The sequence below is a fragment of the Anomaloglossus baeobatrachus genome, chromosome 5 (assembly GCF_048569485.1).
Source record: "Anomaloglossus baeobatrachus isolate aAnoBae1 chromosome 5, aAnoBae1.hap1, whole genome shotgun sequence".
NCBI lineage: Eukaryota > Metazoa > Chordata > Amphibia > Anura > Aromobatidae > Anomaloglossus > Anomaloglossus baeobatrachus.
The window spans coordinates 451,677,560-451,749,648 of record NC_134357.1 but is presented as its reverse complement, the minus strand read 5'-3'; the positions used below and the strand labels follow the sequence as shown (position 1 = coordinate 451,749,648).

General features: G+C 50.6%; 1 protein-coding gene across 1 annotated transcript; it reads right to left on the bottom strand.

Annotated features, from left to right (window-relative positions):
* Positions 1-19,782: 19,782 nt before the first annotated feature.
* MAPRE1 (microtubule associated protein RP/EB family member 1) lies at positions 19,783-57,698 on the bottom strand. The gene is made up of 7 exons (XM_075347821.1): positions 57,607-57,698; positions 51,531-51,655; positions 38,165-38,310; positions 37,699-37,906; positions 30,756-30,877; positions 28,987-29,139; positions 19,783-21,181 (listed from the first exon to the last, which is right to left on the bottom strand). The coding sequence occupies exons 2-7, from the start codon at positions 51,649-51,651 to the stop codon at positions 21,125-21,127; spliced, it is 807 nt and encodes a 268-aa protein (XP_075203936.1). The 5' UTR covers positions 51,652-51,655; positions 57,607-57,698; the 3' UTR covers positions 19,783-21,124.
* Positions 57,699-72,089: the final 14,391 nt, after the last annotated feature.

The window sequence follows — 72,089 nt, the reverse complement described above, 5'->3', positions numbered from 1 at the left end:
TGCAACTAAGGATCTAGCTGCAAGCCTGGAGATCCACTGGGTCCAGCCCTGCACCACGTCCGGGGGAAAAGGATAACGTGTGTCCTTGAGCCGCTTGGAAAAACGCTTATCCGGATAAGCGTGATGTTTCTGGATTGCGTCTCTAAAGTCAGAGTGGTCCAGAAATACACTTAATTTACGCTTGGGATACCTGAAATGGAATTTCTCCTGCTGTGAAGCTGTCTCCTCTATCTGAGGAGCAGGGGGAGAAATGTCCAACATTTTATTGATGGACGCTATAAGATCATTCACTATGGCGTCACCATCTGGTGTATCCAAATTGAGAGCGGTCTCAGGATCAGAATCCTGATCAGCTCTGTCCGCCTCATCATACAGAGAGTCCTGCTGGGACCCTGACCAGTGTGATGAAGTCGAAGGCCGCTCATAGCGAGCTCGCTTCGGCTGTCTGGGACTGGCGTCCGTGTCAGAGTCATCACCCTGGGATGCCAGAGACACCCCCGGATCCCGGAGCTGCTCCAACTGAGGGGGACCAGGGAGCAATGAGTTAACAGTGTCCATGGCCTGAGTTACTGGTCTAGACTGCAATGTTTCAAGAATCTTAGTCATAGTCGCAGACAATCTATCAGCAAAGACTGCAAACTCCGTCCCTGTCACCTGGACAGTATTCACAGGAGGTTCTGCCTGGGTCACCTCCAGCAGAGGCCCCGGCCGAGCAAGTGCCACAGGGACCGAGCACTGCACACAGTGGGGGTCAGTGGAACCTGCCGGTAAAACAGCCCCACAAGCGGTACAAGCAGCATAGAAAGCCTGTGCCTTGGCACTTTTGCTTTTTGCGATCGACATGCTGATGTGTCCTCTGAGTAATCTAGGAGGGTATATAGCAGAGAATCTCCAGCGACCATACAGTGCAATGTAAAGCTGCAAGCATAAAATACAGTATACACTTCGGCACCAGTGGGGGTCAGCCCTTGAGGGCAGCTTACCGCCCGCTGAAAAGCGGGTGTGTGGGCACCAGAATCCCTTGTCTGGGTCTCCCAGTCTCCTCTCTCCAGCTCAGACTGCACGCAGGAATGGCTGCCGGCGTCCTGTGAAGAGGGGCGGACCGTGGGCGTCCTCAGAAAAAGTGCGGGAAACTGGTGTCCCACTGTGCCCATTGTGAGGGCTGGAGTATGCAAAGCAGACTCCAGCCCTCTGTGCTGACATTCTGTACAGCGTCCCGCCCTTCCCCTGACTGGCAGGCCTGGGGGCGGGAACAAAACGAAACTAGGCCGCAAAAGCCGGGGACTCGAGTAATAAGCGCGGCCGTGATATATGCACGGCCAGCGCGAAAGTCCCCGGCGCACCACAAGTCCCAGCCGCGAAAATGACAGCGGCGGCCGCGCGGCAGTTTCAAATACATGTCCCTTCTCAGCCAAGCTGTAGATAGGACTGGCACCAGCGCGCAGCGCTTTTGTCCCCGGCGCACTAACACACCCAGCAACGCTGCGGTGTGCGCGCGATATGTGCGGGGACACAGAGTACCTTGACGTCGCAGGGCCTGTCCCTGACGATACTCAGCTCCATTCCAGCAGGCTTTCCAGGGCTGTGGATGGATGGAGCACGGTCTCAGTGCCTGGAGACCGGTAAAATCCCACTTCACCCAGAGCCCTAATGGGGATGGGGAAGGATGCAGCATGTGGGCTCCAGCCTCCATACCCGCAATGGGTACCTCAACCTTAACAAGCACCGCCGACAAAGAGTGGGGTGAGAAGGGAGCATGCTGGGGGCCCTAGTATGGGCCCTCTTTTCTTCCATCCGACATAGTCAGCAGCTGCTGCTGACTAAACAGTGGAGCTATGCGTGTATGTGTGCCTCCTTCGCACAAAGCATGAAAACTGAGGAGCCCGTGATCCCACGGGAGGGTGTATAGCCAGAAGGGGAGGGGCCTTACACTTTTAAGTGTAATACTTTGTGTGGCCTCCGGAGGCAGTAGCTATACACCCAATTGTCTGGGTCTCCCAATTAGGAGCGACAAAGAAATGTGTTTCTTGGATAAAGGCTATGTCTGCACCTGATGTTTTCAGTTCCTGTAGCAGCAATTTCCTCTTACGGGGTGAATTCAGACCTTTTACGTTAAGAGAGATAATGCAGGTCATATCTAAAACTTAGAAGTAAGAAAAAGCTAATGGCACACCTATACCGTCGGGGGCATGACTTCCCCATGTGAAGCCGGCCAGAGGAGACGGTCCATACGACAAAGGGCCGCAGCTCCCAGGGACTCTAGAAGGGGTGGTACCTGAAAGGACACATAAGGAAAAAACATCGGGGAGGGGGGGAAGACAAGGACAAACATAGAAATGAACATGAATTAAGAACATTAACAAAAATGCATAAACCTTAGGCATAGATTCCCGGGGGGGTCAACCCGGAAGAAAGAGACCTAGAGGGAGGTTCCCCAACCCGTCTGGGCTAAGAGAGCCACCCACCTCACTCCCCAGTAGCCCTCCCACGGGGATCAGTCCAGTGGGCACGGGCCCGTGCCAACAGGAAACAAGGGAAAAAAAAAAAAAAATCCTCAACCACTAACTCCAAGTAAGGGGACCGGGCTCCCGCCAACCCCCCTACCCCCCACGGCATCATTGTGGCTACAGCCCCCCCGCCTTATGCAGCTCAACAGACCCAGAGGGCCGCAGATGACACAATGGACAGTCAGAGGCTTGCTGTAGAGAGAGTCACAAAGCATGCTCAGCCACTGGAACTCAGAGGGTATAAGAAATAGGCACCAACCAGGTTAAGAAGTGCGACCCGTGGCCCCTACCTCCTCTCCCCCCCAAAGCCCCACGCCCCCCACCCCTCACCTTGGACCACACGGGAGGGGGCGGCCCTTCCAACCTTTGCAAGTCCCAATCTGGGATACAGACCGCTGGAATGGCCAGTGCCTCACAGAACAGAGTGGTATCTGCTGGAGTGCGACGGGTCGCCGATTTACCCCCTCTGCGCGCTGTTAGTGCAAACGGGTAACCCCAGCGGTATGGAACCTGGTGCTCCTTCAGGCTCGTGAGGAGGGGTTTGAGGTGCCGCCTTTTCTGGAGTGTGATGCGAGAAAGATCCGGGAAAAGCTGGATTTCCTTGCCATTGAACACAGGTGCCGTGCGCCTCATTCTAGCCTTAGCCATGATCAGTTCTTTGGTGGAGAAGTCGTGAATGCAACAAATGATGTCCCGGGGTTGGGTGGATAAATTCTTCGGCTGTAAAGCCCTGTGTGCCCTTTCCAGCTTGATGATGTTAGACGGGGGAGCGTCCAACACTTCATTAAAGATGGATTGTAGTATGGAGTTTGTTTTCTCAGGACCATCTGACTCTGGGACCCCCCTCACACGGACATTGCAACGGCGCCCTCTGTTGTCGAGATCCTCTATGTGAGACTGCATATCCTCCATAATTTTTTGTTGCGATGTTGCCAGTTTGTGTAATTCTGATACATGGGATCTGGTGATGTCATGCTCTTCCTCCAGGGATTCAATTCTGCCAGACAATTGGTGCAAATCTCTCCTCACTTCAGCTATTTCTGACCTGCAAGTTGCTTTAACCTCATGTATGAGGCATTGAAAGTCCTCTTTAGAAGGAAGTTTACTTATGAAATCATGCATGTCCTTATAGGAGGTGTCTGGCCCTTTAAGGTGAGCACCTGCAGTAATAGACGCTGGAGTTTTAGTCTGGTGCTGGGGAGGTTGATCTCCACACCGAGGCCCAGAGGGGGGAAGCAGGCTGCTCTGTTCCCTGATATTACCAGCTGTGGCTGCAGTCCCTTCTTCTCCCGGCAGTGGGGAGGGCTGCCCCCCGACCTCCACCTTATCTCCCACCGCCACTATGTGCTCCTGGACCTGCTGCTGCTGTGCCTGAGGATCCGATGCAGTGCAGGGCTGCTGAGCCAAGGCATCCCCTGTTGGATCTGCTGCAGGGACTCCTCCACTCCCCCCTGTGTCCCCGCTCACCCACTCCTCCTTCTCTTGCTGCTTAGCAGGCCGGGCCGGTGCCTCCATTTCCCCTCCATGCTCCTGGAAAGATGGCTTGCGGGCCTCCCCTGGACCCTGTTCCAGGCCCAAGAAAGTATCCAGCGCCGTGGTGTGCAGCGGGGGGGCCACCGATGCCTGCTGCGACGGTTTAATCCTCCGTGGTCCCATCCTGAGAGCCGGTGAGTAGGTTTGTGCTTATGATAAGTGCTGATTTAGCTGAGGGTCAACAGGAGCTCCTCTTCCCCACGTCCACTCAGCTCAGCATCCTGGACACGCCCCCATGATATACCAGTTTATATTGTACATTTAACCTAATTAAAAGTTATATTTTAACATTGGGCACTTTCTGATTTACCTAGTACTTTAGTCCTAAAGGATTACGTTAAACAATCCATGTAGTCGATCACCTAAAGAAAACTGGTCTCAGACTACTGAAACAAACCAGTGTGAAGTATGTGTCGGGGAGAACCAGATTTAAACCAAAAAAAAAAAAAAATCCACCCCTCCAAAAACAACCACACAGTTAAAGCATGGCATTAATTCCAGATATCTGGCCAGACGACGATCCCCATACAAGTCTATGGAGACAAGAATCATGCACTTTTAAGTGTTGGTAGAAACTGCTAGGGGGGGGGGGAATTACATCAGGCGCATTAGACTTAAGGTGGCTTTACACGCTGCAACATCTCAAACGACATCGCTGTAACGCCACCGGTTTTGTGACATAATAGCGACCTCCCCAGCGACATTGCAGTGTGTGAAACATCAGCGACCTGGCCCCTGCTGTGAAGTTGCTGATCACTACACATCTCTCAGGACCATTCTTCGGTCCTTTGTTTCCCGCTGTGCAGCATGATCGCTAGAAAGTTTCAGTGTGTAAAGGGGACTTTACAGCGGCTTTGTTAGCGACTTCCCTTTCATAAAGCTGCTTTACAACATCCCCAATGACTAGCTAGGTCGTTCTGCAGGTCCGGATTGCTGTTGCGTCGTTGGCCAGGTTTGCCTGTTTGACAGCTCACCAGCGACTCAGAGACTTTATGAGACAATTTCTCAAGGACTGAGCCATAAGGTAAATACTCCGCCAGTACACTTGCGCTGACGGGGTATATGCACCACTCGTAATAGCATACAAGAAGGAGAACAGTCGAGTGTATATGCAAATAGAAATTTATTTATTATCAAAAGAGACAAACGCAAGACAGCAATATAAAGGGAGTTAAAAACTACCACTGAATCAAGGGGGGCAAACACTGTGATGAAAATGTACAGTATAGTTATCAATAGCCGTGGGAGAGGTGAACATATATGGCTATTCTGTTAAACCATCAAAAATAGATGTGATATAATGATAATATCTATTGTTCACACGTTCTACTAGTCGTGGGAGAGGCATGCGGTTTAAAACAATGGAGGAAATAATTAGCCGTGGGAGGAGAGGTGCTGAATGTTTTACAATCCTCTAGTCGTAGAATGAGGGAAGGTAAAGGTATACTGAAAGATAGTCAAACACACTGGGGTAGGTGGAATATATCAATACTCTATTCAACTGACAATTGCAGTATATATACTGGTAAAGCCCAACCCCACCCAGGTATGTAAAAAACCATATCGGCAGTTTCCAACCAAAGGCCAATAGTTACCAATAGTTCTCTGGCAGACAAATTATCACAAAGTCTAAAGTGCAAGTGCATATCAATAGAAAATGTCCAATGTCAAAGAAAAAAAAAAAAAAAAAGGTCACAGTAAAAAACCACATGCCAACAAGAAACCAGCCATGGAAGTCAAAGGTATAGAATCACATGATGCACATACCCAAAGAGGAGGACGGGATCGCCACCAACGCGCGTTTCGCGAGGTGTTGTTGCTTCTTCAAGGAGGAGACCCTACTGGCATTGTAAACCTGCTGGGTATAAATAGCCTACTGGATAGTTTCTATTACCATCAGGTGTTAGCTCCCAAAACAGGAAGTAAGTGGGAGGGCTAGTAAAAAAGACCCATCCATGATTCTGATAGGCTCATGGCCCACTGTGGACGCTTGTCAATCACATGGCACTAACACATGGCTTAAAGTGAGGAGAATCAACATTAATCGGCCCATTAAGAACACCTACAACAGACTTTATTACAAGGAGAATATCTCCATATCCGTTTAAGTAATAAAGATCGCTAAAGTACATAAGCAGTGCCGTGCACGGGAGTCCAGGAAGTCTGAACGCACGAGACGTCCCTCCCCCTCACCAGACCAGGGGCGAGCACGTGACACCACGGACGCGTAACCATGGCGACCGCGCGCTCCGACCCGGCCATAGGCTGACAGGAGTACAGGACGCCACGTATGGAGACATTCCCGGAGACCCCGCCCACAGCAGCGCGTCATGTGATGACACACATTGCGTGAGTCCAAACTATTGGTTATTGGAAGTGGGTCACTTATAGGGGTGTGTGCAATAACAAGCGAGCCCCATAGCTATAACTGGGGCATATAAAGTATATAATAATTAGATCTAATGCGTGATAAGTGTCCGAGTATAGGATGACAAGTACCGGCATCATGGAAGGTGTTACTAGATATCTATGAAATATTCACAAGAGAGTCTATAAACTACGGGCCATGCACATAAAGGGGAGGGGCAGAGTGGAACAACATCCTGTATCAGTCGGCCAGTCCCACCTCCCGCCGTGACACACCATCGGACGCAAACACATCACCCCTGGTACGCGCAACCAGAGGGCAAAGTGAAGGCGCTCACAGTGAGTCAGAGAGGGACAAGGGACGCCATACCAGCAGGACATGTTAAGAATTAAGACTATTCCCAAGTCAGGGAAAAGAAGGAGGGAATCCCTATGATGTACTCCAACACGGGCTAGAAAGATGTCACATTTAACCACTGATATCCCCACATAGGGTGTCAAAAATGCTCACTCAACACGATTATATACGGCCCCACACCCACAAGGTCATTTAGGTGACGACACAATGTGACAAACGTATAGCAATATAAAAAAAAAACAATGGAGGAAACAATTAGCCGTGGGAGGAGAGGTGCTGAATGTTTTACAATCCTCTAGTCGTAGAATGAGGGAAGGTAAAGGTATACTGAAAGATAGTCAAACACACTGGGGTAGGTGGAATATATCAATACTCTATTCAACTGACAATTGCAGTATATATACTGGTAAAGCCCAACCCCACCCAGGTATGTAAAAAAACCATATCGGCAGTTTCCAACCAAAGGCCAATAGTTCTCTGGCAGACAAATTATCAAAGTCTAAAGTGCAAGTGCATATCAATAGAAAATGTCCAATGTCAAAAAAAAAAAAAAAAAATCAAATCAAATAATAGTCCATTATATAGGTGTTCATCATTTTCATGACCAAGGATCTTGATTGATGAGATGGCTCAATGTTACCATGGAAAAGGACCACGTCCAGGAGGCCAAATAGAAAATCAGAGCAGATCGGATGGTACTAGATATAAGGATAAATCACAAAATATGAGAAATCCAGTAGGCAAACAAGCAAGGAACATGCCAGATGGACCCCATTGATTAGGGGTAGAGAAATTAAACAAAAATTAAAAACAGTAAAAATACATGTATAAAAAACCAGATGATATAAGAAGAGCAAGAAAAAGGATATGCATGGAATCAGTACCCCTATAGAAAAAAGGCAAAGCTGATGTTCTCATTTAGACCATGAGGTGTGAGGGTCCCGAGAGTGGTGATCCAGCGAGCTTCAACTTGAGCTAGCCTTTTCTTAAGATCACCCCCTCGGGATCCCCCACGAACAACGTCAATGCCTCTAATTTTAAGTGCTGAAGGGTCGCATCCATGGAAGCTCCTGAAGTGCCGCGGTAATGTCTTCAGTAGGCCCACGTCAGCGACCCCAGAGGCAGCACAAATGTCCCGAACGTGCTCCCTAGTACGTACACGCAGCTCACGTGACGTGAGCCCTATGTACACCAGAGAGCACGGGCAGGTGGCATAATAAATCACGTGTGTAGTCGTGCACGTGATATAATGCCGTATGTCCAAAGTCCGTGTTCCATCAGATGAAGAAAAAGTCGTGGCACGGAGGATGTTTGGACATGCTACGCATCTTCCACAAGGAAAACATCCATGTGTCGGACCACGGGAACCAAAAGGATTGGAAAAAGGAGGTACATAGTGGCTCCTTACCAGGATGTCGCGGAAATTTTTGGAGCGTCGAGCAGTCATAAGGGGGCCTGAAGGAAGAATATCTGCGAGGATGGGATCTGTGCGTAGAACAGGCCAGTGTCTACTGAGGATGTCCCTCATCGTCTGCCATTGGTTATTAAATGTTCCTATGAAACGGATGGGAAGCTTGGTCATTGACTGTTGTTGTTTATTATTATAGTGCAGCAGTCCCGTGCGAGGAGTTTTTTTCGCACGTAAGTATCCCCGCTTAATGCAGCGGTTACTATATCCGCGATCCTGGAAACGGCGTTTGAGATCCACGGCCTGTTTTTCAAAGGACTGGTCTGTAGAGCAAATCCGCCTCACCCTCAAGAATTGGCCAGTCGGGATGGCACGTATAGTGGCGGCAGTATGAGCCGAAGATGTATGCAGCAGGGCATTGACCGAGGTGGATTTACGATACATACTGGTCTGGATACAGGAGGATGAATCCACCTCAATGTTAATATCCAGAAAGTCAATGCACCTGCTGCTATGTTTGTACGTCAGCTTGATGTTCAAGTCATTATCATTGAGTTGACCCATAAAATCATCAAGCTGCTCCACTGTGCCCTGCCAAAAAAACAACACATCATCAATGTACCGAAGCCAGCACTGCACATGGGAGCTGGCACTAATGCCCCCGTCGCCAAACACCAACCTCTCCCACATGCCGAGGAAGAGGTTGGCGTAGGCCGGAGCACAGGCCGCCCCCATGGCAGTACCGCGTTGCTGTAAATAAAAAACATCCTTAAAAATAAAAAAATTGTGTGTGAGGGCAAAGTGGAGCAGCTCAAGGATGAATAGGTTCAAATCACCATCACGACCGGCCATCTCAAGGAAGAGGCGGACCGCTCTCAGACCATCAGAATGTGATATACATGTGTAGAGGCTCTCCACATCTGCTGTAACAATCAGCATATCATGATCCACAAAGATGCCATCAATTCTCCCCAGGACGTCCGTCGTGTCACGAACATAAGAGGGCAGTGTTTCCACAATAGTTTTAAGATGGTAATCGATAAATTTACATATTGGGTCACATAAGCCCTCTATGCCGGACACGATAGGACGTCCCGGGGGACTGAGGGCATCCTTATGGATCTTTGGTAAAAGATAGAACGTAGGTACCTTAGGATATTTAGTGGAGAGCCCCTCCATCATTTTCTTATCAATAACGCCCTTTTCGCACGCCGTCTCCAGGATCCTGCCAAGCTCCAACATGAACCGCTGCAACGGATTAGAAGATAATCTCAAATACGTATTTTTGTCACGGAGTTGACGAAAAGCTTCCCTTTCGTATTTCTCCACTGCCCAGATCACGATGTTATCCCCCTTGTCTGCTGGTTTGATAACAATATTATTATCATTACTCAATTCCATCAGAGCAGATCTTTGTCTCTGGGTTAAATTATCCCCCTGTCTCCTGGTGGTGATATGTTTAAACTCGTCCGTCACCAGTTTGGTGAAGACTTCAACAGCAGGGCACAAGGACAGGAGGGGGAACTTGGTGGATCTGGGCAGTAGAGATTTGGGGAACACCTCTGTGGAGACACTGGCCTGTTCAAGCAAAAGGTCTTCAAGTACCTGTAGAGCTTCCTTTTCCGCCGGGCTATCAAACCCATAACTGTCTTTCTTATGATGGAGTTTTTTCAGAACTATCTTGCGAGCGAATAAATGTATGTCCTATAAGGCTGAAAAAAGAAGGGAATTTTGTTTACTTACCGTAAATTCCTTTTCTTCTAGCTCTAATTGGGAGACCCAGACAATTGGGTGTATAGGCTATGCCTCCGGAGGCCGCACAAAGTATTACACTCAAAAGTGTTAAGCCCCTCCCCTTCTGCCTATACACTCCCCGTGCTCCCACGGGCTCCTCAGTTTTGGTGCAAAAGCAAGAAGGAGGAAAAAGAATTATAAACTGGTTTAAAGTAACTTCAATCCGAAGGAATATCGGAGAACTGAAACCATTCAACATGAACAAACATGTGTACACAAAAAAACAGGGGCGGGTGCTGGGTCTCCCAATTAGAGCTAGAAGAAAAGGAATTTACGGTAAGTAAACAAAATTCCCTTCTTCTTTGTCGCTCTATTGGGAGACCCAGACAATTGGGACGTCCAAAAGCAGTCCCTGGGTGGGTAAAATAATACCTCGTAAGAGAGCCGTAAAACGGCCTCTTCCTACAGGTGGGCAACCGCCGCCTGAAGGACTCGTCTACCTAGGCTGGCATCCGCCGAAGCATAGGTATGCACCTGATAGTGCTTCGTGAAAGTGTGCAGGCTCGACCAGGTAGCCGCCTGACACACCTGGTGAGCCGTAGCCTGGTGCCTCAAAGCCCAGGACGCGCCCACGGCTCTGGTAGAATGGGCCTTCAGCCCTGAGGGAACCGGAAGCCCAGCCGAATGGTAAGCTTCGATAATTGGCTCCTTGATCCACCGAGCCAGGGTTGATTTGGAAGCCTGTGACCCTTTACGCTGGCCAGCGATAAGGACAAAGAGTGCATCCGAGCGGCGCAGGGGCGCCGTACGAGAAATGTAGAGTCTGAGTGCTCTCACCAGATCTAACAAGTGCAAATCCTTTTCACATTGGTGAACTGGATGAGGACAAAAAGAAGGTAAGGAGATATCCTGATTGAGATGAAAGGGGGATACCACCTTAGGGAGAAATTCCGGAACCGGACGCAGAACCACCTTGTCCTGGTGAAACACCAGGAAAGGGGCTTTGCATGACAGCGCTGCTAGCTCAGACACTCTCCTAAGTGAAGTGACTGCAACTAGGAAAACCACTTTCTGCGAAAGGCGTGAGAGAGAAATATCCCTCATTGGCTCGAATGGTGGTGTCTGAAGAACCGTCAGCACCCTGTTCAGATCCCAGGGTTCTAACGGCCGCTTGTATGGAGGGACGATGTGACAAACCCCCTGCAGGAACGTGCGTACCTGTGGAAGTCTGGCTAGGCGCTTCTGGAAAAACACAGAGAGCGCCGAGACTTGTCCCTTAAGGGAGCCGAGCGACAAACCCTTTTCCAGTCCAGATTGAAGGAAGGACAGAAAAGTGGGCAAGGCAAAAGGCCAGGGAGAAATACCCTGAGCAGAGCACCACGACAGGAAAATTTTCCACGTCCTGTGGTAGATCTTGGCGGACGTTGGTTTCCTAGCTTGTCTCATAGTGGCAATGACGTCTTGAGATAACCCTGAAGACGCTAGGATCCAGGACTCAATGGCCACACAGTCAGGTTGAGGGCCGCAGAATTCAGATGGAAAAACGGCCCTTGAGATAGCAAGTCTGGTCGGTCTGGTAGTGCCCACGGTTGGCCGACCGTGAGATGCCACAGATCCGGGTACCACGACCGCCTCGGCCAGTCTGGAGCGACGAGGATGACGCGGCGGCAGTCGGCCCTGATCTTGCGTAACACTCTGGGCAACAGTGCCAGCGGAGGAAACACATAAGGGAGCTGAAACTGCGACCAATCCTGAACTAAGGCGTCTGCCGCCAGAGCTCTGGGATCTTGAGACCGTGCCATGAACGCTGGTACCTTGTTGTTGTGCCGGGACGCCATGAGATCGACGTCCGGCACCCCCCAGCGGCAACAGATCTCCTGAAACACGTCCGGGTGAAGGGACCATTCCCCTGCGTCCATGCCCTGGCGACTGAGATAATCTGCTTCCCAGTTTTCCACGCCTGGAATGTGAACTGCGGAGATGGTGGAGGCCGTGGCTTCCACCCACAGTAGAATCCGCCGGACTTCCTGGAAGGCTTGCCGACTGCGTGTGCCGCCTTGGTGGTTGATGTATGCCACCGCTGTGGAATTGTCTGACTGAATTCGGATCTGCTTGCCTTCCAGCCACTGCTGAAACGCTTTCAGGGCAAGATACACTGCCCGTATTTCCAGAACATTGATCTGAAGCGAGGACTCTTGCTGGGTCCACGTACCCTGAGCCCTGTGGTGGAGAAAAACCGCTCCCCACCCTGACAGACTCGCGTCCGTCGTGACCACCTCCCAGGATGGGGGTAGGAAAGATTTCCCTTTCGATAATGAAGTGGGAAGAAGCCACCACCGAAGGGAAGCTTTGGTCGCCTGCGAGAGGGAGACGTTCCTGTCGAGAGACGTCGGCTTCCTGTCCCATTTGCGAAGGATGTCCCATTGAAGAGAACGCAGGTGAAACTGCGCGAAAGGAACTGCCTCCATTGCTGCCACCATCTTCCCCAGGAAGTGCATGAGGCATCTCAAGGTGTGTGACCGACCTTGAAGGAGAGATTGTACCCCTGTCTGTAGTGACCGCTGCTTGATCAGCGGAAGCTTCACTATCGCTGAGAGGGTATGAAACTCCATGCCAAGGTATGTCAGCGATTGGGCCGGTGTCAGATTTGACTTTGGAAAATTGATGATCCACCCGAAACTCTGGAGAGTCTCCAGGGTAGCGTCGAGGCTGTGTTGGCATGCCTCTAGAGAGGGTGCCTTGATCAACAGATCGTCCAAGTACGGGATCACCGAGTGACCCTGAGAGTGGAGGACCGCTACTACAGTAGCCATAACCTTGGTGAAAACCCGTGGGGCTGTTGCCAGGCCGAACGGCAGTGCCACGAACTGCAGGTGTTCGTTCCCTATGGCGAAGCGCAAGAAGCGCTGGTGCTCTGGAGCAATCGGTACGTGGAGATAAGCATCCTTGATATCGATCGATGCAAGGAAATCTCCCTGGGACATTGAGGCGATGACGGAGCGGAGGGATTCCATCCGGAACCGCCTGGTCTTTACGTGTTTGTTGAGAAGTTTCAGGTCCAGGACAGGTCGAAAAGACCCGTCCTTCTTTGGGACCACAAACAAGTTGGAGTAAAAACCGTGGCCCTGTTGCTGAAGAGGAACAGGGACCACCACTCCTTCTGCCTTCAGAATGCCCAGCGCCTGCAGAAGAGCCTCGGCTCGCTCGGGAGGCGGGGATGACCTGAAGAATCGAGTCGGGGGACGAGAGGTGAACTCTATCTTGTAACCGTGAGACAGAATGTCTCTCACCCAGCGGTCTTTTATTCGTGGCAGCCAGGTGTCGCAAAAGCGGGAGAGCCTGCCACCGACCGAGGATGCGGAATGAGGAGGTCGAAAGTCATGAGGAAGCCGCTTTGTTAGCTGCCCCTCCGGTGGTCTTTTTAGGACGTGACTTAGACCGCCATGCATCAGAGTTCCTTTGCTCTTTCTGAGGCCTTTTGGACGAGGAGAATTGGGACCTGCCCGCGCCCCGAAAGGACCGAAACCTCGACTGCCCTCTCCTCTGTTGGGGTATGTTCGGTTTGGGCTGGGGTAAGGATGTATCCTTTCCCTTGGATTGTTTGATGATTTCATCCAAACGCTCGCCAAACAATCTGTCGCCAGAAATTGGCAAACTGGTTAAGCGCTTTTTGGAAGCAGAATCTGCCTTCCATTCCCGTAGCCACAAGGCCCTGCGGAGTACCACCGAATTGGCGGCTGCCACCGCCGTACGGCTCGCAGAGTCCAGGACAGCATTAATAGCGTAAGACGCAAATGCCGAGGTCTGAGTGGTAATGGACGCCACTTGTGGCGCGGACGTGCATGTGGCTGCTTCAATTTGCGCTTGACCTGCTGAGATAGCTTGTAGTGCCCATACGGCAGCGAATGCTGGGGCAAAAGAAGCGCCGATCGCTTCATAGATGGATTTCAACCAGAGCTCCATCTGCCTGTCAGTGGCATCCTTGAGTGAAGCCCCATCTTCCGCTGCAAGTATGGATCTAGCCGCCAGTCTGGAGATTGGAGGATCCACTTTGGGACACTGAGTCCAACCTATAACCACGTCAGGTGGAAAGGGATAACGTGTATCCTTAAGGCGCTTAGAAAAACGCTTATCTGGACAAGCATGGTGATTCTGGACTGCCTCTCTGAAATCGGAGTGGTCCAGAAACATACTCGGTGTACGCTTGGGGAACCTGAACCGGAATTTCTCCTGCTGAGAAGCCGACTCCTCTGCTGGAAAGACTGAGGGAGAAATATCCAGCATTTGATTGATGGATGCAATAAGATCGTTCACTATGGCGTCCCCGTCTGGAGTATGAAGATTGAGAGCGCCCTCAGGATCAGAATCCTGATCAGCTACCTCCGCTTCATCAACTCGAGATTCCCCTCGCTGAGACCCTGAACAATATGATGATGTCGAGGGAAAATCTAAGCGAGCTCGCTTAGTCGGTCTGGGGCTGGGGTCTGTGTCAGAACCCTCAGCCTGGGATCTATGAGATACCCCGGGAGGACATTGTTGGTCCAACTGAGGGGGGCCAGGGAACAAAGATTCAACAGAGTCCCTGTGCTGAGATACCGGCCTGTACTGCAAGGCTTCTAGTATCTTAGCCATAGTCTCAGAGAGTTTTGCAAACTCTGTCCCCGTCCCCTGGACATTGTCAGCAGGTGGCTCCCCCTGGGCCCCTCCTAGCAGAGGCTCTGGCTGAGTAAGTGTCACAGGGCCCGAGCACTGTATACAATGAGGGTCAGTGGAACCTGCCAGTAGCGGGGTCGTACATGCGGCGCAGGCAGCATAATAAGCCTGTGTTTTGGCACCCCTGCCTTTTGTGGGCGCCATGCTATTATCTTCCCTGAGCAACACAATAGGGTATATAGCCAGAAATCAACTGTGCACTATACAGTGTAAAATAAACATATAATGTTACACTACTGCACAATGGGGCTAGCACCACAGGTGCTGCTTACCACCCGCTTAAAGCGGTTGTGATGCCACCAGAGTCCCTGCCTGGGTCTCCCAGATTTTGTCCCCCTCTGCAGCGTCCGAGGAGCTGACAGGAATGCGTCCTGAGGAGAGGAGGGAGCTGTGGGCGTGACCCAGAAAGAGCGGGAACTGGTGCCTGCACTGTGCACAGTGAGGGGAGTGGAGTATGCAAAGCATGCTCCAGCCCTCAGTGCTGCTCGTTCTATGCAGCGTCCCGCCCTTCCCCTGCCTGTCAGGGCTATGGGCGGGAGGAAAGGAAACTAGGCCGCAAAAAGCCGGGGACTTTAGTAATAAACGCGGCCGCCGTAAAAGCGCGGCCGGCGTGGAAGTCCCCGGCGCACTACAAGTCCCAGCCGCGCCGCAGTATTTCCAAGGCAGCGGCGGTCAATGCGGCAGTCACTATACATAAACACACTCAGCAACGCTGAGTGTGTAATGGCACATATTAACCCGGTCAGCTCCGCGGTCCCCGGTGCACTAGCACACCCAGCAAAGCTGGAGTGTTGCTGTGCGCGGTCCCCACGGGGACACAGAGTACCTCCAAGTAGCAGGGCCATGTCCCTGAACGATACCCGGCTCCTATCCAGCAGGCTCCACAGGAGTTGTGGATGAAGCACGGTCTCAGTGCCTGGAGACCGATAAGATCCCACTTCCACCAGAACCCTGAGGGGGATGGGGAAGGAAAACAGCATGTGGGCTCCAGCCTCCGTACCCGCAATGGATACCTCAACCTTAACAACACCTCCGACAAGAGTGGGGTGAGAAGGGAGCATGCTGGGGCCCTATATGGGCCCACTTTTCTTCCATCCGACATGGTCAGCAGCTGCTGCTGACCAATCTGTGGAGCTGTGCGTGTCTGACCTCCTTCGCACAAAGCAAAAAACTGAGGAGCCCGTGGGAGCACGGGGGTGTATAGGCTGAAGGGGAGGGGCTTTACACTTTTGAGTGTAATACTTTGTGCGGCCTCCGGAGGCATAGCCTATACACCCAATTGTCTGGGTCTCCCAATAGAGCGACAAAGAAAGTCAAAATTATTAGTCGGGGAAAATGTCAAACCCCTGGAGAGTACATCCAATTGGGCGTCAGAGAGGATGCATGTGGACAGATTGATTACCTGTAATCTATCTTTTCCTGCTTTATCGTTTTGTTTTGCAGATGTCTGTTTGTTGCGTGTAGCCCGAACTCTGGCTCCCACACTTTGTTCCAGCTCACATGCACCACTTGACGCCCCAGATGAGTCTCCAACAGAAACTAATGAAGACATTGAATTGGATAGCCCTCGAGATACTGTTCTTGTCCGAAATCCTGAACGTGACCTAGAGTGCCACCTATAGACTGTTGCATTGGTGTAATCCGACAGATCCCTATTAGGGTATGTGCGCACGTTGCTTTTTACCTGCTTTTTACCTGCTTTTTTGCTGCTTTTTCAACTGCAGCGTTTAATGCCGAAATGGTTGTGTTCTGCTTTTCAAGCAAAGTCTATGGGAATTTGGGTTTCTTGTCCGCACTATGCAGTTCAAACTGCAGCCTTTTTGTTGCAGAACTTTGGTCAAAAACTCAGCTTTGCAGTGCAAAACCCAAATGGCAAAAACAATTGACATGTCAGTTGTTTTTGCCATTTGGGTTTTGCACTGCAAAGCTGAGTTTTTGACCAAAGTTCTGCAACAAAAAGGCTGCAGTTTGAACTGCATAGTGCGGACAAGAAACCCAAATTCCCATAGACTTTGCTTGAAAAGCAGAACACAACCATTTCGGCATTAAACGCTGCAGTTGAAAAAGCAGCAAAAAAGCAGGTAAAAAGCAGGTAAAAAGCAACGTGCGGACATAGCCTTATATTTCTTAAGTTTTTGACCGCTAATTTCTTTTTCTAATTTGGAAATCTCCTGTTCTATCTCTGCATCCATCCTGGCAATTCGCTCTGTAGTACAATGTTTTTTTATGGTTTGTTCCAATCCCTCTAGCTCCATCTCCATAGAGGACAAGGAAGTGCTGTTGTGGTCTCTTAATAGAGACAGAAACCCCTTAGAACAACCGTGAGCCAGAGACCCCCACTTCTCCCAGCAGGTTTACAATGCCAGTAGGGGTCTCCTCCTTGAAGAAGCAACACCTCGCGAAACGCGCGTTGGTGGCGATCCCGTCCTCCTCTTTGGGTATGTGCATCATGTGATTCTATACCTTTGACTTCCATGGCTGGTTTCTTGTTGGCATGTGGTTTTTTTACTGTGACCTTTTTTTTTTTCTTTGACATTGGACATTTTCTATTGATATGCACTTGCACTTTAGACTTTGTGATAATTTGTCTGCCAGAGAACTATTGGTAACTATTGGCCTTTGGTTGAAACCTGCCGATATGGTTTTTTACATACCTGGGTGGGGTTGGGCTTTACCAGTATATATACTGCAATTGTCAGTTGAATAGAGTATTGATATATTCCACCTACCCCAGTGTGTTTGACTATGTTTCAGTATACCTTTACCTTCCCTCATTCTACGACTAGAGGATTGTAAAACATTCAGCACCTCTCCTCCCACAGCTAATTATTTCCTCCATTGTTTTAAACCGCATGCCTCTCCCACGACTAGTAGAAAGTGTGAACAATAGATATTATCATTATATCACATCTATTTTTGATGGTTTAACAGAATAGCCATATATGTTCACCTCTCCCACGGCTATTGATAACTATACTGTACATTTTCATCACAGTGTTTGCCCCCCTTGATTCAGTGGTAGTTTTTAACTCCCTTTATATTGCTGTCATGGGTTTGTCTCTTTTGATAATAAATTTCTATTTGCATATACACTCGACTGTTCTCCTTCTTGTAGACTCAGACTTTGTAGCGAGCCCGGCCAGGTTGGGATCGCTGGTGGGATCGCTGAAAGTCTCAGGGTGTAAAGGGGCCTTTACATAGTCCCTCACGCAGCAGTAACACTGTTTCCACGGCTACTCATTACTGTGCTAATCTTGATTGTGTATCAAAATATGAGGGAACGCATGCGGGTTTTTTTCTTTTTAATTATCCTGATAATTACATAGACTTCCCTGAGAACTCTGTGTCCAGGGTCGGTGCAGGGATACTAGGCATTGAGCATGCATCCTGAAGTTTTCCAGTGTGGGTTCATCTATCACTAGTCATAAACCTGTGGTACCCAAAATTTCCACCTAAAATTGTGGGTCAAGACACAAGAGAGCCTGAGGACAGTAACGGCAGTATTTCTATAAAATTATAACGCTTACATTCGGCACGATCTGTCATCACTCAAAAGAGATGCTACAGCAGGTCAGCTCTAGAGACACGTACCCAAGAACAGGTATAGTACATGGATTTTATTCAGCAACTGCACGCACTATTGACCAAATTGGAGAAGAGGTGCCACACAACCTCTTTAAAAGGAGGAACACAATGGGAATTTACAAGTTTAATCCCATTGATGACATCCTTCAAAATGTTTCATCAGTATTAGATATGGTGGGGGTCTTAGCCTTGCAGCCACGATCAGCTGGTGTCAGAAGAATAGGAGCAAGTCTGCAGCACCTGGCAGCAACCGCTACCGAGTATTGTTATTTCACAATGAGAATGGCAACTGTTGGAGCCAATAACAGCCGATTGGTGGAGGCCTCAAGTGCTAAACCTCCACCAAATTATTCTGATAACAAATCACAAGGTAACCAATATCATTAGCAAGAGAACCACTTTAGGCTGGTTTCACACATCCGGCTTTGTCGTTTTGCCGGATCCGGCGCACACCAGTACAGTATATACAGTACAATGGCAGAGCGACAAGCGTCGGTTACATGCTGTCATGTGACCTGGAAGTTGCGGCGCTGACACTGTGCTGATGTGCGCCGGATCCGGAAAAACGGCGAAAAGCCGGATGTGTGAAACCAGCCTAAAGAGCACTTGTCAGTAGGTTTTTGCTACACAAATTGAAACAAACATGATGTAGTTGGAAGAACCTCCTATTACAGCGATGTGGGCTGTGTTGCAGTACTCAGTGTATTATCAGCAACAAAAATCACTGCCGTCCAACAACACTTCTGGCACTGATTAGCAGCTTTATACTACACAATGTACAAAGCAAGCTGTGGTGTGGGTAATGTTATACACCACTCAACTGCCAAGCTGTGCTAGATCTGCAGCAGAGAAAATTGACTAATAACTGCTGCACCCAGTAAACTTAGGGGTACTTTGCACACTGACATCGCAAGCCGATGCTGAGCGAGATGGTCCTTGCCCCCGTCGCGATATCATGGTGATAGCTGCCGTAGCGAACATCATCGCTACGGCAGCTTCACATGCGCTCACCTACCCTGCGACGTCGCTCTGGCCGGCGACCCGCTTCCTTCCTAAGGGGGTGGGTCGTGCGGAGTCACAGCAACGTCACACGGCCGGCAGCCAATAGAAGCGGAGGGGCGGAGATGAGTGCAACGTTAACATCCTGGCTACCCCTTTCCTTCCGCATTGCAGACGGGACGCAGGTAGATGTTCCTCACTCCTGCGACTTCATACACAGCGATGTGTGCTGCCGCAGGAACAACATCGTACCATCGCAGCAGCCAAAATAATGAAAATGACCAACACTACACCGATCATACGATACCGACGCTTCTGCGCTTGGTAATCGTAGTTAAAATGATTTACACACTACGATGTCGAGAGCGACGGCGGAAGTGCGTCACTTTCGATTTGACCCCACCGACACCGCAGCTGCGATGTTGTAGTGTGCAAAGTACCCCTAAGTGACATGGCTGGAATCAGGACCTCTACCGACAATATGTTGCCGCCAGATTGCATAGAAAAATCTGCTGACAGATTCCCTTTTGTTTCCAATTTTCAGGGTGAGGAATAAAGACACAGCATGGGCGACAGTCACTCTTGAAATACAGAAGTTTTATTTAGAAATGGCTTAAAGTAGAAAAACTGTTGAGAAAGTAGAACGAACAAAGAGGGACAAAAATAAAATGGTACTAAAATTTGAGAAAATGGGAAAGGAAAAAAAAAAAAAAAAAAAAAAAAAAAAAAAAAAAAAAGGAAGAATAGAATTAAAGAGTCTTAAAAAAGGCCACAAGAGATTTAGAAAGTGTAGCACTGCAATGTCGGTGATGGCTTGCTACCAAGACAACACGGGCTCAAATCTTCCTAGTTTTTGCTTTTTCATGCATTACACGTTACCTTTTTACCTTATCCAATAGTATGTAAACAGAAATAACCAAACCATCCTTTCCCTCCCCCGCAGTGAACAACCCAGTGATCTGGAGGATACAGCAGATACATACAAGACATTGAGATATTAAATAATAATATGTTGGCAAAATAAAGTTATACAATAAAAAAAAAAAAAAAAAAAAAAAAAAAAAAAGAAACAAGGGGTATAGAGGGGGAGGCTTTAGAAAATCCCAAAAATCATCACCAAGCCTCAGTAAAAAGGACATCTCATTTCGTTATGGATCTATATATATTTATTTCTAACCTTGCATTACCCTCGGGGCTGCCAAAGGGGTCTGCATGCAACGATGCCATCAGACAGAGCAACAGGATGCAAGAGGTAGAGGCAGCCGCACAAACCCATGCCCCTCAGCATCTAAGAGCGGGAGCAGCACGCCGGTGGGGGAGGGGGGGGAGAGCTCTGCTACTACTTTTTGCAAGCACAAAACGATTAAGAAGAATGCGCTCCCGCTTCACGCCGATGGCGGAGACTCTGTAGCGACGCCCTCAGTGGGCTGGGGTGTAGATTCTTAGGCTTCGATATGAAAGAAAGTGTAAACTTCTTAAGGCATTTTCATCTCCGAGTCGCTAGATTTGATCTCACTGCAATTGAATACAAGACTTAGCGTTACTTTTGTTTTTCCTTTTTTTTCCCCACCGCGCGCTTCGTTTAGCAACAATCAATTAAAACATTCTTTTCAGCAACGTCTCAACCTTCTCCAGTCCTCAAAACATTCCCGTAGGAACGTAAGAAAAAACAAACAAAAAATACATTAACACTTTTCTTCGCTACAAAATGAGACATCTCCAAGGTCAAACCACTGTAAAATGAGTGAAACTTTGGCAAAAGTACACTTTCAAAAAGTGAGGTGCTGAGCCAGCCCTCAGAATAAAAGGGATATTTTACAGTTAAGCACATGATTTGGGAGGGAAACAAAAAAAAAAAAAAAAAAAAATATATATATAATATATGTTTTCGAAAATGACTGCATTGTAAGGAGAGTGCGGCTAATATTCTTCCTGGTCTTCGGGGGGCGCACTTTCATCTGGTATGACAAAACCCTCCTGAAAAAGAAAAAAAAAGGAGAATTACCCACTATTCACACAGACACTAACCTGCACTTTATAGCCCGATTGTTGTAAAGGGGTGTGTAAAGTGTGCCCCTGCTGTAACACCCTGGGATCTTTGCCATTCCTCGTAATAAGAATGCATGTCCTCTGCAGATCCACCATAGAGGAAGCTGGCAAGCCAAACATGTCTTAACCCCTTCACCCCCAGGCAATTTTCCATTTATTTTTTGACTCCCCTTATGAGAGCTGTAACTTATTTTTCTGTCACTCGCCATATGAGGGCTTGTTTTTTTTGTGGGACGAGTTGTACTTCTAAATGACACCATGAGTTTTACCATATAGTGTACTGGAAAATGGCAAAAAAAAAGAAGGGAATTTTGTTTACTTACCGTAAATTCCTTTTCTTCTAGCTCCAATTGGGAGACCCAGACAATTGGGTGTATAGCTATTGCCTCTGGAGGCCACACAAAGTATTACACTTAAAAGTGTAAGGCCCCTCCCCTTCTGGCTATACACCCCCAGTGGGATCACTGGCTCACCAGTTTTAGTGCCAAAGCAAGAAGGAGGAAAGCCAATAACTGGTTTAAAGACCAATTCAATCCGAGGAAACATCGGAGAACTGAACCATACCACATGAACAACATGTGTACCCGAAAAAACAGAAAAACCCCGAGAAAACAGGGCGGGTGCTGGGTCTCCCAATTGGAGCTAGAAGAAAAGGAATTTACGGTAAGTAAACAAAATTCCCTTCTTCTTTGTCGCTCCATTGGGAGACCCAGACAATTGGGATGTCCAAAAGCAATCCCTGGGTGGGTAAAAGAATACCTCATGATAGGCCCGTCAAACGGCCCTCTCCTACAGGTGGCCAACCGCCGCCTGAATGACTTATCTACCTAGGCTGGCGTCTGCCGAAGCGTAGGTATGCATCTGATAATGCTTGGTAAAAGTAAGTAGACTCGACCAGGTGGGTGCCTGACACACCTGCTGAGCCGTAGCCTGGTGCCGTAATGCCCAGGATGCACCCACGGCTCTGGTAGAATGGGCCTTCGGCCTTGAGAGAACCAGAAGCCCAGTAGAACTGTAGGTTTCAAGAATTGGTTCCTCGAGCCCCCGAGCAAGGGTGGATCTGGAAGCTTGCGACTGTTTACGCCGACCAGCTACAAGGACAAAGAGTGCATCCGGGTGGCGCAGGAGCGCCATGCGGGAAGTAGAACCTGAGTGCTCTCACCAGAACCAACAGATGCAAATCTTTCTGAAATTGATGGACTGGACGAGGACACAAAGAAGGTGAGGTGATATCCTGATTGATATGAAAATGGGATACCACCTTAGGGAGAAATTCCGGAACCGGACGCAGAACTACCCTGTCCTGGTGAAGGACCAGGAAGGGAGTTTGTATGAGAGCGTTGCTAGCTCGGAACTCTCCTAAGAGACGAGACCGTTACTAGAAGGCCACTTCCCGTGAAAAAACGGGAAGGGAGACATCCTTCAAAGGCTCGAAAGGCGGCATCTGGAGAGCAATTAGAACCTTATTCAGATCTCAGGGCTCTAACGGCCGCTTGTACGGAGTGCTGAGAAGACAAACTCCCCGTAGGAACGTGCGTACCTGAGGAAGTCGTCGTTTCTGAAAAAATACAGATAGCGCTGAGACTTGTCCCTAAAGGGAACTGAGCGACAACCCATTTTCCTACCTAGATTGCAGGAAGGAAGGAAACATAGACGATGCAACCGGCCAGGGAGAAACACCCTGCGCCGAGCACCGAGATAAGAACATCTTCCACGTCCTGTGGTCAATCTTGGCGGACGTTGGTATGCTAGCCTGTCTCATGGTGGCAACCACGTCCTGAGGTAATCCTGACGACACTAGGTTCCAGGACTCAATGCCACACCATCCGGTTGAGGGCCGTAGAATTCAAATGGAAGAATGGCCCTTGAGACAGCCAGTCTGATTGGTCTGGTAGTGCCCCCGGTTAGCCTACCGTGAGGCACCACAGAACCGAGTACCACAACATCCTCGGCCAATTTGTAGCGACGAGGATGGCGCGGCCGCAGTCGGTCTTGATCTAGCGCAGTACTCTGGGCAACAATGCCAGAGGAGGCACCTAAGGTAGCTGGAACTGCGACCAATGCTGAACTAAGGCGTTTGCCGCCAGAGCTCGATGATTGTGAAACCGTGCCATGAAGCTGGCACATTGTTGTTGTGCCGTGACGCCATTAGATCGACGTCCGGCCTCTGTCAGCGGCGCCAGATCTCCTGAAACCCGTCCGGGTGAGGAGACCATACTCTTTCGGCCACACCTCAGCGACTTAGGAAGTCAGCTTCCTAGTTTCCACACTTGGGATGTGAATTGTGGATATGGTGGATGCCGTGTCTTCCACCCACATCAGAACCTGCCGGACTTCCTGGAAGGCTTGCCGGGTGCGCGTTCTTCCTTGGTGGTTGATGTATGCCACCGCTGTGGAGCTGTCCGACTGAAGTCGGATATGCTTGCTTTCCAGCCGCTGTTGGAAGGATTGTAGGGCAAGATACACTGCTCTGTGTTCAAGAACATTGATCTGAAGAGTGGACTCTTGCTGAGTCCACGTACCCTGAGCGCTGTAGTGGAGAAAAACTGCTCCCCACCCTGATAGACTCGCGTCTGTCGTAACTATCGCCCAGGACGGGGATAGGAAGGACCTTCTTTTTGACCAAGAGGTGAGAAGAAGCCACCACCGTAGAGATTCCTTGGCCGCCTGAGAAAGAACGACGACTCTGTTGAGGGACGTCGACTCCTCGTCCCATTGGCGGAGAATGTCCCATTGTAGTGGACGCAGTAAAACTGCGCGAAAGGAACTGCCTCCATTGCTACCATCTTACGTAGGAAGTGCATGAGGCGTCTCAATGTGTGCGACTGGTTCTTAAAGAAGAGCTTGCAGCCCGTAGTGAATGCTGTTTGTCTAGTGGCAGCTTCACTATCGCTGAGAGAGTAAGAAATTCTATGCCTAGATATGTTATCGATAGGGTCGGGGTCGGATCTGACTTTAAAAAGTTGATGATCCACCCAAAACTCTAGAGAGTCTCCAGCGCAACGTTCGGGCAGTGTTGGCATGTTTCCTAAGAGAGTGCCTTGACAAGTAGATCGTCTAAATACGGGACCACAGAGTGACCCTGAGAGTGCAGGACTGTGACTACTGCTGCCCTGACCTTGGCGAAGACCAGTTGGACTGTCGCTAGCCGGAAGGTAGAGCTACGAACAGAGGGTGTTCGTCTCCTATAACGAAGCGTAGAAACGCTAGTGCTCTGGATCAATCGGCACGTGTGGATAAGCATCCTTGATGCCTAATGATGCTAGGAAATATCCTTGGGACCTTGAGGCGATGACATGGCGGAGGGATTCCATCCGGAACCGCCTGGTGTCCACGAGCTTGCTGAGCATTTTTAGATCCAGAACGGGACGGAACGGCCCGTTGTTATAGGTACCGCAAAGAATTTGGGGTAAAAACCGTGACCTTGTTCCTGAAGAGGAACGGGGGTCATCACTCTTTCTGCCTATAGAGTGCACCCTGTTTGCAGAAGAGCAGCGGCCCGGCCGGGAGGTGGAGAAATTCTGAAGAATCGAGTTGGAGGACGAGAAGTGAGCTCTATCCTGTACCCGTGAGACAGAATGTCTCACACTCAATGGTCATTGACCTATGGCAGCTAAATATCGCCAAGGCGGGAGAGCCTGCTACCGACCGAGGCCGCAAGTCATGAGGAAGCCGCCTTGGAAGCGGGTTTTCAGACTGTCGCTTTTTTGGGCGAGACTGAGCCCGCTAAGAATCTTAGCTCCTCTGATCCTTTTGAGTCCACATTGGACGAGGAAAGATGGGACCTGCCCGAGCCTCGAAAAGGCCGAAAACCCCGACTGCCTCTTGCTCTGTTGGGGTTTGTTGTGTCCGGGCTGAGGAAAGGATGAATCCTTACCCCTGGACTGTTTGAAGGTTACATCCAACGCTCACCAAACAGTCGGTCAGCAGAAAAAGGCAACTGGTTAGGCAACCTTTTTTGGAAGCAGAATCTGCCTTCCATTCACTTAACGAGCAGACCAGGCTCTGCTTAAAAAACACGGAGTAGCGGAGGCTACCGCCGCACGGTTCGCAGAGTCCAGGACAACCTGAATCGCGTAAGAAACAAATGCAGACATTTGAGAGGTTAAGGATGCCACCTGCGGCACAGATGTACGTGTAACCGTGTCAATCTGTGTAAGACAAGCTGAAATAGCTTGGAGTGCCCCAAGGGAGAGAATGCCGGAGCCAACGGTGCGCCGACAGCCTCATAGATGGCTTTCGACCAGAGATCCATCTGTCTGTCAGTGGCATCTTTGAGTTTGCAGTTCCATCTCCCACTGCAACTATGGATCTAGCTACAAGCCTGGAGATTGGAGGATGCCGCTCGGGACATTGGGTCCAGTCCTTGACCAAGTCAGGGGACAGGGATAACGTGTATCCTAAGCCGTTTGGAGAAGCGCATATCTGGATAAGCGTGGTGTTCCTGGACTGCCTCTCTGAAGGCAGAGTGGTCCAGAAAAATACGTGAAGCTGACTCCTCCACTGGAGGAGCTGTGAGAAATAACCCACATTCTATAGATGGACGCTATAAGATTATTTACTATGGCGTCACAATCAGGTGTATCCAGATTGAGAGCGGTCTCAGGATCAGAATCCTGAGCCGCTACTTCCGCCTCATTACACAGCGAGTCCTTCTGTTAGGACCCTGATGAAACCGAGGCCGCTCATAGCGAGCCCACTTAGGCTGTCTGGGACTGACGTCCGTGCAGAGCCGTGACTCTGGGATGCGTGTGACATTCCCGGAGCTGTTAGTTATTCACACTGAGGGGGGCCATGGATCAATGATTCAACAGTGCCCATATTGTGAGAGACATGTCCGGACTGCTAGGCTTCTAGTATCATAGCCATAGTCTCAGAAAAACTGTCAGTAAATACTGCAGACACCGTCCTCATCCCCTGGCCATTAGTGCATACAATGGGAGTCTATGTAACCTGCCGGCCGTATAGCCGTACATGCTGTACCAGCTGTATAGAAAAACATGTGGTTCTGCACCTTTGTTTTACACAGAGAATATGCTGATAACTCCTCCGCATAATCCAGGAGGGTATATACAACGTGCGACCAAACAGTGCAATGTATATAGTACAAGCATATCTATAAGTGCACTTCTGCACTAGTGGGGTTAGCACCACAGGTGCTGCTTAACGCCTGTTACAGCGATTGTGTGACTATCAGAATGCCAGGGTCTTCCACACTTGTCTCTGTATCGTACAGAAACTGACACTAATGGCTGCCGGTGTCCTTGTAGAGAAGGAAGCCGTGGGCGTGCCTGAGAAAGTGCGGGAATCCGGATTCACAGTGCACACAGTGAGAGGGGTGGAGTATGCAAAACATACTCCAGCTCTCAGCTCTGCTCTATGCAGCGTCACGCCCCTACCCTGACTGTCAGGGCTGTGGGCGGTAACGAAGGGAGACTAGGCCCAGAAGCCGGGGACTCGAGTTAACAGCGCGGCCGCCGTAAAAGCGCGTGCCGCGCTGAAGTCCCCGGCGCACCACAAGTGCCAGCCGCGCCGCTGCCAGCGGCCGGCGCGACCGATTCCTGGAAGTGGCCAGCGTCCCGCCCCTCTCCTGACTGGCAGGTCTGGGGGCGGGAACGAACGGAAGCAGGCCGCAAAAGCCGGGGACTCTAGTTATCAGCGCGGCCGCCGTAAAAGCGCAGGCCGCGCTGAAGTCCCCGGCGCACTACAAGTGCCAGCCGCGCCGCAGTCCCAGCGGCCGGCGCGACCAATTCCCATAAGTGAGCCTGCTTCAGCAAAGCTGAATGAGGCCATGGCACAGGCGCCGCAGCGCTGATGTCCCCCGGCGCACTACAACACCCAGCATGCTGCGGTGTGAGCGCCAAATGCACGGGGACACAGAGTACCTTGAGGAAGCAGGGCCATGTCCCTGATGTACTCCGCTCCATCCAGCATCTTCTCCAGGGGCTGTAGATGGAGCACGGTCTCAGTGCCTGGAGACCGGTAAATCCCACTTCACCCAGAGCCCTGTAAAAAGGGATGGGGAAGGAATCAGCATGTGGGCTCCTGCCGCCGTACCCGCAATGGGTACCTCAACCTTACAAACACCTCCGACATACAGTGGGGTGAGAAGGGAGCATGCTGGGGACACTATATGTGTCCTCTTTTCTTCCATCCGACATAGTCAGCAGCTGCTGCTGACTAAAAAGTGGAGCTATGCGTGGATGTGTTGCCTCCTTCGCACAAAGCACAAAACTGGTGAGCCAGTGATCCCACTGGGGGTGTATAGCCAGAAGGGGAGGGGCCTTACACTTTTAAGTGTAATACTTTGTGTGGCCTCCAGAGGCAATAGCTATACACCCAATTGTCTGGGTCTCCCAATGGAGCGACAAAGAAAAAGAAGCAATTGAACAATTGTTTTTGGGAGTTTATTTAGTGTTCATTATATGGTAAAACTGATGTGTCTGTGTGATGCCTCAGGTCGGTAGGAGTTCGTAGAGATCAAACATGTCTAGGTTTACTTTTATCTAAGGGGTTAAAAAAAAAATACAAGTTTGTCCAAAACAAAAAAAAGGGCGCATTTTTTGCGCCATTTTTCAAAAACCGTAGCTCTCATTTTTCGGCATCTGGGGCTCGATGACCGCTTATTTTTTGCTTCTTGAGCTGACGTTTAAGGGTACCTTTTTTTTAACACTTGAATTTTCAATGGGGGGGCGATAAGGGTAAGGGTGGAGGGGTTTGTTGAACTTCTAGGTTTTTTTATTATTTTTTTTTTTTAAATTTTACTAGTCCCCCAGGGGACTATAAGGATCAGCAGTCTGATCACTTGTGCATTTCTGTAGATCACAACTGCAGAGCTCTGATCTGCTGCTCTCCTATTACAATCGGCTTTACATGATCACGTCACATCCGATGGTAGCGGGTGAGTGTGTTTACACTGTGGCAGGCAATTACATCACATTTTTACAGCGAGATCTAAGGGGTTCTATTTTGATTATAAACTTTTGTATAATTTTCTATTGACATGTGGTCTGGTTGATCCCTCATTTATTGGCACGTCCCATTCGTTTTAGAACGGATTATGCATTTTAGTGACAGGGCGATTCCAGTGGTTAAGCGGTGCCCTCCCTATTTTCTTGTTCTCTAAGGGGTTAACAGGCATAGGTGGATCGTAGCCAGCAGTGATTCCCCTGACATGAGCCATGACGTACCCAGTATGTCATGTGTCGAAGAGGTTAAACTATTTCCTACGATTACATGGCCGATTGCTTCTGAAAGAGAATCTTATATATTTATCAATAGATTGTGGTTCTGCAGTGCAAACTAATTAAAAGGGATTGTGTGGTTGTAGGCATTGGATGAGCCATCTACTCCAGCCCCCAACTGATCGAGTTTTCAGGATTTCCCTTGTATTGCCCTGATGGTGGAAATATCAGCTGAGCAATACTGAAAATATGATCTGTTGGTGGCTCTTGACAACTGGATTTGGTTTTTAAAACAAATACTATGCAACTTTAGGTTGCACACAATGAAAGACACTGCGGGCAAGTGGCATTAATATGCAATTGACATGAGTCTGATCATGGTGACCACCCCTCCACTAGTCAGTAGAACAAAGTTGCCATATCAGTTGAATCCCCAGCTGCTTAGGTGACCAATTGCTAGAAAATGCCACCAATGTCCGATAAATCAACCTGAAAATAAAGTCATTATTCCAATACCTGCGTAGCCTGATAGAACTAAGAAAAACTCACGTCTGTGGCATAAAGTATCTCTATGATCCTCTGCAGTACGGGGTCACTCTCGCCTTCGTTCTCTTGGCAGATCAGTTCTATATTTCTTAGCTTGCCAAAATAAAAGTCTCTTTCTTTCTCTAAGTCTTCAACGGTGATTTTTAGGACATTTATCTAAAAAAAAATAGAGATTCTCATAATACCAGTGCTATCAAATATCTTAAATATAATAAGACCCCTCAACATTCTTCTCTGGTAGATACACTAACAGGGGTCTCTTCCACTGCATTTTAACATACAAGCCTTCTCATGTGCAGAGAAGGACCGCTCGGATTTAATACCTGCATTTTAATAACTTCATTGTGTAGGAGCCCGATTCTTGCAATAAAAGTTAAAGGGTATAAGCAGCAGGGCTGAACGTAACCATGACATTTAAAGGGAACCTGTCAGATCCAATATGCACCCAGAACCACGAGCAGTTGTGGGTGCATATTGCAAATCCCTGCCTAATTGTCCCTGTATACACTAGCATAGATGAAGAGATCTTTAGAAAGAGTATGTCTGAAGATCTTTTAACGTATGCTAATCAGCACAGGGACTAGTCCCCTGGGCATTCGTTCCCCTGGCTAGTCAGCTCCATTAGCTTGTTCGTACGTCCTTGTGGGCCCCCGTGGGCGTGCTAACATGTTAATGAACGTGCAGCGTCACAGGATGATCTCACTCACCTCGCCATCACCGCCCGATGCTGGATTTCGGCTAAGGCCAGTTTCACACATACGGCACGCATGCAGTACAGTACATTAATTTACAGTGGAAGTGCGACACCATGGGGAACAAATACGGTTGTGAATGAAACACACACACACACACACACACACACACACACACACACAGTCGCACTTACACTGTAAGTGAATATACTGTACTGCATGCGTGCATGCGTGGCGGGTGTGTGACCCCGAAGTTTCGGTCATGCGCACTATGAAGCCGGGTGTCAGCGTTCTGGCTTCAAACTAAGTAGTGCGCATGACCGAACCTCTGGGGTCATGCGCACTGAGCCAAAATCCAGCGCCGGGCAGCGGAGAGGAGAGAGATCATCCTCTAACGCTGCATATTGATTGCCATGATAGCACACCCACGGGGACATACTAACATGCTAATGGGGCCGGCTAGCCAGGGGAAATGTCCTCTCGCTCATTAGCATACGATAAAAGATCTTTAGAAATACTTTTTTCTAAAGATCTCTATCTATGCTAGTGTATACAGGGACAGTTAGGCAGGGTGCTCCTGGTTCTGGGTGCATATTGGACCTGACACGTTCCCTTTAAAGAGGTTCTGCAGGGAAAACAAAAATAGAAAAAAAATAAAACCACTATAAAATAAATGTCAGCATAAATATATAATTAATTGCAGTTCACAATTGTTGTGTCTAGGGAGGTAGTCACTACAGAATGAAAATAGCCGTCTGTAACACTCAGAATCTGGTCCTAGAAGGTTAGGACAGGAGCCGGTGAGCATGTGCAGTAGGAAGCTCCCCTGCAGTCACCTGGTGGTACTATTATGAAGGAGGGTAGAGCTTCCCTCTGCACATGCTCCTATCCTAAGTCTAGGACCGGTTTCGCTCAGTAAAACAAGGCGGCAGCCATTCTACAGTGATTACCTGACTAGAAAAAAAAAAAAAAAAAAACATTTATATATAAATTTGATATTTAAATGTATTTAGGAATTTATAAAATGATAATTTTTCCCCATTCCTGAGAACCCCCCCCTTACGGCTGGAGAGCAGTTACCTGTTGAATTAGCTCTGCAGACTCCTCTTCCCCGTTGCCCACAGCGGCGGGCCTCCTGCCCACTCCGGGAGCAGGTTTGTTGGTTACGGCAGTCCTCTGGGCTGGGACGGCTCTCTGTGGAGCTGACAGAGAAACAAGCAACCGTAGTCAACACAATGTGGTTCAACAAAGCACCGTGCAGAGCGCAGCCCCGTACAAAGCCATAACCCAGGCACAATTGTGACACCAAATGTATGTGAACCCCACTTCCCAAACACAGGCATGTACCAATTCGGGCCATTTTCTTTAGGTCTTCTGTCTTTGTTGCCTTTCCATCAGCAGAGTCATCTGGAAGAGGTACAGTATTCACTAGGATCAGACACTTCCAAAGCAAAATAAAAAGATGGTGCACGACAATCTAGTATTTTTGGGCTCATGTACAGAAGGCAGATCTAGCCCTCTTTGCTCCAGTACAGGATACGTTGAGAACACTGATGTGTAGTCCACTACGAGTCCTTTTTTACTTTGCCAAAATGAAGAGTAAATCGGATTTCTCTAGGAGTCCTGGCTGAGCCACACCATAGAATTATACAGTATATATCCTCCAGCTCTGCATCTCCTCCATTATCAGAAGGGACAGATCTACAGGACATATTGTGCTGGGTATCAGCAGAGACTTTCCTGTCACTGCTGCCTATGAGATCAATACGTAATCTAGGATTTGAAGACAAAAGGGAATTTTGTTTACTTACCGTAAATTCCTTTTCTTCTAGCTCCTATTGGGAGACCCAGACAATTGGGTGTATAGCTTCTGCCTCCGAAGGCCACACAAAGTATTACACTTTAAAAAGTGTAACCCCTCCCCTCTGCCTATACACCCTCCCGTGCATCACGGGCTCCTCAGTTTTGGTGCAAAAGCAGGAAGGAGGAAACTTATAAATTGGTCTAAGGTAAATTCAATCCGAAGGATGTTCGGAGAACTGAAACCATGAACCAAAAGAACAATTGAACATGAACAACATGTGTACACAAAAGAACAAAAAGCCCGAAGGGAACAGGGGCGGGTGCTGGGTCTCCCAATAGGAGCTAGAAGAAAAGGAATTTACGGTAAGTAAACAAAATTCCCTTCTTTGTCGCTCCATTGGGAGACCCAGACAATTGGGACGTCCAAAAGCAGTCCCTGGGTGGGTAAAAGAATACCTCGATTAAAAAAAAAAAAAAAAAAAAAAAAAAAAAAGTCGAAAACGGCCCCCTCTTACAGGTGGGCAACCGCCGCCTGAAGGACACGCCTACCTAGACTGGCGTCTGCCGAAGCATAGGTATGCACCTGATAGTGTTTCGTGAAAGTGTGCAGACTAGACCATGTAGCTGCCTGACACCTGCTGAGCCGTCGCCCGGTGCCGCAATGCCCAGGACGCACCCACGGCTCTGGTAGAATGGGCTTTCAGCCCTGAAGGAAGCGGAAGCCCAGAAGAACGGTAGGCTTCGAGAATGGGTTCCTTGATCCACCGAGCCAAGGTTGACTTGGAAGCCTGCGAACCCTTACGCTGGCCAGCGACAAGGACAAAGAGCGCATCTGAACGACGCAGGGGCGCCGTGCGAGACACGTAGAGCCGGAGTGCTCTCACCAGATCTAATGAGTGCAAATCCTTTTCACATTGGTGAATTGGATGAGGGCAAAATGAAGGTAAGGAGATATCCTGATTAAGATGAAAAGGGGACACCACCTTAGGGAGAAATTCCGGGACCGGACGCAGAACCACCTTATCCTGGTGAAAAACCAGGAAGGGGGCTTTGCATGACAGCGCTGCCAGCTCCGACACTCTACGGAGCGACGTAACTGCCACTAGAAATGCCACCTTCTGCGAAAGACGTGATAAAGAGACATCCCGCAGCGGCTCGAAAGGTGGTTTCTGAAGAGCCGTTAGCACCCTGTTAAGGTCCCAGGGTTCCAGCGGACGCTTGTAAGGTGGGACTATGTGGCAAACTCACTGCAGGAACGTGCGGACCTGCGGAAGCCAGGCTAGACGCTTTTGAAAAAAAATACGGATAGCGCCGATACTTGTCCCTTGAGAAAGCCGAGAGACAAACCCTTGTCCATTCCGGATTGAAGGAATGAAAGAAAAGTGGGTATGGCCAAGGAGAAAAACCATTATCAGAGCACCAGGATAAGAAGATCCTCCACGTCCTGTGGTAGATCTTGGCGGACGTTGGTTTCCTGGCCTGTCTCATAGTGGCAATGACCTCTTGAGATAACCCTGAGGACGCTAGGATCCAGGACTCAATGGCCACACAGTCAGGTTGAGGGCCGCAGAATTCAGATGGAAAAATGGCCCTTGAGACAGCAAGTCTGGTCGGTCTGGGAGTGCCCACGGTTGACCCACCGTGAGATGCCACAGATCCGGGTACCACGACCTCCTCGGCCAGTCTGGGGCGATGAGGATGGCGCGGCGGCAGTCGAACCTGATCTTGCGTAACACTCTGGGCAGTAGTGCCAGAGGAGGAAATACATAAGGCAGTCGAAACTGCGACCAATCCTGAACTAATGCGTCCGCCGCCAAAGCTCTGTGATCTTGAGACCGGGCCATGAATGCCGGGACCTTGTTGTTGTGCCGGGACGCCATTAGGTCGACGTCTGGCATTCCCCAGCGGCAACAGATCTCTTGAAACACGTCCGGGTGAAGAGACCATTCCCCTGCGTCCATGCCCTGGCGACTGAGAAAATCTGCTTCCCAGTTTTCTACGCCCGGGATGTGAACTGCGGAGATGGTGGAGGCTGTGGCTTCCACCCACAGCAGAATCCGCCGAACTTCTTGGAAGGCTTGACGACTGCGTGTGCCGCCTTGGTGGTTGATGTACGCCACCGCCGTGGCGTTGTCCGACTGAATTCGGATCCGTCTGCCTTCCAGCCACGGCTGGAACGCCTTTAGGGCTAGATACACTGCCCTTATCTCCAGAACATTGATCTGAAGGGAGGACTCTGGCTGAGTCCAGGTACCCCGAGCCCTGTGGTGGAGGAAGACCGCTCCCCACCCTGACAGACTCGCGTCCGTCGTGACCACAGCCCAGGATGGGGGCAGGAAGGATTTCCCCTTCGACAAAGAAGTGGGAAGAAGCCACCACTGAAGGGAGGCCTTGGCTGCCCGAGAAAGGGAGACGTTCCTGTCGAGGGACGTCGACCTCCTGTCCCATTTGAGGAGAATGTCCCATTGGAGTGGACGCAGATGAAACTGCGCAAATGGAACTGCCTCCATTGCTGCCACCATCTTCCCTAGGAAGTGCATGAGGCGCCTCAAGGGGTGTGACTGGGCTCGAAGGAGAGATTGCACCCCTGTCTGTAGTGAACGCTGTTTGTCCAGCGGAAGTTTCACTATCGCTGAGAGAGTATGAAACTCCATCCCGAGATATGTCAGTGATTGGGTCGGTGTCAATTTTGACTTTGGGAAGTTGATGATCCACCCGAATCTCTGGAGAGTCTCCAGAGTAATGTTCAGGCTGTGTTGGCATGCCACCCGGGAGGGTGCCTTGACTAGAAGATCGTCTAAGTAAGGGATCACCGAGTGTCCCTGAGAGTGTAGGACTGCTACCACTGTTGCCATGACCTTGGTGAAGACCCGTGGGGCTGTCGCCAGGCCGAAAGGCAGTGCTACGAACTGAAGGTGTTCGTCCCCGATGGCGAAACGCAGGAACCGCTGATGCTCCGGTGCAATCGGCACGTGGAGATAAGCATCCTTGATGTCGATTGATGCTAGGAAGTCTCCTTGGGACATCGAGGTGATAACGGAGCGGAGAGATTCCATCCGGAACCGCCTGGTTTTCACATGTCTGTTGAGCAGTTTGAGGTCCTGGACGGGACGGAAAGATCCGTCCTTTTTTGGCACCACAAACAAGTTGGAGTAAAAACCGTGACCCCATTCCTGAAGGGGAACAGGGATCACCACTCCTTCTGCCTTCAGAGTGCTCACCGCCTGAAGAAGAGCATCGGCTCGCTCGGGGGGCGGAGATGTTCTGAAGAAACGAGTCGGAGGACGAGAGCTGAGCTCTATCCTGTAACCGTGAGACAGAATGTCTCTCACCCATCGGTCTTGGACATGTGGCAACCAGGCGTCGCAAAAGCGGGAGAGCCTGCCACCGACCGAGGATGCGGTTAGGAGAGGCCGAAAGTCATGAGGAGGCCGCTTTGGGAACGGTTCCTCCGGCGGTCTTTTTAGGATAAAAACTGAGGAGCCCGTGATGCACGGGGGGGGGTGTATAGGCAGAGGGGAGGGGTTACACTTTTTAAAGTGTAATACTTTGTGTGGCCTCCGGAGGCAGAAGCTATACACCCCAATTGTCTGGGTCTCCCAATGGAGCGACAAAGAAACTGGTCAATGATTTCTGCCATTTTGCCATGTTGCATCTTAGTAGTCACCACAAAAACACACCTAAAATAAAACTGCACTGTGCAGAAAGCAAAAATGAAAACTCAGACTTTGCTGGGGAAGCAAAGTCATGCAGCTTTTAGACCAAAACCGCACCCGAAAAACACCACAAAAAAAAAAACGCACTGTGCACATATAGCCTAATCATTGGTAGTCCCCATGTGTAGGATCAGCAGAGTGCACGGTGGACCACCGCTCTTATCAGTCACAGTGGCTGGTCCCCCACTCACATTCCTTTTCTGTTCTATAGATCAGGGATAAATCATTTTTTGCACACAGAAATAACACTAATTGTGTAAGGCGGGAGACTTCTTTGTTGCCCAATGTAGCTCCACAGATGGCCACTTACCAGTCTAACAGGAGGTAACCATCCTATTCTATGCCAGTCTCGCGGGCGGCCCGAGACTGACTAGTGCTGACGTCACGGGCTCTCGCGATACTGCTGAGAACCCGGCAGGCATAGAAGTCAGTGACAGTGCTGACATCAGGAGTGCAGGAGATAGTCACTGCAGGTAATGATCTCATCTATCCTCCTGACAGCAGCGCTAGTCATCCCCTGCAGTGACCTGGGCTAACCTATTGATGTTAGCTCAGGTCACTGGATTGCTCTCCCAGCCAATGGGGAACATTCTGTTTTTCATTGACTGGGACAGTGACTATGGAATGGATTGTCGTGGGACCCCCCCTTATTGGATTACGCCAGACCTGGAATTGATTGTTCTTTTCAATAAATTGGTGAAAGAGGGAATGTTTTGGGCAGTGTTTTTTCAAATAAAACTTTTTTGTTGTCTATTTTTTATTTCTAACTCACTGGGTTGGTGATGTCGGGTATCTGATGGACGCTTGACATGAACCCCAGGGCTTGATGCCAGGTGACATTACACATCTGGCATCAACCCCATATATTACCCAGTTTGCCACCACACCAAGGCAATGGGATGAGTTGTGGCAAAGCACCAGGATTGGCACGTCTAATGGATGCGCCACTTCTGGGGCAGCTGTGGCCTGCTATTTTTAAGCTGGGGAGTGTCCAATAACGGTGGACCTCCCTAGTCTGGGGATACCAGACCACAGCTGTCCGTTTTACCTTGGCTGGTGATCCAATTTGGGGGGGGGGGGGGTGGAGGAACACCCCCCACGTTTTTTTTGTTTTAAATTCTTTAATGTAAAATAACAGCGTGGGGTGCTCTCTTTTTTGGATTACCAGCCAAGGTAAAGCTGCCAGCTGTGGTCTGCAGCCATCTGCTTTACCCTAGCTGGCTACAAAAAATATGGGGGACCTCACTTTTTTTAAATTATTTATGTTTTGGCTAAATACAAGGCTAAGCACCCTTTAGTGCCACATGAAAGTCACTAGAGGGTGCCAGCTTAGAATATGCAGGGGGGGGGGGGGGAAACATTATATAGGTCTTTCATCTATTTATCTCTCCATATTTCCCTCTATCCATTATCTGTCTGTCTATTGATCTATTATCTATATTATTTATTGCAGTTACAGCATTAAAAAAAAAAAAAAAAAAACGCAGGGACCAACCTGCGGAAAAAACGCGGTAATCTTTAACTCCCAGAAGTTTCTCAAGAAATTTTCTTGAGAAAAATCACTTTTCTAGTGCGCACAGCCTTATTCTGGATAACCCTTTCCGATGTTTGACATCCATGTACACCATGTGACGGGTGCAGATGTTATACAGCCAGTACCATGACTTAGATCAGCAATCAAAGCCAGATCCCACCACTGTCATTTAACCCCTATGATGCCTCTGAATCAAAAATGTGCACCTACAATTTTGCTACATGTGTATTAACAGTGGTGAATTTACACTTTAAAGCAAGTGGCGGGATCAAAACTCATGCTTCAAGCGCACACAAAGTCGTGGGTTGCTTTTGCTATTATTCAATCCCTTTACAATTTACAGGGATTGCTACTTTAAAAGGGGCTTTTAAGTGGAGTGCCAAACAAGCTTAGCAGGTAATGCTAACAATTAGTGAGGCTACATTTCTGAGCCCCAGCCCCATAAGAAACTCACAGCATATCCCATCAATGTGGGCAAGTCTTAGACGAGAAGACCACGCCGTTAAATCGTGGCCCTTGGTAGACCAACCCTTAGTACAAACGAAAATCATGTATCATGCTAATCAAGTGTCTTTAAACCATGTACCCCTGCTTTAAAAAGGATTATCCTGGACAATATTTTGTATCTATGGGTTTAAGAACCAACAGACAAGTAGTTGCTAACTACCTTCCTGTTCTACCCGGTGCAAGATCAGACGTCAAAGACCGCTGCTGCCAGTGAGTGATACTTATCGTCAACAGAGCGGCTCTGTTCACGGGGTGAACCCTGCCGGCATGAGTAGGCGGGCAGTCAGCAACTTAGCTGTTAGGACCAAAGTAAAAAAATAAAATTGTCCTGGACAACCCCTTTAAAGACTTCCCATTAGAATCTCATATCGAACATTTTAGGGTCTACACAGTGTATAAAAAAAAAAAAAAAAAAGTGTCTGAGCCTTAAGCATTAAAAAGCAGATCAGGTAATTGCCAGTACCGGAGTTTGTGGATCCAATTGGCTTCTTGGGCTTGTTCATGACTGGAGTGGGGAGGACGGGAGCAGGGGCCGAATCTTGTCCTTGTCTAGCAGCAACAGGGTCGTAGTCTTTTCCATCGTAGTTTGCATCGAAAAACTTCTTAAACCACTGTACAAACTCAAAGTTATCCTGGAACTTGCCCTTCACCAACTTGTCCACTGGAATTATCTACAGAGAAAGACCTTACTCAATCTGTGTCTGGAACATTTATGTAGGTACAAAACATTTAGCTATAATCAATGAGAGAAACATGGCTAATGACAAAAATCACTGTCCATTATATGGGCCTTCAGTTGCGCCCATTCCATACCGGCCATTCTTTGGGCACCATGTCAGGATCAAAGCTAACTGAATACAATGACACGATGGTTGCCAGTCATGACTATACGCACTAATACACAGCACGTAAGGTCATGTTGTACTCACTTTGTCGACACCCATCTTCTTGAAGCCGGCTTGCAGCACTTTGAAGTTCTGGATGTACTCGTGTTCAAGTTTGGCTTGAAATTTCACTTTCTTTAATGTGACTGATCCGGGAAACAACATGTCCATAAAGTGACAATATACACTACCTGCCAGGAAAAAGTAGGACAAGCATTAAATAGCTACACATCCAGACTAAGAACCACTCCCATGGGTCAGATGCCCGAGACAAAGTGCCAGGACCGGTCATGTGATGTTCAATTGCCAATCAAATAAGGAACCCGGCATTATGGAGCCCTTAAAAATACATGACAAGGATCTGCCCTTCCCATTTGCGGGGGTCCCCTTTACATTTTGAGCAAAAGTCACAATGGTAGCATACTGCTGCAGACTTAGTCCAGTGATGTGAATTTGAACCAGTCACCAGATTTGGGGCCTATAAGCGGTGGCCACCACCACTGGGCTCTTATATACAGCATGGTAGAATGCTGTATATAAGAGCAAAGGCCACTGTGTAGAACATAAAAAAAAAAAAAAAAAAAATCACTTTATAATACTTAAAAACGGTCGGTACGGTGCAGATGGGTCAGATGGGTGTCTCAGTTCTCCGAGTGTGGCGCCTCCTCTTTCAGCCATCTTTGTCTTCCTTCTTCTGAAGCCGGGGTTCATGCCGTGTCCTAAGTCATGCGCACGAGCCGGCACAGCGGTCCCGTGCAGGCGCAGATCAAAGCAGACCGGCATGACATAAGACACGACATGAACCCCAGCTTCAGAAGAAGGAAGACAAAGAAGGCCGAAAGAGGAGGCGCCACACCTGGAGAACTGAGACACCCATCTGCACTGTACCGACCGTTTAAGTCATTTTTTACGTTCTACACAGCAGCCTGGGCTCTTATATACAGCACTAGAAGGTGGCCCGATTCTACGCATCGGGTATTCTAGAATTTCCGTATTGTGCAGTTCATGTATGATTTTTGTTATATATAGATGTTGTTGTGTGTAGTTACCAAGTGTTTGTGTAGGGCGCTGTACATGTTCTGGGTGTTGTCTGGGTGTGGCGGGGGGTGAGAGCGGTGTTGTATGTGTGTTGCGTTGTTTGTGGAGCGCTGTGTGTCTGTAGCGTGTTGTGTGTGTGTTGCGCGGTTTGTGTGGGTGTGGTGTGTTTTGGGGGGAGGTGTTTTGTGCGGTATGTGCGTATATTTATGCATGCCGCGGTGTTTGTGTGTTGGGTGTTGTGTGTGTGCGGCGTTGTCTGTGTGTGGGTGTCTGTAGGGTGGCGTTTGTGGTTCCCAGTGTGTGTGTGTGTGTGTTGGAGGTGTGCACCTCCCATTGTGCCCCATCCCCCATGCTGCGCACCCCCCATCGTGCTCCATCCCCCATGCTGCGCACCCCCCATCGTGCTATATCCCCATGCTGCGCACCCCCCATCGTGCTCCATCCCCCATGCTATAATAGTTCTATTATACTCAGAGAGAAGTATAATAGGAGGACTATAATAGTAGTCGTCCTGGGGGGAGAGGAGTATAATGCCGGCTCCCTGCACATGTGTACCGGGAGCCGGTGTACGCTGGTAACTATGATACACATCGGGTAACTAAGGGACCTTAGTTACCCGATGTGTATAATGGTTACCAGCATTCATCGGCTCCGTCACAATCCCAGCAGCGCAAGGTTATGTCTGGCGATGCGTGCGGGGGGCCGGGGCGAGCGACCAATCCGTGGGGGTGGGGGGGGGGGGGGGCGTTGGCGAGCCCAGCGGCCAATCAGCTTTGTGTCACCGTAAGGACACAGACAGACAGACAGAGAGACAGACAGACAGACAGACAGACAGACAGACAGACAGACAGACAGACAGACAGACAGACAGACAGACAGACAGACAGACAGACAGACAGACAGACAGACAGACAGACAGACAGACAGACAGACAGACAGACAGACAGACAGACAGACAGACAGACAGACAGACAGACACTGTATGGTGGTGGCCGCAGCTTAGGCCTTTCACACATCTGTGAAAAAATACGCACGTTTTTCACGGACGTGTCAAAGGTGCGTTTTGCCCTCCATGAGCCGTGTTTATGGCTCACATGTGTTCTGCGTGTGTTATCCGTGATAACACGGAGAACGGGAACTTTCTGCTCACCTGTCCCTGGCGTCGCTGTCCGTGATGCTGATCTTCGGTCTCCGGTCCTGCCGACTCCCCGCTGCTGCTGCTTCCGGCCGCAGTGAAGTGAATATGCAATGAGCGATGGTCGGAAGCAAGTGACAGCAGCGGCAGAGACAGGAGGGCTGGAGAAGGTGAGTAAAGTTTTTTTTTTTCTCGCAGATACATGTGTTTTCTCCGGTGCGTGTCACACGGAACACATCCGTGTGGTCAGTTTGTGTAACGTGTGACAACCGTGATGCCAGAGAAAAACGTGGACATGTCTACATGTGGAGCACACTGGCACATGTATGCTCCACACGTACACACGGTCCATGCTAGAAAACGCACGTGAACGCAGACCCATTGATTTTAATGGGTCTACGTGTGTCAGTGTCTCCAGTACATGAGAAAACTGACCACACGTACCGGAGGCACGGACGTGTGAAAGAGGCCTTATATAGTCACCAAATCTGATGCCAGGTTCCCTTTAAGAGGTGCAATACCAGTTATTCTATGGTAGGATGGGGGGCTATGGCGATAGGTTAAATGTTGTAATTAAATCAGATTTTTTTTTTCCCTTATTTCATATTTAGAATACATAGGATTCCAAGTATAATTCTGTATATTAAAAAATTTGATATAGATATATTATACACACAAAGTTCAGACAACGACAAGAGGGTTGGGTGGGGCGGGGGGCTGGCGACGACTTCATGAAGGTCTTAACACATTAGAAAATGCACTGAAATGCAACAATCATTAGCCCATCTACACAACCGGGACGGGAGGGGGTGGTGGTGATCCGGTCTATCACCATCAGGAGCCACCTGGGGCGCTCCACCTTGCTCCCATATACGCTCTGGTGTGCTTACCCTTTTTGTATTCTATACCATTTATCATCTAAATTATACTGTTCATTGTTTAAAATGTTAGCGAGCTTTGGGGAAGGGGTGTTTGGGATCTAAGGAGTCAGGAGCCAAAACCTTGAAATATGAAAAATACCAAGGAAAAGGAAGAAGAAAGGAATTTACGGTAAGTAAACAAAATTCCCTTCTTTGTCGCTCCTAATTGGGAGACCCAGACAATTGGGACGTCCAAAAGCAGTCCCTGGGTGGGTAAATAATACCTCATAATAGAGCCGTAACGGCTCCGTCCTACAGGTGGGCAACTGCCGCCTGAAGGACTCGCCTACCTAGGCTGGCATCTGCCGAAGCATAGGTATGCACCTGATAGTGTTTCGTGAAAGTGTGCAGGCTCGACCAGGTAGCTGCCTGACACCTGCTGAGCCGTAGCCTGGTGTCGCAAGGCCCAGGACGCTCCCACGGCCCTGGTAGAATGGGCCTTCAGTCCTGAGGGAACCGGAAGCCCCGAGGAACGGTAAGCTTCGAGAATTGGTTCCTTGATCCACCGAGCCAGGGTTGATTTGGAAGCTTGTGTCCCTTTACGCTGGCCAGCGACAAGGACAAAGAGTGCATCCGAGCGGCGCAGGGGCGCCGTACGACAAATGTAGAGTCTGAGTGCTCTCACCAGATCTAACAAGTGCAAATCCTTTTCACATTGGTGAACTGGATGAGGACAAAAAGAAGGTAAGGAGATGTCCTGATTGAGATGAAAAGGGGATACCACCTTAGGGAGGAATTCCGGAACCGGACGCAGAACCACCTTGTCCTGGTGAAACACCAGGAAAGGGGCTTTGCATGATAACGCTGCCAACTCAGACACTCTTCGAAGTGAGGTGACTGCTACTAGAGATAATCCTGAAGACGCTAGGATCCAGGACTCAATGGCCACACAGTCAGGTTGAGGGCCGCAGAATTCAGATGGAAAAACGGCCCTTGAGATAGCAAGTCTGGTCGGTCTGGTAGTGCCCACGGTTGGCCGACCGTGAGATGCCACAGATCCGGGTACCACGACCTCCTCGGCCAGTCTGGAGCGACGAGGATGGCGCGGCGGCAGTCGGCCCTGATCTTGCGTAACACTCTGGGCAACAGTGCCAGAGGAGGAAACACATAAGGAAGCTGAAACTGCGACCAATCCTGAACTAAGGCGTCTGCCGCCAGAGCTCTGTGATCTTGAGATCGAGCCATGAATGTTGGGACCTTGTTGTTGTGCCGTGACGCCATTAGGTCGACGTCCGGCATCCCCCAGCGGCAACAGATCTCCTGAAACACGTCCGGGTGAAAGGACCATTCCCCTGCGTCCATGCCCTGGCGACTGAGAAAATCTGCTTCCCAGTTTTCTACGCCTGGGATGTGAACTGCGGATATGGTGGATGCTGTGGCTTCCACCCACAGCAGAATCCGCCGGACTTCCTGGAAGGCTTGCCGACTGCGTGTCCCACCTTGGTGGTTGATGTAAGCCACCGCTGTGGAGTTGTCCGACTGAATTCGGATCTGCTTGCCTTCCAGCCACTGCTGGAACGCTTTTAGGGCAAGATACACTGCCCTGATCTCCAGAACATTGATCTGAAGTGAGGACTCTTGCTGAGTCCACGTACCCTGAGCCCTGTGGTGGAGAAAAACTGCTCCCCACCCTGACAGACTCGCGTCCGTCGTGACCACCGCCCAGGATGGGGGTAGGAATGATTTCCCTTTCAATAATGAGGTGGGAAGAAGCCACCACCGAAGGGAAGCTTTGGTTGCCTGAGAGAGGGAGACGTTCCTGTCTAGGGACGTCTGCATCCTGTCCCACTTGCGTAGGATGTCCCATTGAAGAGGACGCAGGTGAAACTGCGCGAAAGGGACTGCTTCCATTGCTGCCACCATCTTCCCCAGGAAGTGCATGAGGCGCCTCAAGGGGTGTGACCGACCTTGAAGGAGAGATTGCACCCCTGTCTGTAGTGAACGCTGTTTGTCCAGCGGAAGCTTCACTATCGCTGGAAGAGTATGAAACTCCATGCCAAGATATGTCAGCGATTGGACCGGTGTCAGATTTGACTTTGGAAAATTGATGATCCACCCGAAACTCTGGAGAATCTCCAGAGTAACGTTGAGGCTGTGTTGGCATGCCTCTTGAGAGGGTGCCTTGACCAGCAGATCGTCTAAGTAAGGTATCACTGAGTGACCCTGAGAGTGGAGGACCGCAACTACTGTAGCCATGACCTTGGTGAAAACCCTTGGGGCTGTCGCCAGGCCGAACGGCAGTGCCGCGAACTGAAGGTGTTCGTCTCCTATGGCGAAGCGCAAGAAGCGCTGATGCTCTGGAGCAATCGGTACGTGGAGATAAGCATCCTTGATATCGATCGATGCTAGGAAATCTCCTTGGGACATTGAGGCGATGACGGAGCGGAGGGATTCCATCCGGAACCGCCTGGTCCTTACGTGTTTGTTGAGCAGTTTTAGGTCCAAAACAGGACGGAAGGACCCGTCCTTCTTTGGAACCACAAACAGGTTGGAGTAGAAACCGTGACCCTGTTGCTGAAGAGGAACCGGGACCACCACTCCTTCTGCCTTCAGAATGCCCACCGCCTGCAGAAGAGCCTCGGCTCGCTCGGGAGGCGGAGATGTTCTGAAGAATCGAGTCGGAGGACGAGAGCTGAACTCTATCCTGTAACCGTGAGACAAAATGTCTCACCCAACGGTCTTTTACTTGTGGCAGCCAGGTGTCGCAAAAGCGGGAGAGCCTGCCACCGGCCGAGGATGCGGTGTGAGGAGGCCGTAAGTCATGAGGAAGCCGCCTTGGTAGCGGCACCTCCGGCGGTCTTTTTAGGGCGTGATTTAGACCGCCATGCGTCGGAGTTCCTCTGATCCTTCTGAGGCCTTTTGGACGAGGAGAATTGGGACCTGCCCGCACCCCGAAAGGACCGAAACCTCGACTGTCCCCTCCTCTGTTGGGGTGTTTTTGGTTTGGCCTGGGGTAAGGATGTTTCCTTTCCCTTGGATTGTTTGATGATTTCATCCACTCTCTCACCAAACAAACGGTCGCCAGAAAATGGCAATCCAGTTAAGCACTTTTTGGAAGCCGAATCTGCCTTCCATTCCCGCAGCCACAAGGCCCTGCGTATTGCTACCGAATTGGCGGCTGCAACCGCCGTACGGCTCGCAGAGTCCAGGACAGCATTAATAGCGTAAGACGCAAATGCCGACGTTTGAGAGGTTATGGACGCCACCTGCGGCGCAGACGTACGTGTGAGTGCGTCAATTTGCGCCTGACCAGCTGAGATAGCTTGGAGTGCCCATACGGCTGCGAATGCTGGAGCAAAAGACGCGCCGATAGCTTCATAGATGGATTTCAACCAGAGCTCCATCTGTCTGTCAGTGGCATCCTTGAGTGAAGCTCCATCTTCCACTGCAACTATGGATCTAGCCGCCAGTCTGGAGATTGGAGGATCCACCTTGGGACACCGAGTCCAGCTCTTGACCACGTCAGGGGGGAAAGGGTAACGTGTATCCTTAAGGCGCTTGGAAAAACGCTTATCTGGACAAGCTCGGTGTTTCTGGACTGCCTCTCTGAAGTCAGAGTGGTCCAGAAACATACTCTTTGTACGCTTGGGAAACCTGAAACGGAATTTCTCCTGCTGAGAAGCTGACTCCTCCACTGGAGGAGCTGAGGGAGAAATATCCAACATTTCATTGATGGACGCAATAAGATCATTCACTATGGCGTCCCCATCAGGAGTATCAAGGTTGAGAGCGGCTTCAGGATCAGAATCCTGATTAGCTACCTCCGCTTCATCATACAGAGAGTCCTCTCGCTGAGACCCTGAACATTGTGATGATGTCGAGGGGATTTCATAGCGAGCTCGCTTAGTCGGTCTGGGGCTGCGGTCCGTGTCAGAGACCTCACCCTGGGATCCATGAGACACCCCGGGAGGACATTGCTGTTCCAACTGAGGGGGACCAGGGGGCAATGATTCCACAGTGCCCATGGCTTGAGATGCCGGCCTGGACTGCAAGGCTTCTAATATCTTAGCCATAGTCTCAGAAAGTCTTTCAGTAAAAACTGCAAACTCCGTCCCTGTCACTTGGACAGTGTTAACAGGTGGTTCTCCCTGGGCCACCCTTAGCAGAGGCTCCGGCTGAGAAAGTGCCACAGGGGCCGAGCATTGCACACAATGAGGGTCAGTGGAACCTGCCGGCAGTATAGCCGTACATGCTGCACAGGCAGCATAGTAAGTATGTGCTTTGGCACCCTTGCTATTTGTGGACGACATGCTGTTGTCTCCTCTAAGCAATACAGGAGGGTATATAGCCAAAAATCAACAGTGCACCATACAGTGTAAAGTATAGTCTATAATCATATAATCTATAAGTACACTTCTGCACTAGTGAGGCCAGCAGCACAGGTGCTGCTTACCGCCTGCGCAAAGCGGTTGTGTGGGCACCAGAATTCCTGCCTGGGTCTCCCTGAGCTTGTCTCTCCTCTCCAGCGTTAGCAGAGCTGAGAGGAATGGCTGCCGGCGTCCTGAGGAGAGGAGGGAGCTGTGGGCGTGACCCAGAAAAGTGCGGGAACTGGTGCCCCACTGTGCAGAGTGAGGGGGGTGGAGTATGCAAAGCATGCTCCAGCCCTCAGTGCTGCCGTCCTGTACAGCGTCCCACCCTTCCCTTGACTGGCAGGGCTGGGGGCGGGAAGAAAAAAAGAGACTAGGCCGCAAAAGTCGGGGACTCGAGTTATAAGCGCGGCCGCCGTATAAGCGCGGTCGGCGCGGAAGTCCCCGGCGCACTAACAGTCCCAGCCGTGCCGCAGTGATAACCATGGCAGCGGCAGTCAGCGCGGCAGTCCCCCTACACGAACACTCAGCGACGCTGAAGTGTGTAATGGCACAAACTCAGTCAGCGCTGCTGTCCCCGGTGCACTAGCACACCCAGCAATGCTGGAGTGTTGCTGTGCGCGGTCCCCACGGGGACACAGAGTACCTCAAAGTAGCAGGGCCATGTCCCTGAACGATACTCTGCTCCTATCCAGCAGGGTCCTCAGGAGCTGTGGATGGAGCACGGTCTCCTGTGCCTGGAGACCGAAAGGATCCCACTTCACCCAGAGCCCTAATTGAGGGATGGGGAAGGAAAGCAGCATGTGGGCTCCAGCCTCCGTACCCGCAATGGATACCTCAACCTTAACAACACCGCCGACAAGAGTGGGGTGAGAAGGGAGCATGCTGGGGGCCCTGTTATGGGCCCTCTTTTCTTCCATCCGACATAGTCAGCAGCTGCTGCTGACTAAGCTGTGGAGCTATGCGTGCATGTCTGCCTCCTTCGCACAAAGCATAAAAACTGATGAGCCCGTAGCAGCACGGGGGGTGTATAGGCTGAAGGGGAGGGGCGTTACACTTTTAGTGTAATACTTTGTGTGGCCTCCGGAGGCATAGCTATACACCCAATTGTCTGGGTCTCCCAATTAGGAGCGACAAAGAAAATACCAATTGTAGCAAAGGAATATTGGCTTTCAGGGTGAAATTTATGGAAAATCTAAGAAATTGACACTACAGTGATATTTTGTCATGACTGTGGGGCATTTAAGTAGAACCATGCAACGGTGATTTCCTAATCTCGATTTATTGGAACAAACACCAACAGTGGTGGGTATAACCTCAAAAAATGTCAGTCTCAACTTGTCATGTGGCCCTGAGCATCAATTAAAGCTCGATACCGATGTCTCCTGCTGCTCACAAGTGAAGTTATTGCCTGCGGAGACATGGCATCCCAGTCTTCTAGAAGAGCGGCCCTCGGGTCATTGCGGTTCTGGGTATAGCATTACGAGGCTCTACACGGTGACGCAGCTGATCCTATAGGTTTTCTATAGTATTCAGGTCTGGAGAAAGTCCATTTGACATACCAGTCTCCAGTAGCTGTTCTCCAATGATGCGACCTTGCTGAGTTGGAGCATTGTAGTCCATGAAGATGAAATGCAGCCTGTGTTGTTCATGCAGAGGCACAACGACTGGATTAATGAAGTAGTAATGGATTGTCACTGTACTAATAACAGTGTAGGGCAGTTCTGTATTGACTAGACACCTGCCCACACTAACACCTCCAAAGGCTCGTCCAGTGACAACTGTGGCTGATGCAGAGTGCTTTCCTTGACGTAGCCAACATTATTGGTGGCCAACATTTCTGCTCAGTGTGAATCAACCTTCATCAGTCCCTCGTCCAGTGTAGATGACACCTGTACCTGGTGGTGTAGTTAGGTACCCTTGCAGGTAGTCTAATTTTAGAGATGAGACCTAGAGATATGTGGCATCCATCATCCAGTTCCAAAGTACATTGCTCACAATGAAGAGATCATCCGTGTAGGATGTGACCAAAGGACGTTCAGGTCTATGCCTTTCTGTGACTTCCAGTCTATGTATCTGTTGCAACCTGCTGAAGACACCAAGCTCCATAGCCACTTCTGTCTGAGAAGATTCTGCTTCAATCTTTGCAATGGCGAGGTACTGCTGATCAATTGGATTGGTGTAGTCTTTGTCTCAAGTCAAAATGAGAACAGCATGATGAGGACAGTTTAATATTAAATCTAATTGAACCCCGAAATTTATTGGGGGGGTTTCATGGATCAAACACCTGTTGTGAATTTTTGCCAGTAAGCTTCTTGTTAGAGGACAGCAAGTTGGAACCCCAAAAGTGTTATTTAAAATTAAACTTCGAACTGACGATAAATGTCCAAGGTGCAGGAGGGAGGGTGCAGATTTGCTTCACATGTTCTGGTCATGCTCCTATTTAACTGATCTCTAGGCAACTTGATAGAGTATTCAATGTAGATCTACGCCTGCGCCCGAAATTGAGTATCTTGGGAGTAGTAGAAGAGGTAGGCCCTGCTGCTACACAACTCGCAATATCAAAAATTCTGTACCAGACTAGGGAAACGATTGCTAGCCCACCTGGGATGTTGGAGATAATTGCCCGCCTAAATAATACCATTTTAATGGAGAAAATAATAATCAGAAGAGGTGCCATTCCCAAGTTCAGTAAACAATGGGGTGAGTGGATTCAAAGTCCTTCTGTGGTTTCTGATGAGCTTCCCAGTAATTTGCTCTTTAATTATTTGCTTTTATGATCTTGTATTTGGTATGACTTGTATTGCAAGTTTTTCTTCACCGAGGGGTTTAGATAAGGGGATAATGGGACGGGCTGTTCTTAATTATATAAAGAATATTGTGAACCTTGATTTATATTGTATCTTGATGATGCCATGATCTGTTATGACTATATTGTGCCTAAAAATATGTTTTGAAAAAATAAAAAATAGGGAGCTATCTAAAAAGTACTGAGATATTGAACAGTTGGACATGAGGATTCAGACGATGAAGATCACATTAAGGTCACCTGAGAAGGTTGAGTGCATTTTAGGATCATTGTGAAATTTCACCAGAATGCCAAATATCCTAAATTTTGTGTGAGTAGTGTATAATTGTGTTTTATGGACTGGTATGTTGGCCCAAGTAACTGAAGGTTAAAGAATCATTGGATTTATGCCGCTCACACCACAGATCACAGCCTGGCTGCACAATTGCATCCAGGTAGACTGTTTCATTGAAATACTCCAGTGTTTCAGAGAAACTACAGCTAGAAGACCTAGCTGAGGACCATAGCCAGGAGACCAGACAAGTCCAGCTCTACCCTCAGCCGGCCTCTTTCGCACTGCTGCAGGCCTCTCACCATCTACAACACCCGCCACTCACCTCCAGCAGTGATGAGAAAGGCCAGGCAGGGCAGAGCCAGACTAGTCTTGGGTAGATACATTATACATACCTGGATGCAATTGTGCAGCCAGGATCTGATTCATGTTGTCCAGTTTGGAAGCAGTCAGACCCTTGAAGATCAGCAAGTTATCAACTACCAAGGGAAAGGTGGTTAGTTAAATCGGTACCTCAAAGGGTTAAACTCCCAAAACACAGCTCCAATGTTTGAAATTCATTTTGGACGTGTGCCGGATCATCAGGTATTCAGGACTAAAAGGGGCTGGCAGATACATAGAGAAACATTCCCCATAAAGAAGGCAGAAAAATCCAGCAAGTTCAGACCAGCGATTCATTATTTTTTTTTTTTTTTTTTTTAATTGTTGCGTAAACTGGGAGTGACGGCGCTGGAGTCCAATGGGCAATAAAGGGGAAACGTCTGGCGTGCTTTAACCCCACGCACTATATACAGCTGGAACTAGGCCTGGATCCAAGCAGGAGACAAAAGCTTTTGATTATACTCCTGGCTTTACGGCAGCAGTTTATGACCTGGTCCTATACGGGTACTGGACTACTAAAACTCAATGTATTCTAATTACCCAAGGACAGGGTTTTGTTTCTCCAAACTCCCCCCAGCATACAGTGGCCATAGCAGGGGAACTATAGGAATGGCTGCCCACATACTGCGCGCATGGCTCGGATCTGCCCAGGCCCGTTCAAACTAGTGATGTGACCGACAGGAGCCGGATCACCAGTGTGAGCCACTAAAATCTCTAATCTGTTCTTTTCGCCGCTGAAACCCCGCCAGCCTGTGGCTAAACCCCGCCCACTCAATCTAATTGGTCACTTGTAAGTGGACAGGGTTTAGCCGTGGGTGGGCGGGGTTTTGGCGGCGTTACTATCATCTTAATTATGTGTTCACCTGGTGTGAACACATTTAATAAGGAGCCGAGAACGAGCCGGCTCTTTTTGGTGAGCGGAGCCATGGGAACTGGATCACCAAAAAGAGCCGGACTACCCATCACTAGTTCAAGCCAACAGTGACCGATGCAACATCAAGAACGGTTGTGGGGGGGGGGGGGTGGAAATAAAATAAAAATGCTACTCTAAAGCAAATGCCTCATTTTTAGGATCACATTCACTAAGAACAAAGTAGCCCATTGATGATCATCATCAGCGTCAAAAGGCAATGAGGTCTGAGGTGCCCTTTATTTCTTAACTCCCTCCAGGGACTTGTGTAGCCCTGTGTAAAGTAATTATTCATAGACCAAGGCAGCTACCCGGCTGTACAGCATGGAGGAACCAGACCAAGGAGGCCGCACCGGAGAAAAGCAGACCTACCATCCGAGGGCGTTAACGAGAAACTGAATAAAAGGAGACTAACACACTGGAACGATTCACTAGCAAATCTCCCAAAAAAAATTTACACATTCTGCTATATATTGGCTCATGTACATTTATGCTATTGCTCAGTGGCAGTATGTTGGGTACTACTTAATATGCACTGATTGGTACTGGAAGTATACAGCCCCTCAGATCAGAAAAAGAAACCATCCTAGTCACACGCAAAATTAACCAAAACGTCCAGTGCCAAATTTACAGCAAGCGGAACCCATCCGAAACCTTCATGACCCCCCACATTTATGATCAGTGCTGCACAACAATGAACGCATTTATTGCAGAGTCCTAGGACGACCTGGCATTATAGAAGCAAAACGACTAAATGGTCTCCAAAAGGTAGACAATGGTCAAGGACAATAGCACAGATGTTAAACTGGAAACAAAGTGGAACCAAAAAGACAGATTATCTACCAAAAAAAAAAAAAATGTAGGCACTGTGGCATATTACCAGGAACATGGTGGCTCCCAAGTTTAGGGGTCATGTTCCGACGTACAGAATCCAATTCCAGCGTATAAGAAAAAAAAAAGCCACTCAACCTCTGGACATAATCAGCCGAAATGCAGTTTAGTTATTGGAATGTGTTGATATTTTAAAATTGAAATTTGAGGGAACTTGTTAAGAAGGGAAAATAGCCACAAAAAAAAACAAAAAAAAAAAAAACACCCAAAAACTCTGGCCTCCAACATCATTGCTGCCCGAGCCCCCTGGCGTTCTCTGGACTTTCTTCTTTGCCTGATCACCACTGCAGCTAGTTGGACGGAGGGACTAAAGCAGCAGAAGAAATGGAAAGGCCTGGTAGGAGGTGTGTAAATGTCTTTTTAATAATTGGCATTTACCAAGCACCATGGGCCCATTTTAATTGGGATCCACACTCCTATTAAACGAGTTACGGACAGCTCACAACATGAAGTGTAGCCACGGCTGCAATAGCTGTTCTACTGCTGTAATATTTGTAACCCCCACAGTCCTATTGAATCTTACCCAAATCATGAAAAGTTCATTTCAGTACTGGGGGGTGGGATGGTGAAGAACGGCTCACCCATCACTGACGTCTGGCAACGTATGGTGGACCTCCACCACAACAGCAGGAAGCATCAATCCTCACCTTTATCGTCCACACAACTGACATAACAAATCTAAATGAGATAACGAGGGTTTCCACTAATTATGACCTCCCCCCATAAAAGTGAACAACTCTGGTCCTTACCTGAACACAGATGCTCTATCTTTGTCAGGTTGAGCTGTAGAGACTCGTTGATCCAGGCGAGCATGTCATGACGACTTAGATTGTCACTTGTTACTGACGTGGAATAAACATTGACAGCCATTGCTCTGGAGGGAGACATACAAGAATAATTATATACTTCAATTCAAGAATGAGATAAGGAATTATATATATATATATATATATATATATATATATATATATATATATATATATATATATATATATATATATATATATATATATATATATATATATATATATATATATATATATATATATATATATATATATATATATATATATAAAATAAAGATCATGTGCCCCCTGCCAGCACCCCCTGCCTACAAATCTCTACACTCCCAGCCTCCTCAGCACTATATAACCACCACTGTCACAGGATGAAAGAGGAACTCCGGCCTAAAAAGAGGAACAAAAATCAGCATTATGCAGTCAGTTTCAGAAGGCCATAACATCCGGGCCCCGTGTGGGAGTACTGCGGTCATCTAATGCTGGCATCTTCCAGACAATAGAGATACTGACATATGGCCGGTACAGCCACGTAAAACCAGACTTAGGCCCGTTTCGCACATCCGGCATTTCACCGGATCCGGCACGCATGCAGTACATTTATTTACACAGTGGAAGCGCGACACCATACGGATACATGCGGTTGTGTATAAAGCACACAGCCACATGGTGTCACGCTTCCACTGTAAATGAATGTACTGTACTGCGTGCGTGCCGAATCCGGTGAAATGCCGGATGTGTGAAATGGGCCTTTAGCTGTTAAAGGGAACCTGTCACTAATACACTGCACGAACCACAGGCAGCATGAATCAGGGCCCGGCTATGCACCATTGCAGCCAGGTATGCGTTACTCAAAGGCTCTGGTATTTTCAGAAAAAAAAAAAACAAAAAACAAACAAAACGCAGTATGAACAGCCACCAGCCCATTGTCTCGTAAGCCACTTCTGTCCACAGAATCTGTGATAGATGTATGACCATTGGGACCCCACTGATCATGAGAGGCGCATTGGTTGTGACTGGGCACTGCTGAATCCACACCGGACACTTCAGGACGCCCTCCTCATTACCAGTCAGATCCCCAGCAATGATGGTCTCTCTCCTGTCATTAGGACTCTAAGATACGTTAGTGGAACCCATGCTCTCCCATCTTGAGAAAGTTGGAAGGCGAACAGTCATATTGGATTTCTCACAACCCTTCAGACACATGGGAGAGACCTGTCAATCATGTGGGGAGGCGGCTGGGATGGCACCGAACAGTCACGTCTATTCCTATAGTCCCAGTCCATGCGTATGATCACCGCGGATCTGACTGATCGTGAGAACAGGGATCCTGATACCTCCAGAGTTCAGAAGCAGATCACATACATGGCCGCTGCTCCAGTGCCACCATCAGTGGGGTCCCAGTGAGCAGACATTTATCACAGATCCTGTATACAGAAGTGGCTATAGAACCAACCCTTAGATGTTTACAGCCAACGTTACCCCATTCCCCAGCACTGGTGAGGTGGGCAGGATCTCATCTCCCACTCAGGTCTGACTTGCTGTATTATGGAGTGGAAGAAGTGACGGGAACATGGCCGTCAGCCCACAGTCCTGCCTGATAACACGTGACCGACTCCTGCACAACAGATTAGGAGACATGTGCAGACATGGCAGACCCTTCAGTGCGACTCAGGAGGTCCGCCAGTGCTGCAAAAGCAGGGCCGCTCCTCTCCGCAGGAGTGCACAGATCTGGACAAGCTTCAGGGCAGAGGGTTACTTTAAAGGGAATCACCAGATTTTGCCACCTAATCTGAGAGCAGCTTAATGTAGAGGAAGAGATCCTGATTCCAGCGACGAATCACTTACTGGGCTGCTTAGTGTAGTTTTGATAAAAATCACCATTTAAATCAGCAGTAGATCATCATTAGAGGACTACTTGGCGTGCTGTCGGGTAGTCCAGCATATTTATGAGCTCTGTATAACTGCTAGATCTGCAGCAGAGAAAACTTTGATTTTATCAGAATGACTCCGTAAGTGACACATCGGTGAAATCAGGGTCTCTGCCCCTACATTATGCTGCTCTCCGCTGGGGGAGCAAAAACCTGGTGACAGATTCCCTTTTCAACGCAGCAAAATCCCCTCAATCTGGATTATTAGATTGTGATAGAATAGAAAACTGCCAAGTAAAGGCAGAGACATCGGAGGACCCGGAAGCCAGAATGCTAAATCAGAATTGCAGGCATTTCTGATTTCCATCTTGTGAAATTATACATTAAACCAAATTATTAGGTGACGGATTAAAGGAATGTAGACAATATGGGAAAAGATCTGTCTTGTGTTCTTGGTGGTCGGAACAGTCGCCCGCTGTGAGATTCTTGCCAACCCCAAAACTGACTGAACCCATTCTAAGTCGAGGGGTCTGAGGATTTATTGGATGGCAGTGTGAATACACAAAGGGAAATAATGAGTGATACATACAGGGTGAAGGGGCAGATAATGGGCAACATACAGAGACAAGGTAAGGCAGCATATAAGGGGTGAGGTATGGGGAGCTGAAGAGTTAATAGCGGGCAGATAATGGGCAATATACAGGGGAAGGAGGCAGGTAATGGGCGATGTACACATGGGGGGCAATATACAGGGTGAGGGGGCAAATAAGGGGAAGTGTTACCATAAGGAGGCAATAGGGACACAATGGGTGGCAAACAGGGAGAAAGTGAGGGGGCAGGTAATGGGAGATGTACACAGGGAGAAGGGAGGGTTAGTATGGGGGGCAATATACAGGGTGAAAGGGCAGATAATGGGAAATGTATGTGACCATAAGGAGGTAATAGGGGGGGCACAATAGGGAGAGTGAGGGGGTGACAGGGGGGCAGATAATGGGAGATATAGGTGAAGGAGGTGTGGTTGTAATAAGGGGCAGAGACATGGGGAGATGGGATAGACGTGGTGTCATAATATACAGGGTGGAGAGGAGGTGTAATTCGGGGGCAAATGATGGGCAATATACAGAGAAGAAGTAATAGTGAGTGATACACAGGGAGCTGAGGAGGTAGTATGGACGATGTAGGAGGGTGGGGGGAGACGTACCATAGGAGCAGATGATGGGTGATATATACAGGGGGAGGATTTAATGCAGGGGCAAACAATAGGCAATGCACAGGGAGGGGGAGGAGATAATATTACAGGGGCAGACAACCAACAATGAATGGGGGTAGGGGGAGGTAACATGGGCTAGATAACAGACAGTGTACGGGGGAGAGGAGGAGATAATATAAGAGTAGATAACTGACAATGTATGTGGGGGAAAGGAGGTGACATAGGGGCAGATAACAGGTAATGTCGGAGGGGGGGAGGTAATATAGGGGCAGATAACAGGCAATGTACGTGGGGGAAAGGAGGTGATATTGGTGCAGATAACAGGTAATGTCGGAGGGGGGGTAATACAGGGGCAGATAACAGGTAATGTACGTGGGAGGGAGGTAATATAGGGGCAGATAACAGGCAATGTAAGGGGGGGAGGGGGTAATATAGGGGCAGAGAGATGGCAATGTCAGAGGGGGGGTAATATAAGGGCAGAGAGATGGCAATGTCAGAGGGGGGGTAATATAGGGGCAGAGAGATGGCAATGTCAGGGGGGGGGGGAAGGTAATATAGGGGCAGATAACAGGTAATGTAAGGGGGGGGGGAAGGAGGTAATATAGGGGGCAGAGAGCTGGCAATGTCAGAGGGGGGGGTAATACAAGGGCAGAGAGACGGCAATGTCAGGGGGGGGGGAAGGTAATATAGGGGCAGGTAACTGGCGATGTACGTGGGGGGGGTGGAGGTATAGGGGCAGAGAGTTGGCAATGTAAAGGGGGTTATATAGGGGCAGAAGATAATGGGTGTATGGGTGGGGGGGGGTTGAATAATGAAGGGGCAGATAATGAGCGGTGCCCAGGCTGGCAGTATGCGGGGTGATGTACGGTGAGGTAATATAGGGGCAGATAATGAGCGGTGCCCGGGCTGGCAGTATAAGGGGTGATGTACGGTGAGGTAATATAGGGGCAGATAATGAGCGGTGCCCGGGCTGGCAGTATGCGGGGTGATGTACGGTGAGGTAATATAGGGGCAGATAATGAGCGGTGCCCGGGCTGGCAGTATGCAGGGTGATATACGGTGAGGTAATATAGGGGCAGATAATGAGCGGTGCCCGGGCTGGCAGTATGCGGGGTGATGTACGGTGAGGTAATATAGGGGCAGATAATGAGCGGTGCCCGGGCTGGCAGTATACGGGGTGATGTACGGTGAGGTAATATGGGGGCAGATAATGAGCGGTGCCCGGGCTGGCAGTATGCGGGGTGATGTACGGTGAGGTAATATGGGGGCAGATAATGAGCGGTGCCCGGGCTGGCAGTATGCGGGGTGATGTACGGTGAGGTAATATGGGGGCAGATAATGAGCGGTGCCCGGGCTGGCAGTATGCAGGGTGATGTACGGTGAGGTAATATAGGGGCAGATAATGAGCGGTGCCCGGGCTGGCAGTATGCGGGGTGATATACGGTGAGGTAATATAGGGGCAGATAATGAGCGGTGCCCGGGCTGGCAGTATGCGGGGTGATATACGGTGAGGTAATATAGGGGCAGATAATGAGCGGTGCCCGGGCTGGCAGTATGCGGGGTGATATACGGTGAGGTAATATAGGGGCAGATAATGAGCGGTGCCCGGGCTGGCAGTATGCGGGGTGATATACGGTGAGGTAATATAGGGGCAGATAATGAGCGGTGCCCGGGCTGGCAGTATGCGGGGTGATATACGGGGAGGTAATATGGGGGCAGATAATGAGCGGTGCCCGGGCTGGCAGTATGCGGGGTGATATACGGTGAGGTAATATAGGGGCAGATAATGAGCGGTGCCCGGGCTGGCAGTATGCGGGGTGATATACGGTGAGGTAATATAGGGGCAGATAATGAGCGGTGCCCGGGCTGGCAGTATGCGGGGTGATATACGGTGAGGTAATATAGGGGCAGATAATGAGCGGTGCCCGGGCTGGCAGTATGCGGGGTGATATACGGTGAGGTAATATAGGGGCAGATAATGAGCGGTGCCCGGGCTGGCAGTATGCGGGGTGATATACGGTGAGGTAATATAGGGGCAGATAATGAGCGGTGCCCGGGCTGGCAGTATGCGGGGTGATATACGGTGAGGTAATATAGGGGCAGATAATGAGCGGTGCCCGGGCTGGCAGTATGCGGGGTGATATACGGGGAGGTAATATGGGGGCAGATAATGAGCGGTGCCCGGGCTGGCAGTATGCGGGGTGATATACGGTGAGGTAATATAGGGGCAGATAATGAGCGGTGCCCGGGCTGGCAGTATGCGGGGTGATATACGGTGAGGTAATATAGGGGCAGATAATGAGCGGTGCCCGGGCTGGCAGTATGCGGGGTGATGTACGGTGAGGTAATATAGGGGCAGATAATGAGCGGTGCCCGGGCTGGCAGTATGCGGGGTGATGTACGGTGAGGTAATATAGGGGCAGATAATGAGCGGTGCCCGGGCTGGCAGTATGCGGGGTGATGTACGGTGAGGTAATATAGGGGCAGATGAGCGGTGCCCGGGCTGGCAGTATGCGGGGTGATGTACGGTGAGGTAATATGGGGGCAGATAATGAGCGGTGCCCGGGCTGGCAGTATGCAGGGTGATGTACGGTGAGGTAATATGGGGGCAGATAATGAGCGGTGCCCGGGCTGGCAGTATGCGGGGTGATATACGGGGAGGTAATATGGGGCAGATATACCGGGTGACGCGCGGTGGGGGGCTGCGGACTATCAGGGGGGCGCACGGGCTGTAACACAGGCAGACACGGGGCGGTGAGGACCAGTATGGGGGGCGCAGTGGTCGCGGGGAAGACGTGCCAGTCACATCACTGTGAGGTGCCGGAGACCTCAGCTCTGATTCTGGGAGTCTCCCGGCGCCATCGTACGGAGCACACAGCGCGGTCCCCTCACAGCCGCCACTACCGTCCACACCCGGCCTTCCCTCCCTCTCTCCCGCCGCCGTTACCTTGTACTGTGTCGTTCAAACCGGCCTCACCCGTGCTGATGTCACACGCCTGTAGAAGAACGTGCCGTGCGAGGTGACGTCACCTCATGAATAATTTATACGTCGGACAGTTGCTAGGTAACGCTTTGTCTAGAGCAGAGAAAAACCACACCCGAGCCTCACATGACAAGGGTGAGAGGAAGCTAAAGCATCAATCCGGACGTCATTTCCCCTGTCTCGGTCACACTAGCCATTTTCCTTAGGAGTCAACTATATCAAATAATGATGTGTCGTCTACAGAAAAATGGCGCTTACTCGTCCATAGCTCTAAGTGGAGTGGAGACACTTTAGTAACTGGTGGAGTCCTCCTCTACCGTCTGCAGGTGCCGGGCTGGATGTGACGGTTGGCAGGCAGATTCCGGCGGACACTACCGCATTGTAAGGCTGGTGGGCGGGGCCGTGCGTACTGCAGAGTAACGCCCTCCTCCCTGTGTCATACTGCGGAGCTGCCCTGACAGCTGACAGCCACTGGGGGCAGCAGAGCGGCTGTTACCTGTGGGAGCTGCGCCCTGTGTACAGCGGGGAGGACGGTACTCCAGACCAAAGTTGTCCTTACATTTTTTGCTCTTTCGTTTCCATAACTTTTTGTAAAAAATAAATTTCCTTTGATGCTCCCATATGAGGGCTTGTATTTTTTTGCGGGACGAGTTGTAATGTTCAATTACGCCATTCATTTTACTGTATTTTACTGTATAATGTGCAGGGCCTGAGGGAAAAATGAAAGTCATTGTGTTTTGTATTTGAGAGGAGGTGGACTGTGGCTGAAGTCACTGTATTGTGGTGTAGTGTGAACTGTGTCCTGCGTCTTTTGTATTGTGCCATGTGACCTGGTATAGTGAGTACATGTATAATGTGCAGTGAGGGTATACGCGGTAATGTGTGTCCTATCATTTATATAGGTGGTTACCAGACCACAGGGTAAGAGATAGTTAAGTGTTGGGGAGGGGTTAGCTGATAGGGTAAGAGACAGTTCATTCTGGAAATGTTAGTGAGCAGCCATAGACAATAAGGGTAAGAACGCACTTTGCGTTTCCACCTGCGTTTTAAGTGCTTTTTAGGTCCGTTTTGAGAAGCACCTTTTTCATGCCAAAAGGCATGCGTTTTGATTTCACAGCAAAGTCTATGGAAAATGGAGATTTCTAGACCGCACTTTGCGTTTCTAAATGCTGCGTTTAATTTGCATATTTTGTGGCAAAAAACCATGCGTTCAAAGAAGCAACATGTCAATTGTTTTTGCCATTTTGGGTGCGTTTTGCTAACATTGAAGTCAAGAGAAATGGCAAAAACCAAGATCCCTTCAAATTCCTGCTTTTTATGTACAGAAAACATGCGTTTTGGACATTAAAATAATGATTTCATATGTCCCTTTACACACACACATAGTCCGACAATTAAATTATAAAAAAAATATAATTTATTGCTATTTTTGCAGTAAAATGTATATTACCGCTATAATTTTAATCTAAATTTCTATTTTCTTTATTATTTCTTAAAATCTATTTTTTATTCTCTTTTTTCATTGTGTTTGACATATTAAACGTTATTCAGCAGGGTCTTGATGTTCAAAACGCATCTGTCAAAACGCAGGTGAAAAAGCAGGTAAATAGCGCTGAAAACGCATCTAAAACGCGGTAAATATGCATGCGTTTTCAGCGCTAAATTTCTGAAAAAGGCAACTTTGGTCAAATCAATTAAGCCCAAAACATGCGTTTAGAACTGCAAGTAGGTGAACGCAAAGTGCGTGCTTAGCCTAAGAGCCAGAGGACAGGACTCTTGTGGCCAGGCCCATAAGATCAAGGTAACAAGTTAAAGGGAACCTGTCATCAGAAATTTAGCTATACAGCTAAAAGTTCCCCCCTCTGCAGCTCCTGGGCTGCATTCTAGGAAGCTTCCTATAGATTTTGTGTCACCTTTTATCCCAAAATAAACACTTTATAAACTGGTACCTTTTCGTATGTAAATTTCTTAATTTTCCATGTGGACGGGCTGCCTGATGTACGTTGCTGTTCCTCCATCATATTGACGCCGCCCCCGAACGCTGAATTTGAAAGTTCAGGACACCGCCCCTGGGTGCCCGTGGTCCAGCGCATGCGCTGTTCCACTGTAGCGGTGCCGTGCACTGTGTGCACGTGCGACCGCTGTGACGCTTTGCGCGGGCACGAGGTTATGGGCGGCGCTGTTAGTGTCATCAGTAAGTGCCGCCCATAACCTCGTGACCTCGTGCTGAGCATGATGGGAAGGAGGGGACGTCCGGGCATCATTCCTCCAGCGCTTGCGCATAACGCTGGAGGAATAGGGGAAAGTGCGGTCACGAGGTTATGGGCGGCACTTACTGATGACACTAACAGCGCCGCCCATAACCTCGTGCCCGCGCAAAGCGTCACAGCGGTCGCACGTGCACACAGTGCACGGCACCGCTACAGTGGAACAGCGCATGCGCTGGACCACGGGCACCCAGGGGCGGTGTCCTGAACTTTCAAATTCAGCGTTCGGGGGCGGCGTCAATATGATGGAGGAACAGCAACGTACATCAGGCAGCCCGCCCACATGGAAAATTAAGAAATTTACATACGAAAAGGTACCAGTTTATAAAGTGTTTATTTTGGGATAAAAGGTGACACAAAATCTATAGGAAGCTTCCTAGAATGCAGCCCAGGAGCTGCAGAGGGGGGAACTTTTAGCTTTATAGCTAAATTTCTGATGACAGGTTCCCTTTAATACTTATAATTTGTGTGAACATAGGCGACTTTCCTGTGCAGAGTCTCCCCAAATGTCCGAAAGCGCAACAATCTTCTCCAGCACTACTAGCTGCCCTTGACCCCTCCTCTAAAAGACATGGATACAGAAGCGTCTGGTAGCACAAGGCTCTACTTTGGCCATAGTGACAGGATCCCTGACTGACTATGAGAAGAGACGTGGATACAGAAGCGCCTTGGAGCATAAGGCTTTACTCTGGCCATAATGACAGGGCCACTGACCCCCTCCTACGAGGAGAAGAGACGTATATACAGAAGCGTCTGGGAGCAGAAGGATCTACTCTGGCCATAGTGACAGGACCACTGACCTCCTCCTACGAGGAGAATAGACGTGGATATGGAAGCTTCTGGGAGCAGAAGGATCTACTCTGGCCATAGTGACAGGACCACTGACCCCCTCCTACGAGGAGAAGAGACGTGGATACAGAAGCATCTGGGAGCAGAAGGATCTACTCTGGCCACAGTGACAGGACCACTGACCCCCTCCTACAAGGAGAAGAGATGTCGATATGGAAGCTTCTGGGAGCAGAAGGATCTACTCTGGCCATGATAATGGAACCTCTGAAACCCGCCTCTACAAGGAGACTGGACGTGGAGCCACTAGAAGATAAAGTGACCTTCACTAGCTGTGTGACGCCCTGGGCAAGCCAGGGGTCACAGGTCACAACACCACACGCACCCCACATTCCCTGCAGGTACACACAAGGTCAAAACTAAAATCCTTGTTGCCTTCCTCCAGGGGCTGATGTCCACACCAGGGGGTGGGCCAGGCAGTTGGCTCCGCCTACCGAGGAGTTCACAGCCCTGGAGGCGGGAAAACCAGGCAGTTGAAGTCTAGCTGAGGGCTAGAGTGGAGTTGAGCTCAGGCAGAGCTTGAGTGAGAACAGAGAACAGTGAGGGAAGTGAAAGGAGAAGGAAGTGAAGTAGTGGAGCTAAAGTAAGAGCAACAGAGAAAGTGACAGAAAGAAGCCTGAAGTTGGTCCGGGTGTGTGCCCCGGACTGAGACAGCAAGGTTGGCAGACGGCGGTGACTGTCTGCAGGCGAGACTGATTGGAGGTTGCTGAAAGGACCGTGGACGGGTGGTGACCCGGCGGTACCGGAGCGGTACACGAAGATTAGTCAGCACCAGGGCAGGGGCCTTTCGGATCCCGGCAAGGCTAGGAGTCGCCGAATTTGCCAAATCCGTCAGTGAAGGGGACGACTGTCTCCCAACAACCAAGTCCCGTTGAAGGCAACAGTCCAACCGTTAAGGGGAGACACCGCCACTGCCAAGGCACCAGTTTCCCAGGGCCAGCAAGAGTGGAGCTCCTCCGGCTCATATCCAAGCTGGGGAGCGGGTTACCGGTGGGAACGCATCGCTACCAAACAACAACACATAGGTGCAGGGAAGAGACCATCACCGTCAACTGCAGGGGAAGTCAGCACCGTGAACCGTCCGAGGGACCCGTCCAACCAGCCGTTTGTTTACCGAGAACTGTGTCGTGTTTACTGGCTGAGTGAGTACCTCCGTGCCGTGCGGCACAGCGCTGCCCCTGCGCCCCTGCACCTCCACAGGCCCCATACCCGCCTGTCCACCATCCCAACCCCATCACTGGGCCCCGGGATCACCAACCCCTACCCACGGAGGGGCAACACAACAACTGGCTGCTCCTCACCATCACTCCCGGGATCCCCAGCCAGAGCAGCGGTGGTGTACATTCAATCACCACAACCGTGGGTGGCGTCACGGACAATAAACTATCCCAAAACACCAATTCCCCTTTTCACTCACGGGCGAGGAGCGCCGCTCGAGTCCCCGGGATCCGGACCATCGCTCGAGCCACCGAGCAGCGGCAGCGGCAGGCCGCAGCAGCGGCAGCCGGACCCGAGCAGTGGGAGAGCGCGGCATCCCCTCCTCCGCCCGCGACAACTTGGCAACACGAACAGGATCTTACCGCTCTGCCGTTGGGTAGAGATGCGCCTTGTGACCGCCGGAGGTATCCGGCTGAAAAATTTCAGAAGTCGCCATCTTTGGCGCGAAAATTTCCCGCTCGAGCGTCTTCTCGAGTAGCAGAGGCGCGAAGGCCAAAACCCCGCCCCAATAGAGGAGGGGCCGGAAAAAAGCTAAGGGGGACGGAAACAAGATGTCTGTGCCCAACGGGGCCGCGGGAGGAGCGGCGGTCGCAGCCGCAGGGGCACCCGTGGATGGGAATGGGCCTGCCCAGGTCCCGGCCGCAATGGCGGGAGGTGCCGCGGTCCCCGCTCTCGCCCAGGTGATGCCGTTCTCCTTGCCCTATGCGCCCGGAGCTACCTGGCTACCGCAGTATAACGGGAAACCTGATGCTTTACAGGTCTTCCGGAAAAAGCTTAATCCGCTTTTAGAATTGTACCCTTTGTCACGCTCCCCGGGTCCTCGGTTCCGCTCCCCGGGTCCTCACCTCCGCTCCCCGGCTCACCTGCCACGCTCTCCAGCCTCCGGTGCCCGTCCTTCCCAGGTCCCCTGGTCTCCGATCCCGGCGCCCGACGGCTTCCCAGGCCCTGGCCGGCTCCCCTGCGTCCTCCTCTCAGCTTCCTTCCCTGGCTTCTGGCACCCGGGCGGCGCGCATGCGCATTAGGGCGCGCGCGCGGTCACTGACCCTTTCTTAAAGGGCCAGCGTCCATTAACAGGAAATGAGGCTAAACAGGTACAGGGTATAAAGGGGGTTATTGTCCAAGGGGGCGGGGCCTGATCTTCGTGTTTCCTAAGCTAGGAGTCAGGTCTCCTGGTGTATATGTGTATATACTCACCTATCTCTCTTGTAGAGCCGTGCCTGCCTCGCCATCCAGTCCTGCCGTATCCTGAACCCCGAACGCTGTCCATCTGCCATCCTGACAGTCCGCACCATCTCGGATCCCTGCGGTGACCCATCATCTCGCTCCAAAGGTTCCAGACCCCGCCTGACATCATCTCGGCTTCCGAACCTGAGCTGCGTCACCCGGACTACCACCCGTGACTCCGTGGTCCCAGGGACTTCTCCGCTATACTCGTGTGCACGGAGTGTTCTGCTGTTATAGTGTTCCAGCTACCGGACTCTTTACTACCATCTAGGAGTTCGGCCCAGTGGATCCACCTCCTGGGTCTGCCCGTCCACCTGGCCGTGACAGTAAGATCAGACCATGGATCCCGCTGCAGCACTAGCAGCCGTACAGGAGGAACTCCAACGCCAGCGTGAAGTCCAGACCCGCATGCTGCAATTCATGTCTTCTGTGGACGCCCGCCTGAACACGCTACAAACGGCAGTTACGACTTCAACATCCCGGGCTTCCACTAGTCAATCCACGGATCCAGCTCCTGTGGCGACTTCTTCAGATACCACCAGACTTCGGTTGGCTTCACCACCCCGGTACGCCGGAGACCCCAAGACCTGCAGGGGATTCTTAAACCAATGCTCCCTCCATTTCACGCAGCTGCCGCATTTGTTTGCCTCCGACCAAGCCAAGGTCGCCTTCATCATGTCCCATCTAGAGGGTGAGGCACTGGCGTGGATGAACCCCTTGTGGGAGAAGGGGGATCCTGTGACCACGAACATCCAGGACTTCCTGCAGGCATTCCGTGGTACTTTTGATGAGCCCGGACGCGCCTCCGCGTCTGCTTCGTCTCTTCTCCGGTTACGTCAGGGGACTCTGACGGTGGGTCAATACGCGATCCGGTTTCGCACCCTGGCCTCAGAACTCGGGTGGAACAACGAGGCCCTAACCGCCGCCTTCTGGGAAGGACTCTCAGGGCGAATTAAAGACGAGCTGGCGGGTCGTGACGTACCGACCACCCTGGATGCCCTGATTGCCCTAGCGACTCGAGTGGACATTCGCTTTCAGGAGCGATCCAAGGAAGTGTCCCGTGAGAGACGTCCAGTACGGCATTCCTCTCCTCCGCAGAAACCCTCCGTACTTCAGTCATCGACAGCTGGGGCTCCCGTCCACGAGCCCATGCAGATCGACCGAGTGCGTCAGTCTGAACAACGTCGAGCAGAGCGGCTCGCCAAGGGTCTCTGCTTTTACTGCGGTGAGGACACACACCTGCTACGCTCCTGTCCAGAGAGGCCGGGAAACTCCAAAGCCTAGGGTTGGTAGGAGAGGCCACCCTAGGTGCTGGGACTCTCTCTGACCCGGTTACATGGACAGTGCAAGTGACAACGGGAGAGACGCGGTTCACGGCTGATGCCTACCTCGATTCCGGGGCAGCAGGCAATTTCATCCAGCAGGCCACGGTGGACAAGTACCGGGTGCCTGTTATTCCACTCGACAAGCCCCTAGTGATTGCCTCGGTGGATGGGAGACCCCTCTCTGACACCATCTCCTGGATCACCAGGCCGGTCGAACTGCGTATCGGTGCCCTTCACACCGAGAACATCGCTTTCTACGTTCTCCCACACATGTCCCACCAGATCCTGCTGGGACTTCCATGGTTGCGGACACACGAACCATCAGTTAGCTGGGGCACTGGCGAAATCACCCGATGGGGCACTTCGTGTCATGAGAGGTGCTTAAAGTCCATTCAACCCATCCGACGACCTCCGGTTCCAGAGAACCTACCGGGGCTGCCCTCGGCCTATTGGTCCTTTGCAGATGTCTTTGATAAAAAGGAATCCGAGGTACTGCCGCCACATCGTCCATACGATTGTGCCATCGACCTGCTCCCAGGAACAACACCACCACGAGGACGCATATATCCTTTATCTCCAGCCGAAACAAGGGCCATGTCTGCTTACATCTCAGAGAGCCTGGCAAGGGGGTTCATTCGGAGATCCTCCTCTCCTGCTGGAGCAGGTTTCTTCTTTGTCAAGAAGAAAGAGGGCGACTTACGCCCATGCATAGACTACCGGGGTCTGAATCAAATCACCGTAAAAAACAAGTACCCTCTGCCGCTCATTCCCGAATTGTTTGACCGGCTTAGAGGAGCTCGTGTGTTCACCAAGCTGGATCTTCGGGGTGCTTACAATCTGGTACGCATCCGCTCTGGTGACGAATGGAAAACCGCGTTCAATACGCGCGATGGACATTATGAATACTGCGTGATGCCCTTCGGCCTGTGTAACGCTCCTGCCGTCTTTCAAGAACTGGTGAACGACGTGTTCCGGGACCTTCTCTACATCTGTGTGGTAGTGTATTTAGATGACATCCTTGTCTTCTCTCCGGACCTCCAAACCCACAGAGAAAACGTACAGCTGGTTCTACAAAGACTGAGAGAGAATCGTCTGTACGCAAAGTATGAGAAGTGTGTCTTTGAGCAGTCTTCTCTCCCCTTTCTGGGGTACATCATCTCTGATACTGGGCTGCAGATGGATCCCAAGAAGGTCTCCGCCATTCTCAACTGGCCTCCTCCTTCTGGACTGAAGGCAATCCAACGCTTCCTGGGATTCGCCAACTACTACCGCCAGTTTATCCCTCACTTCTCTGCCTTGACTGCTCCTCTCTCCGCTTTGACTAAGAAGGAGGCTAATCCAAAGGACTGGTCACCTGCGGCTGACGCCGCGTTTGGCTCTCTGAAGCGGGCTTTTGCTTCCTCTCCTGTACTCCACCGTCCGGAGTTAAACCGCCAGTTCACCTTGGAGGTGGATGCCTCCTCCTCAGGAGCCGGAGCAGTGCTCATGCAAAAGTCCTCCTCCGGGAAGATGGTGACTTGCGGATTCTTCTCCAAGGGCTTCTCAGCGCCTGAACGCAACTACACCATCGGTGACCGAGAGCTCTTGGCAGTCAAACTGGCTTTGGAGGAATGGCGCTACCTCCTGGAAGGTGCAGTGTACCCCGTGATTATTTACACGGACCACAAGAACTTGGAATACCTACGGTCCGCTCAGCGTCTGAACCCACGGCAAGCCAGGTGGTCCCTATTCTTTGCCAGGTTTGATTTCCAGCTTCACTTCCGACCCGCGGACAAGAATGTACGCGCTGATGCCTTGTCCAGGTCTTTCATGCCCATGGAGCAGGAGGAAGAGACTACCCAACCCATCATTTGTCCTAGTAAAATCATCCCGGTGGCCCCTGTCACCCTGGCCCAGATACCGCCCGGGAAGACCTATGTCTCCGAGGTAGACAGGGAAAAAGTGTTACACTGGGGTCATGCCTCGAAAGCAGCCGGTCATGCTGGTCAGAAAAAGACATGGGGTGCGATTGTACGTCATTATTGGTGGCCATCCCTTCGCACGGACGTCGCTGCTTTTGTATCCGCCTGTTCCTCTTGTGCCAGGAACAAGACGCCCAAACACCTCCCATATGGCCGTCTTCTGCCTCTGCCGATACCCTCAGTTCCGTGGCAACACATAGCAATGGACTTTATTACGGACTTGCCATTGTCCTCCGGACACACAGTCATATGGGTCGTGGTGGACCGGTTCTCTAAAATGGCTCATTTCGTCCCTATGGCTGGACTGCCCTCTGCTCAGGAACTCGCGGACGCCTATATACAACACATCTTCCGCTTGCATGGCTTTCCATTACACATCGTATCCGACAGAGGAACTCAGTTCACCTCCCGCTTCTGGAGGGCTCTCTGTAAACATCTGGGAGTGACTCTGGACTTTTCATCTGCATACCATCCTCAGTCTAATGGCCAGGTAGAGAGGGTCAATCAAATCTTGACCTCTTTCTTACGTCACTATGTTAACGCCCATCACGACGACTGGTCCGCTCTTCTTCCTTGGGCTGAATTCTCCCACAACCACCACATCAGTGAGTCGTCCTCCAGCTCTCCCTTCCATGTCGTTTACGGCCTTCAGCCTTCCATCCCATTGCCTGTATCCCCTTCTTCGGATGTCCCTGCTGCAGATACAGTAGCCCGTGACTTTGCAACCATTTGGGACTCTGTCAAAGCGTCCCTTGGGCGTGCTTCCCTGCGGATGAAAAGACACGCAGACAAGAAACGTCTGGACCCTCCGTGTTTCTCTCCTGGAGATCTCGTCTGGCTTGCTTCCCAGTACGTCCGCCTGAAGATACCATCATACAAGCTGGGTCCTCGCTACATTGGGCCGTTTAAAGTCCTCAACAAGATCAATGAGGTCTCCTACAAGCTACAGCTCCCGGCCACGATGAGGATACCCAACTCATTCCACGTCTCCCTGCTCAAGCCGGTTGTCCTTGGTCCCTTCTCCGCTGCTGCCAGTCCGGCTCCTCCACCTATTGCCGATGACGACATCTATGCGGTAAGGGATATCGTGGCCATGAAGACCGTACGAGGTCGACAGTTCTTCCTGGTGGACTGGGAAGGGTATGGTCCTGAGGATAGGTCCTGGGAGCCCAGGGAGAACGTGGGCACTCCTCTGATCCGTGCCTTCATGTCCCGGTTGCGGGGAGGGGGGCGTGGGGGGGGGGGTACTGTCACGCTCCCCGGGTCCTCGGTTCCGCTCCCCGGGTCCTCACCTCCGCTCCCCGGCTCACCTGCCACGCTCCCCGCTCTCCAGCCTCCGGTGCCCGTCCTTCCCAGGTCCCCTGGTCTCCGATCCCGGCGCCCGACGGCTTCCCAGGCCCTGGCCGGCTCCCCTGCGTCCTCCTCTCAGCTTCCTTCCCTGGCTTCTGGCACCCGGGCGGCGCGCATGCGCATTAGGGCGCGCGCGCGGTCACTGACCCTTTATAAAGGGCCAGCGTCCATTAACAGGAAATGAGGCTAAACAGGTACAGGGTATAAAGGGGGTTATTGTCCAAGGGGGCGGGGCCTGATCTTCGTGTTTCCTAAGCTAGGAGTCAGGTCTCCTGGTGTATATGTGTATATACTCACCTATCTCTCTTGTAGAGCCGTGCCTGCCTCGCCATCCAGTCCTGCCGTATCCTGAACCCCGAACGCTGTCCATCTGCCATCCTGACAGTCCGCACCATCTCGGATCCCTGCGGTGACCCATCATCTCGCTCCAAAGGTTCCGGACCCCGCCTGACATCATCTCGGCTTCCGAACCTGAGCTGCGTCACCCGGACTACCACCCGTGACTCCGTGGTCCCAGGGACTTCTCCGCTATACTCGTGTGCACGGACTGTTCTGCTGTTATAGTGTTCCAGCTACCGGACTCTTTACTACCATCTAGGAGTTCGGCCCAGTGGATCCACCTCCTGGGTCTGCCCGTCCACCTGGCCGTGACACCCTTTAACTGATAAGCAACGTGCAGCGGTAGTGCTGGGCCAGTTAACCGGTGCGGCTGAGCAGGAAGCGGAGACCTGGGCCGAGGGGGACCGGCTCTCTGTAGCCACCATATTTGAGAAGCTACAGACTGCCTTTGAGACCCGTACCGAAGCTGAGCTGAGGATGCAGTTTTACCAGTGCCGGCAACGGCCTGTGGATAGCATTCGGGACTACGCTTTATGCCTGCAAACCGCTCTTCGCACCCTAAAGCGGGTAGATACCATCAATGAGGCGGACAGCAACAAGATGCTGGTAGAGCAATTCGTGCAGGGGATGAAGTACTCTGAGGATCGCAAGCAGCTCCGGCTGTGGGCCCTGGAACACCCTGATGTTGACTTTGCTGTATTAAAGGAGCGGGCCATTAAAGCACTGCAACCCCCAGCTTCGGAAATTTCGGAGCCAGCCTCGTGGCCCATTGAGACAGCCCCCGTCGTGGTGGCCCCTGCTCCACCAGCCTCTTCAAGACCTGCAGCTTCCAGCAGCACAATGGAGGAACTAGCAGCCCAGGTCCGCCGCATGGACGGAGACCTCGCCAAGATTCTCGCTGCACTCCAACCTTTGACTAGATCCCAGCCTCCACCCAGGATACAGCTAGCCGACAGCCCTGAGGATGTTCCCTGGATGCAGCGGAGGAGTGCTAACAACTCACGGAACAGGCCTTCAACCTGCTACAAGTGCAACAAGCCTGGCCATTACTTCCGACAGTGCCCGTTAAACGAGCAACCCCTGGGGCCACGGGCCAATCCTCAGGAGTAGAACCCCGTGGCCCTCCAGACTGGCGGGACCGGTATATAGGTGCCCGTCCCATCATTCCCGTGGCTGTGCACGGCATCCCGGTGATGGCTCTCTTGGACACTGGATCACAGGTAACCACCATACCATACACCTTATACCAGCGGTATTGGGGGACAGACGAGCTGGCACCCCCAGATACTAGTATAACACTGATTGCCGCTGATGGACTCCCATTGACCCAAGTGGGGTATAAACAAGTGGCTATGACTGTGGGGCGAGCTGAACTGCAACACCAGGGTATGATTGTGATTATGAACGAACCCAGTGACCATAACCCAAAGATAGTGCTAGGAACCAATGTGATGGAGCACTGCATGGGTGATGTGTTGGCCCTACTGCAGCAGTTGGCCGCCACGGCGGCGGGAAGCCGGCAGAGAGCTGTGCAGCGTGAGATCCGAGCCCTGATGTACCGCCAACATGTGAACTCAACAGGAGGAGAGATTGGTGGAGTGAGAGTGATGGATGCTGCCCCATTGATTGTACCCCCTAGGAGTGAAATGATGATTTGGTGTAGAGCGGCGGTAGGGCCTCAGGGGCATGACTACCCTGCCATGATAGAGCCCCTGCCCTCTGAACACTGGCCCACCGTAATGGCCGCCCGAGGGGTGGTAGATGTAAAGAAGGGGAGAGTGCCTGTGAGGGTGCTGAATTGTGGGGAGGAAGAAGTCAGGCTTCCCCGGTATGCCACCCTTGCCAAACTGCTCACCCTAGATCCCCACACGATTCACGAGGCAGCTCCCCGGTTTCTCCACCTACTGCCAGCCCTCACCCGCCTCAAGGGGAGTTAAGTGCATGGCACCAACAGCTACATGTGTGCACTGATGATACCCCTACACATCACAAAGAGGGGGTGTACAGGGTGGTGCGGGAGTATGAGCAAGTTTTCAGCAAACATCCCTTAGACTTTGGGCGGATTAAAGGGGTCCAACACCACATCCCCACCGGTGAACACCCCCCTATCAAAGAGAGGTACAGGCCTATTCCCCCTGCGCATTATCAGTGCGCCAAAGATATGTTGAGGAACATGAAAGAGGCAGGGGTTATTCGGGACAGCTGTAGTCCCTGGGCTGCCCCGTTGGTGCTGGTCAAGAAGAAGGATGGCACCATGCGGTGTGTGTGGACTACCGGAAGATTAACCAGATAAAGCATAAAGATGCTTATCCGCTGCCCCGTATTGAAGAGTCCTTGGCCGCACTGAGGACTGCAAATTACTTCTCTACCCTTGACCTTACCAGTGGATACTGGCAAGTGGCAGTGGCACTGGAGGACCGGGAGAAAACCGCCTTCACCACCCCGATGGGGCTCTGTGAATTCAATAGTATGCCGTTCGGGCTGTGCAATGCCCCAGGAACCTTCCAACGGCTGATGGAGTGCTGTCTGGGACACCTAAACTTCGAGACCGTCCTATTGTACTTGGATGATGTGATTGTGTACTCCCAGACGTATGAAGCCCATCTGGAGCACCTGGCCGAGGTGTTTGCGTCCCTTGCCAAATACGGGATGAAATTGAAGCCCTCTAAGTGTCACCTGCTGAAACCCAGAGTGCAGTACCTGGGGCACGTGGTAAGTGCAGAAGGTGTCGCCCCCGACCCTGAGAAGATCACTGCCATCCAAGGCTGGCCGAGACCAGTTGTCGCGGGCGGGGAGGAGGGTGTCAGCACACCGCGCTCACCCCTTCTGCTCGGGTCCGGCGGCTGCTCAGTGGTGGCTCGAGCCGTGGGCCGGATCCCGGGGGTTTCTCTAGCGGCGCTCCTCGCCCGTGAGTGAAAGGGGGTTTGGGGTGTTGGGATAATGTCCGTGACGCCACCCACGGTTGTGGTGATTGAGTGTACACCACCGCTGCTCTATGTGGAGGTCCCGGGGATGGTGAGGCGGAGCAGCCAGTTGTTGCGTTGTCCCTCCGTGGGTAGGGGTTGGTGATGCCGGGGCCCAGTGGGGTGCAGGGGCGCAGGGGCAGCGCTGTGCCTTGCGGCACGAAGGTACTCACTCAGCCAGTAAACACGACACAGTTCTCGGTAAACAAACGGCTGGTTGGACGGGTCCCTCGGACGGTTCACGGTGCTGCGGTTCCCTGCAGTTAGCGGTGACAGTCTCTTCCCTGCACCTTGGAAATGTTTGTTTGGTAGCGATGGATTCCCACCGGTTACCCGCTCCCCGACTGCAATCTGGGCCGGAGGAGCTCCACACTTTGCCCGCAGGCGCCGGCCCTGGGAAACTGGTGCCTTGGCGGTGGCGGTGTTTCCCCGTTATGGTTGGACCTTTGCCGTCAATCAGGACTTGCTTGTTGGGAGATCTACGTCCCCTTCACTAACGGATTTAGCAATTTACAGCGACTCCAAGCCTTGCTGGGATCCGAAAAGCCCCTGCTCTGGTGCTGACTGCCCTTTGTATCTGCTCCAGACCACCGGGCACACAGCCAACGGGGTCCTTCCAGGAACCTCCAGACAGTCCCACTGCAGACCTTCACCGCCGTCTGCTGACCTTGCTGGCTCCGTCCGGGCACACAGCCACAGACCAACTTCAGGCTTTCTGTCACTTCACTGCTGTTTCACTTCACTCTAGCTCCCTCCTGAGCTACACTCTGTTGTTTACACTTGCCCTCCCTGGACTCAACTCGATGTTTACTCAAGCCCTGCCTGGGCTAATCTGCTGGTTACTCTCTCATGTCCCTCACTGGACTCCTCCAAACTCCATCTGCCTGGTACTTCCTGCCTCCAGGGCTGTGACCTCCTAGGTGGGCGGACACCAACCGCCTGGCTCCACCCCCT

Excerpts from the sequence above, each read along its gene's own strand:
- MAPRE1 (XM_075347821.1), bottom strand. The coding sequence starts at position 51,651 with ATGGCTGTCAATGTTTATTCCACGTCAGTAACAAGTGACAATCTAAGT. Across the intron at positions 38,311-51,530 it reads GATAGAGCATCTGTGTTCAG|GTAGTGTATATTGTCACTTT; the intron begins GTAAGGACCAGA and ends TTTTCCTGGCAG. Across the intron at positions 37,907-38,164 it reads AGAAGATGGGTGTCGACAAA|ATAATTCCAGTGGACAAGTT; the intron begins GTGAGTACAACA and ends CTTTCTCTGTAG.